The sequence below is a fragment of the Scomber scombrus genome, chromosome 9 (genome assembly GCF_963691925.1).
Source record: "Scomber scombrus chromosome 9, fScoSco1.1, whole genome shotgun sequence".
NCBI classification, from domain to species: domain Eukaryota; kingdom Metazoa; phylum Chordata; class Actinopteri; order Scombriformes; family Scombridae; genus Scomber; species Scomber scombrus.
This window is the reverse complement of record NC_084978.1, coordinates 18,744,034-18,816,122: the sequence shown is the minus strand read 5'-3', so window position 1 is coordinate 18,816,122 and position 72,089 is coordinate 18,744,034. Positions and strand designations below refer to the sequence as shown.

The following is a 72,089-nucleotide window of genomic DNA, read 5'->3' as shown; positions in this document are numbered from 1 at the left end:
ACAGGTTTCTTTTCTTTGGTAACACACAAGATGCTGCTTCTGATATGATGGGGAATCCACCCCCAGACTGGGGACATACACATATTAATCAAATCCACCTTTAAGCATAAAATGGACTCCTATTCAACATATAACTTCCTGGAATCTCCTGAGTCTTCTGCCAGCTGGACAGGCTGAATTCAACACACACACACACACACACACACACACACACACACACACACACACACACACACACACACACACACACACACACACACACACACAAACACACACACACACACACACACACACACACACACACACACACACACACACACACACACACAGAGGGAGAGAGAGAGAGAGAGAGACAAGATGATGGAGATGGAAAAATAGACAGTGCACTAGGTCATAGATGTTTTCCACATACATAAAAAAAACATTACGGATGTAATTTCTACTCCTTCTCTCTCCTTCTCTCTTACTCCCATTACACACACACACACACACACACACACACACACACACACACACACACACACACACACACACACACACACACACACACACACACACACACACACACACTTCTTGAGATAGCATTAATAGAACATTTGTTGAGCATTAGAGCAATGCTTTGAATAACAATCTGATGATATTAATGACATTTTGTTTTGCAAGCTTTTGAGACATTCCTGAAAATGTCCAGAGAACACAATATAAACACCACACACACTGTGAGTCCTGGTGATGTCAAACATCAGCAGCTCCTAAGAGTTATCACTGTAACTGTGGTACAGAAACAGTTTACTGTACTGCTCATTATTGCCTTTATCCACAAAACACTGTCTTTCACACTGACTCTTGATCTTTAAGCTTGCTGTTTTTACTTCTCCCATTATATAATGTGTCTTTTAAGTTGTAGCCATAACCAAAGAAAATGCTTTGATTTGTGTTACTTGTTTAGAACTTTTGACATATTCAACATTTGTGCATTCGAGGCCAGCACTTGTTGCTCAGCTTTGAGGCTTCATTCTTCATGCTGAATAGTGTTCAGTAGCCTGTGCTCGATTTAACTGTAAATGCAAAAGCATATATGCACGTGCACATTTATGCACACACATGCATAAATGTGCATGCACACTTGCAGTAATAAAATGCAAACACACACACAATCATGCACACAATGGGCCAAGGTCATTATCTGGGACAGGTCCAAGAAGAGGGTCTCAGCATTTATTGGAATGTCATTTTTGGAGGGGGATCAGATTTCCAATTCCTGTTGACCTCGCTCCTCTCTGCCTACCCTCAGGCTCCACACCAAATGAACAGGGTCACCATGGTAAAACAGGCCCCTCCGAACGGCTAATCTGCCACAGGCATCCCAGAGGCAAAGTTGATCTGATATATGTGGAGCCAAAAATGCAATAAACAGCACATCAGACTGTGATTAGTTTCATGTCTGTCGCCATAAAACAACAATGAGAATTTAGAACATTTTGTCAAACTCTTGAACATTTTCAACCAACAGCTGGAGAGCTGTGTTGCTTCATTTGAGGTTTGGGTGAGAAAAAGTGAGAGATGAGTTTGTGGTAAATGGTGAGTCCCTCGCCTTCATGTTTTGTGTGAAGTCTCCGTTTTTTTAGCACCCTCTCATAGCACCCCCATTCACACATTGACCCCTTTTTCAAACGACTGTTGACAACCACATAACCCTGTAATAGAGGGTGTCAGGAGCAATCTGGAGACATAGCTCTCTGGGAGGTCTCCCTCAGATACATGTCTGATCTGTCCTGCTCAGGAAATACACTGTACTACACAGCCAGGGGGGAACTTGTGGTCACTGTTGTTCTTGTTGTAGCATTCATTTTTTCCTTTCTTTCTCATTTACCTTCTCTCTGCCTAGTAATCATATCTTTACCTTACCTGAACTCTTGTTTAGTCAGTAGGTTTCAGTACATCATCAATGTCCCTGAGTGGATGTGGCCCTGAGATTAGTGCAAATAAGAGGAGAGAGAGAGAGAGAGAGAGAGAGAGAGAGAGAGAGAGAGAGAGAGAGAGAGAGAGAGAGAGAGAGAGAGAGAGAGAGAGAGAGAGAGAGAGAGAGAGAGAGAGAGAAAGAGAGCGAATGAATGAATGATGGACACACAGATAGACACACAAAAGGATAGTTTTTATCCCAGGACTACAGCTTGATTGCTGTCATCTATATTTCCTCTTGAAATGTGTAGTCATTTTTATCTATACTAGTACAGTCTTTTACTAACTGATTTTAAGCATACAATTAATGTTACAGATGTAACAAACTTTCATCATGACACAAGTTCTCACTGATTTGCAATTTGCTCTCATGAACAAGAATGATCCCTTTGAGAAGTTTAAGCTATAGGGCTGCACTGACACTCTGGTACTTAGGGTGATGAATGACTCGCTTTTAGCAACTGATGTTAGTCATTCATCAGTTCTGCTTCTCTCTAGTAACCTTCTTGATCCTCATGAGCACTGGTTGGACTGCTTTAAACTAGTCTGTATCTTCACGACCAGCGTCAACAGGTCCTTTCCAGCAAGATGCTCTGTTAGATGACTGGTGTAACTTTTGGAACCCATTTTGTCTTATATAATGTATGTGTTACCTTTTAGCCATTTGTTGCATAAACATAATATCAGTTTCAATTTGGTATCTGATGACACCCAGTTGTACCTTTCCTACAACCAGCATTACTTGTATATCAGTGCTTTTTGATTTTCAAAGCTGTATGGCACAAAACTTAACTTCTGCTCAGGAAAATTCTCAAGAAATAAAAAATGTAGTATAAAATCAAAACACTGCTATCTATCACAGCAAGCAAAGCAATGTAAATGGAAGAGTGCACTGCTCCCTTGAGACTTAAAACGTGACTGCGATCTTCGGGGTGATGTAACATGCCACCCAGTGCAGCAGTAGGGCTCAAAGCGGGTTTTATTGAAGTGAGTTTTTGGACAACAACAGAGGTCTATAGCACAGATGAATATGTTGTATCAAGCTTTGGATACACACATAACACTTGTAAAATATGAAAAATGATGACAATCACAAGCCATATTGTTTAATAGTGATGCAGTCATCCTTTTCTCAACTTATGAAAAATGGGAAGATCATAACATTCCTATGTTAATAACCTTGAAACCTTTATATGTGCATTTATCATAGCTGTCTAGACTGTGTTAATGTTCTGGCTTCTGGATTTGGCAACAAGTCCCCAGCACACCTCCCACTTGTTCCAAAAGCAGCAGCTGAACTCCTAACTGATACAAAACAAACAGAGCATACTACCAAAGTCCTTGTATCCATTTACTGACTAACTGAAAAGCCTTACAGATTTTATTGATTATATTAAAAGTAAAAAAATGTTCTGATTCCTTAACATTATGAGACTGTGCCATGTCAAATTATAAGATAAAGCCACACTGGTTGTTGCTATATCAAGACTGAGGACTGAGGATGATTATGTATTTGACATCAGTGCCCTTCAGCCGAAATCAGGTTGGCAAAGATATTGTCATAGACATGTTATGTAACATTATTGGGTTTTCCAACAATTTGTATGTCTTTTTTTAAACCTGCAGTGAGGAACTTTAACATATAAATGAACGTTTCTTACATTCAAGGCCTTGTCAAACGAGTTCACAAAATGCTGATTAAACCTATTGCCACCAGATAAATATCTCTGTATTTCACTGTATACCACATATTTTAACCTGGTGTTGGGTTTGACATTCCTGTGCTGGCTAGATGAATAAATACTGTGCATGCCCCATGTGGATGAGCTGGCTATTTTTTAGGAAGCTCTCTGCTAACCTTAATGGGGACTCTAACGTGGCTCTTCGAGACTTTCTATATGTTATTGGACCAAATGAATCAACTGTAATAGTGAAATGAATCATTGCATAGGAATTGTGTGACGCTCAAAGCAATTTATCCACTGTTTTACAGCTGAAACAGTAGCGACGGACTAGGCAACAGCAGAGCCTATGATGTAAGCATATGTCAACAGTGTTTTTGTAATAGTTATTAATGCCAGAAGGGAGACACAAGTCCTGAGTTCCAGCTTTAACCTATTTCACTACTTAAAGCACTTTGTAAATATTGTTTGAGGAAAAGCCTAAATAAGTTTATTATGTATGTCTACACTATGCTTTACTATAATTCTGTAACTGAAAAAGCAAACTGGTTTACAAAAGCAAAGCTTGGTGTATGGGATCTGTCACCCCCTGCGGGAGTTATAATTAACGCATATTTGTGAATCGTAGAAATTATTCTCAAGAGTTGAGTAAGTTATAACAGAAATAATCAACACAGAAACATGTAGTGTAGATCACACACCACTTACACAACTCTTTTCCACTACACATAAACCCACACCCACACACACATACAGCTTGTGAGCCTCTCTTTGGAACATTTCATTGTGCTTAATCGACCTATGGCCCACTAAGAGGATGAAGACAGGTATTAGAGGGGAGCAGAGAAATACTTTGGCGGACCAGGTCACTGGAACAACACCACTCATATTGGAATAGGTAATACCTCATCCACATGAATTAGAATGGGCTTGTATAAGCCAAGCTGCCCAACTGTGAGGGGGGCAGAGGGTAAACAGATACAGTATAAATGCACAGAGTCATACTTTGCATACACACACCTCTTCATATTTTTGTCCTTTGTTTTTAATGAAAACAGACTAGTATCCACTCACCATCCCTTTTCATTCACTTTCTCTGTAAGAGACTCATCCATCGCAGCTGGACTCCAGGTGTGTGTGCAATTCACTCGTTTTTCTTCTTTTTTTTGCCTTCTCTCTATTCTACACATGTATGTCTTGTCATGACATTTTGATACAAAAACATGTGGCCAAAGCATACCGTATGTATTCTATATATACTGTATACACTGGTAAGAGATAGAGTTGAGGACATGGTGTAACTGTGTTCTACTTTTTGTCCATGACTGTTTTTCATGATTTTCACTCAAATTCCTGTTAAAGAAGTCTTGTGTCCTGCATACTCTGCATACAATAATATTTTTGACAAGTTTATTTTGTTGCAACAGTTTGGGGAACAATCCCCTCTATAAACATGGCATTTCCCCTGTGCACAAAGTGAGGTCTATAAAGAGACAGGTTTCTATGTTTGGTGTGGAGCCCCATCCAACACGTTTTAGATGAACTGCCTTATTATCTGTCAACAGTGGTTGATATCATGTTCTAGTGGTTGAATTTGAAAAATTGATGCAGAAATCTCCAAAATCTTGTGGAAAGCTTTAATTGCCAATGTAGTAGATTAATGCCAAGGGTTTAGAAATAAGAAGTTCAACAGTTACACATGGAAAAGTTCAGGCTTCAACATACTATTGGCTGCATTGTGAGAAAAAGAGTGAATACAAAGAATAGCAGTGGTACACAATATTTGTAATGAAGCAATACGTGATTTAAATAAAACAACCTAGTGACCGTAGCCAAAAATGCATGTAGGGATATAAATATTACTTACATTTTTTAAAATACCACAGAACTAATAATTAATTGTAATGCCTTGCTCTATAATAATAAATTCAAAGGTTAAACTTATTGTGTGACTGTGATTATTTTCATAAAACATTTGGTTCTTGTCTAATTTCCAGTGCTGTGGCATGGTAGCCTGCATGGGCACTCTTGCATTCGCACCCAAGACAGACAAAGGAAAGGTTACGTGCTCCTTTGCCTCATCACCACTGCCTTGAAAGAGGACTTTTTGACATGATCAAACAATGGATATATGCTGTTTCCTTGCAAGAAAAACAACACCAGCTCAGCCAAGGAAAGAAACTGCCAGTGCAGACACTTTTAAGCAGTCCTGGTGAGGATACCACTGCAGTTGCTAACGTTAATGATAGCGTCATCGTTTTTAGCAGCAACAGCACTAAAGCTGCACCTGCTCCTGTCAGTCACCACATCCTGGTCCAAGTCACTGCAAGACACCTGGAACTAATGTCTTAGATGCTTTGCAATGTTTCAGTGATTTAGGGGAATAACATTTGGGCCCTAAGAAACCACTGCTTCCCATTTTGCCTAGACATGCCATTGGGAATACTAATCAGGCCTTTTCTACATTGTACTGCATCCGTGGCTTAAGTACTCTATTTCAAGGGATGCTGTATGTTGTTTTTGCTGCTGCCATTTCTCTAAGGAAAGGGGGAAGAAATATTAACCAAGAGAGGTGTGCAGTATTGAAGTAAATTGTCTGAGAGGCTCACAAAGCATGGATCATCACAGGCACACTTAACTTGCATGCAGCTGTGGGCGAGCTACAAGCAGAGTGAAACATCTGGATCTGTGGCAGCCAAATTTTCACATAGCCACGAGGCTGCAGTGGAAAAAAAACAGAGTACCTGTTCAAAGTTATATATATTGTTCGAGAGGAAAGAGCCAAAGCAGTGTATGACTGTTTTTTTCACTGTTATTGTGAATAAGACGAAATCAAAGTCTGAGCGACTGTCTGTTTGCATCAGATACACAGAGAAGCCACAGGTTAAGGAGCGATTAATTTGCTTCATTGACTGCTCTGCCTCACATGTTACTGCTGGGATTGTTAGGGATAGTCAGTAAGGAGTTGGAGTCATGTTAACTGCAGCACACTCTGATAGCCACACAGTCGTATGATGGGGCCTTAGTTATGTCAGGGCATTTAAGTGGTGTGCAGCAGTATATCAAGGAGGATATTCCCTTTGCCATCTACATACACTGTTAGGGTCCATAAACTTAACCAGGTTCTGTTTGATTCATGCACAGTCAACAGAGACATCAAAATAACATTAAATGTGCTTGACTAGCTGTTCTCCATGTTTTCGGAAATAAGCAACCATCACAGGTTTCTGTTGATGCAGAAAACACTGGTGATGAAGCCCAAGGAAATTGTTCAGTCCAGTGAGACACATTGGGTGTGCAAATGGCAATGGCTCAATGCTGTTAAATCACAGTATATTGCTGTCATACGTTGTCTGAAGGGGAACCAAGACAATGGAGAAGTGGTCAGGGGAGGCAAGTGGGTTGTGTCAGCACATGACCATCCGCGATTTATTGCCTGCCTCATGATCCTTGAAGACCTTATGCGAGTTGTGCATGTTGTACACAAGAAATTACAGTCCACAAACAGAACAGTTTCAGATGTAGCCTCTGTGATCAATAGTCTGAGAGCCCACTTCCAGCTGTGCAGAGAAGAGGGGGGAGCTTGGGATGGCATGTGAAGCCAGATGAAACAGTTTTGTGTTGATGTCAGTGTTAGTTGGCTCTGTAGAGTCAATCCTCAAGTGGAAAAGAAACTCAAGACCACCTCTGTTGCTTGATCAGTACGTAGTGGGGGCCACACTTGGGCGGTGAGATGGAGGTAATGGGGAGATAGATGGATGATGTGAGACTCCCACCCTCTACTGTCACCTACATCTCTCTGAGCAGGACAACATGACGGCCAAGTTGGACAGACAATGTTCAGATGAAGCCATTGCAATGGCATGTGATACTTTCTCCGTGTCTTATTCAAAATCATGTGACTTTACATAAGCATGGCCTCAGTGGCTATCTACCTTAACATATCTATTCTGAGTTAACGCACTTCTGAAATTGACCTGATGATGGAATCTACCAGATAAACGCTTTGCAACATCTCTAAATGATGACATGAAAGAGAAATGAAATAGACTTGTGCCCAGATGTTATGACCATCTGTTTCAGTTGTAGGATTTCCGGTGATGGCTACAGGCCTATGTTATTTAGGATGATGCACTTATTTCCTTGTTAAGCAAATTACATTGCACTTCTGAATTATATTTTATCTAGGTTCTTATTACACAGTGACATTTAAAATGTACTTCTGAAGTGCTTGAGAAGCCAGAAACAGATACAATTTTCAGATAGGTCTAAATAGTTTAAGTTCTTGTACTGAGATAAATTGCATGGCGTTCTATTTTTATTTTATATTTTCTGATACTGATTGGTTGGGCCTATGATTACAGCAGGATGTCTCTGTTTGGTAAATACCTGCTTATTGTGCAAAATAACAATGGATTTAGATTTTCGATTACAAGCCATATTTTTCTATATATGCCTTTTAATAGGTGTACGTTTGGGAAATGTGCTAAAATGTCGACTTAAAGGGAACATCAATTGTCGCCATATGACTTTATAGTGTCTCCCTCCACTGTCAATTACTTGTATGTTGGGGTACAATAAATGTTTACAATACTACTCAAGTAGACTGTTTCGCGATGTGCACATTACATACATTTACCAAGAAGACCATAGTTTAGCAGGATTTTTAAATGAAATCCGTCATGAGTGGTGTCAGTTTGTCATGAGAGTAGAAAAAACATTGGAAACCTAGTATTCAGAGCAGTCTGAAGGCTGAGCTTTTTGCTCACAGGGATTACTTTACCTTTTACCTCATTATTTGAAACTTTGACCCAAAAAAAGGCATCATAGGTCCCCTTTAAAATTATCTTCTGTCCTCACCTCTTATGTTTCAGTGGGCAGAGAAACTAACTATTGTTTGTTTTGTTTTTTGTTTTTTGATGGGCAATTTGTAATCACTGCAAGTGTAATTTAGTGAGGATCTGTTGGTTTCCATTTTAAGATTTTAATTGAGTGGAGTTTTGTTTAGTATAGCTTTGATCTCATTTTTTTTGCTTTTCCTTGAGGGTTTGACTATCTTACAACAGACATCAGGTTTCACCACACCCCTTGTCATACAGGTGAGTGAGATATAGCCCCACATTCCTTTAATCACCATTCTTGAACTTGAAACATCCCGCCCCGGACTATGTTATTGCCAAGATTCCATACTATACCTGGCTCCCTGTACCTGGAGCATATCCTCTGGCTTGTAAGAAATGCATTAGCTTGCCCATATAAAAGTCTATCTTGGCTTCCTTGTTTCCCAGCAGGATTATTTAGAAACTGTAATAAAAGTCAGAGATGGAATATTTTTCTGTAAAACCGAAAGAAGGAGCATGGCAGGCATTCCCACTGACACAGAGGGACTCAGTGATGACTAAGTGTTAAATGATGCCCGTCTCCCTCTCTCTGTCTTTCTTTCTTTTGCTGTAGTTTTCTTAAGAGATTGATGCTAAACAACAACTTATTTGTGTCTGTCCTGTCTGCACACGTTATTAAGGGATGCCCAACTGTTTTGTTACCCAACACTCTGGTTCAACACATGCTCATAATTGAACAACCACATAGGTCGATTGTAGCTACACTCCAGAACCACCCACAGGAACTTTTTCAGAATGACCCATAAGAGTGTAATATGCTGCTTTCCAAAGTAGGAGTATAATATGATGCACAAAGTACACAAAAAAACTACTCAATTACAGTAACATGAGTAAATGTAATACGTTACTTTCCACCTCTGCCTAGTAGTAATGAAAACACACACACACACATATATATATATATATATATATATATATATATATATATATATATATATATATATATATATATATATATATATATATATATATATATATATATATATATATATATATATATATATGATATGGGCATACAAAAAATCTCAAAGCAAAAACTGGGAAAAAAATGCTCACCCCCAACACGTACATACACATAAGTATGCACACACATTTTCCTCAACCTCATGTGGCATGGTGGTGAATTAAAGAGGGTAGCAATCAGTCACTTTTCCCCCCTTTAATTAATAACTGTCTCTGTTATTATCTAAGCCACACTCATCTTTAGCAAGGAGGAGAGAGGAAGTCTTTCCTCTATACCTCATAAAAAACCAAAAAGGGTGGCGAAAGAGAAGTTTGACGTCCATGGCAAAGGAGTAAAATACAGGACATATGAACTGTAATAGCAGTCAGCCAACACATTTGGCTGCCACGTTGCCTTTTCTGTCGCTAATACATATGATGAGGGGGTACATGCATCTGTTGCCAGTTGCTTTATGGTAACAGGAGCAAAGATTATACTTTTTTTTAACTACAGTTGCATGTTTCCAGCATGCTTCCACATGTTTAGTGTTTGTCTGCATGTGTTGTACTGAGCTTTCTATGTGTTTGCATGTATGTGTGTTGGGACTCAGGTCTAATAACAACCTTGATACTGTTCTCACTCGCCTCTGAAGTTGCCTCCACTCCATCAAGTCAGTGTGTGGTTGCCCAGCAACCAAGGGTCCGGTGTTCCCGAGCGACGCTGTTTGTTCCCTACGAATGATCCGCCAGAGAGAGGGAAGATGGGCGGAGGTGAGGATGAGAGAAGGAAAGACACACATTGGTAAATGGAAGACGCAGCCTCGAGGGGCCCTGAATCAATGCCTGAGCAAACAAGCTCTGTCTGTCTCTATCAGTCGCCATCTTTCTCTCTGTTGGATAGTTCTTCTGCTTCACTGTCTTGTCTCGCTCTCTCTGACCCTCTTTCTTTTAGATAGTCTTAGTCTTATTCAATTTAGACTATTTTACATGCACTCTGTCAGCTAATTAATTTGAATTTTTACTTTAAAATGCTCTTAATTTCTTCTAAATTATTCAGCTTTCCATCTCAACCCACAGGCTATTGTTTTTCTTCTTTCACACTTTTCTGTCCCTGTACCATTAATAAAGATTGTGCCTCACAAATTTAAATCGACTTTTTTTTTCTCCATCTCTATGTAGTGACTGACTAATTAAAATAGGCTATAAACTTACATTTTGCTGATAAGAGTTTAGAGTTTCCATAATTCCAAAAGACACCCCCTGCTATTAGATTCATTTCTCCTGACTGGGAATTAAATACTGTGTTCATACTTAGAATGTGATTTTATATTATTTTTCATATTAGCAGTTGTCACATGACTTTTACTTATTTGGGTTGCCATGCTGCTAAAAAAGAGCAATCTTTCCCTCATTTTTTCAGTGCTAAGATTTAAAACGTTGTACACCGTGTACAAAAGAAGATTGGCTCCATGATAGATGAGCGATCAACTTAAAGTAAATGTATTGCTGCATATAGGACATTCAGCCCCTACTACTATGTACACGGTAAGACCAGCTTGCGTTAAACCTCCCTTTGTGGCTCTGAAGTCCACACCAAAGCACAAAAATGTGATAAAATGGCTTCATATGAGCAATATTCGTCATACAATACGCAATGTGAGAAATAAAGATTTTCACAAGCCGTACCAAAATAACTGTGGCTTGACCAAATCATTCCACCGGCCAGGCTTTGACGGCAACAATCAAAACAGATTCATACTCTGTGAGGGATTATGTGGAAAATGTAGAAGATCAAGTCTTGGTTTTCATTTTTGAGGTCTGTGGAAGTTGTATGACATCAGCACGTCTTCACAGCTTTGTGATCTATAATTTCTGTAAATGTTGTGAGAATTATGTTTACTTTAAGCACCCTTTTTCTTTAGAATAGTAAGTTAATAGATCCTGACCGATCCTGTTACGCACAGGTTCAGACAAAATCAATTTTTTAAAGTTGGTCCCAATAGAGTCAGGTTCAAAGCAAACATTGAATGCACACTGAGGCGTGAGAGTGTATCTGGCCTTTCTGCCAAGTTCGCCTCACATCAGTGCTGAGACCTAACCAGCTAGAGGCCACAACACACACACACACACACACACACACACACACACACACACACACACACACACACACACACACACACACACACACACACACACACACACACATACACACACACTGAGCTCCACAAAGGACACAATGTACTCAGCACCATCTCTTGTTCTTTTCCTCCTTTTTCACCCTTTCCCCCTTCCTTAACCTAATTATATCTGTCCTTATCCTTCTTTCTCCTCCCTTGCACTGCAGTGCTGGCGTTCTCACCGCCACTAATGACACGGTGTGATCTCTGCAGAGTCCCCAGCCAGCGAGCTGGGGTCACATATGTTCTATATCATCTCCTGAACACTTCCATATGGAAGCATGCCACCCATGCCAAGACCTGACACAAACACAGTTCCTCTGCAGGAAGAGGGAGACGGAACCTAAGACAGACAAACTAACATAAATAGTTGGGGGAAAGACAAGAGAATAAGCAAAAAACAAAGAAAAAAGACAGAGAAAGATGGACAGAGAGAAAAAGAGAAAGAGTGAAGGCATAAACAGAAGACTGCAGAGAGAGAGGGGTAGCGAGAGAGAGTGAGTAAGGAAAGCAACAACCAATTAAAACCAAAAACAGGGAGAGTGTGAGTATGATGGAAAAAGAACGCATACCAGGTCTCTTTTTTCCATGTCTGGCTGTTGACTTAGGCAGACAGAGGCAGTCATAAACAGGAAAGCCCAAAATGATGAAGCACCACACTGCTACTGCATGTCTGTCTCCCCTTCCTGCCTTTAAGACTAATTTTTTTGTTTGTTAGTTTTTTGGCAACCCTGGACCAGGCTTATGTCAAAAAGTTGCACACCTCTCTGCTTCAGCTTCTTTTTAGTAGAATTATTTAGATTTCTTAAAACTATGATGAATAGTAACTATTAAACAAAACAAATATATATAGAGAGAAGCATAGTCTGACATTTCTATCCACCTGTTTTTAAGTGAATTTTCAATTGTGTATCGATCAAAAGCACATGCGACAAAGTGCAATGGAAACCGACTTGGCAAATAAATCAGGGCATACATGACATATTGTCTTTTGCAGATGTTTGTGGAAGTTTTTGGTGATGGGAACTTGGCCATAAACATATTATCAAATTGTTACAGCAAAGGTGTTAGCAGTAGCGTGCAGTGGCGTTTAAGTCAGGGCCAGCGCCAACAGAGCAGCCGCACACATATAGGCCTATGTCCTACAATATATACACATTGCGAATCCAATTTAAGGCCCCTATTATGCAACAGTACTTAATCGACACCAACATGACAGCTGATCATCATCCGCAACGCATCAAGACATCAATGTGCAGCATCGCCATCAGATCATCTTCCCTTAGGTCACTGCCCACTTTACAATGCACATACCATGTGACACAACATCAAAAACAGCACATACTGCCCGACTGCTCTTAGAGGAAACTTCTAAATCATTTTTAAAAAATAAAATCAATTTCTATAACAGACACAAACATGCTCCAAAAACGGTTTTAAATTTACTTCACAAAGAGAGAGAGAGAGAGAGAGAGAGAGAGAGAGAGAGAGAGAGAGAGAGAGAGAGAGAGAGAGAGAGAGATATTAGCCAAACAGCAGCGCCAATCTGGTCCAGAGAAAGTACAAAAAAAAACTAGCACTCACCGATGACTTGTAGATTAAATCCATTCTGCGATTGATGAAAAAGGCACCCGAAGCAGGTCTGCAATCATATCTTTATCTACAGATCTTGCTGTTAAATCAACCGCCATCACCTTTCCAGAATAACAGACAGTGCGTCATCACGCACCTGCCCATGGGCCAATCAGCCAAGCTCATTTGAATGACGACGCCCAGGCCAGCACCAGGCGGGGAGTTCGGGTCCTCTGAAATTATGCTTACGCGGAAGTAACTTAAAACTGCATTCTATCAAAAGGCCACCAGGGGGCGACCGTTTTGGTGTCAAAAGGACTTCCGTCTCTATACAAGTCAATGGAGAATTCACCAACTTCTCACTTGATTTATAAACTCAGTAAACGTTTTCAAAATGTGTTTATGGTCTCAATCGCTAGTTTAAAGCCTTCTTCAATGCAGTATGATGTTCATTTGTGAAATGTTGGCCTCCCTGATTTTATATTTGACGATAAAGCAGGGTATGTATTAGGGCGTGGCTACGTTGTGATTGACAGGTTGATTGGTTCACAGGTTCAGGAGGGCGCCTCATGCTCCTCCTGATGCCCATATAAGTAGAATCCGTGTTTTTTTTTACCCAGCATGCACCTGAAATTTTCAAGATGGCGCTGCTCAGATCCGATACTATTCGCTTCCAAGCAGCAGTCCACAAACCAATGGGTGACGTCACGGATGTTACGTCCATTTTATATACAGTCTATTATGTCTATGCAGTCTATGGCCAGCACTAGGAACTCTGCTTGACTTAGGGCGTTCTGTCAATAACACATCAAAATTTGATTGGCTGATGATACGGTCACTCAACGTTACACATCCAATCAGTGTTGCCAACTTGGCGACTTTCTTGCTAAATCTGGCGACTTTCCAAACCCTCTTAGCGACTTTTTTCCTCAAAAGCGACTACCGACAAATCTAGCGACTTTTTCTGGTGTTATTGGAAACTTTTCTGGTGTTTTTGAGACTGAAGTGAAAGGACGTATAGCTCTGCAGTTACTGTCCTCAACGAGCAGCGGGTGCTGCCGTGAGCCCCTCCCCCGTCCCAAAGCACGCACAGGCAGTCAGGTTCACAGTAGCCTCGCACAGCAAACCCAGATGCAGTCAGAGCAGAGGAGACCCACACCACTCCGCACCCAGACTGCAAATAAATTGCGCAATTCCACTCTGCATAACAATCTTTTGATTAAATGTAATATTCTGACATTTAACAATACAGAACAAAATTGATTTACATTTTAAAAAACAAACCAATAATCAACATAAGAATATTAATTTGTAGTTCTAAACATATTTAGGTTTTTTTTTTATGTTATTCCTCTCTCCTGGCCCCAGCAGAGGAAAGGAGCTGTGATGCGTTTATAGGACATAGGAGGTTTGAGCTCCACAAAATATAACCATTCGTTTTCTGGATAAAGTTGCATACTGAACAATTAATTGACTCCAGATACATTTCAGAATGACCTTTTAATTATGGAAAAAACTGAAAAAATACATTTTTGACAGGGCTAGCAGTGCTATCCTTGCTGCCCCTGACTGCACACCACTGGGTGTTAGTAAATAGTTTACTACAAGACACAGAGAAACATAAGCATTCATTTGTCATCTCTTCTTTGGCCACCTGTTAAATGTAAGTCTAACATTCACTCTCTTTTTAACTCGGTTTTTGGTCCCCAGATCTTTGGCTGCTGCATTCTACACTATGTTTACCAGCTAGTTGCAAACTTTGTCTATCTCGAGGTTTGTTGCTGAGAATGTAGCTTGCAGTGGGTTCATCAATGCGTCTTTGCTAAATACAGACCAGTGCCTGCTGCTCATAAACCTGGTTGTAAAACCAAAATAATACGCTAAAATGCTCTGTAGAGCTGAGTCAGATGATACATCTCTGAGGGCTTGTCAATACAAGTGACCTCTTTCAGATTATACAAGGTTATTTGATCCATTGTTAAAATAAAATGATTGATTAGTGAAGTTATAAGCCCAGTGAGCCACTTATGCACACTGGCACGTTTCTCAAAACTAAAACTATTAAGTTGTGCAATACATCATAAATGGTATTAAACAACATTTTAATGAGTCAAAGCTGTATAAATCAATTGGCATATGCATTCTTTCCTCATGAGGAACATTGGCTATAATGTTTCTGTATTATATAATATACACAAGCACACACACTCTCCCTCTAACAAAGCCCTAATCACTTGCTATGACCCTGAGTTAGAGACAAATGAAGGAAGGACAGGAGAAAGAAGGAGACAAACAAGTTGGTTGCCATGCAGATGTGTGTGGAGGTTGTGAGAATGCCGCTCTGCCACTAATCAGCCCATCACCCAGACAACATCAAGCCTGTTAACATTGCAACTTACACTGACGATGGAGAGGAGATGAAACATCATGCTGGAAGAGAGGCAAACAAGAAAACAAAGCAATGTGCATGCAGCATTAAAACACAAATGTATTAACAGGTTTCACAAGTTCAAAGTGTGATGACAGAACTACTAATACAGAGATGTGTGTAAAGACATCAGACTCATGAGCATATGCATAAACACATGAAAATGCACACATAGTGATGGGTAAATGGGTTTGACTATGTTTTCATGTGTAAATGTGATGTTTGGTGCACGATGAGGAGCATAGCCACACTATTATGGCAACAGCCTGAGCTAGCTTTTCCTCCAGGGGTGACATATGGTATGGAGTGCTATAGGGGGTAGAACAGCCTGTTCATACATGTGTGTGTTACTGGAGTCCTTCAGTGCCACGTGTAATATATAGACATGCAGAGGGGATACACACCTCCAAATATAGGCTTACTGTATATTTAAATAAATACCCAGGCTGGCATTGCAAACAATGATAGACTGAACAAGTACATACAAGTACATTTATGCACTTATGCTGATTAGGTAGTAATATTGGTATTATGTATCATAAACACAAGAATTTGAAACAAAAATAGAAGCATACTGTTGTATCGTATTTCAGTACCAGACACAATTTGTGGTAGTATTTTAAAGCTGCTTACTTAGTTAGCCACTTGGTGGCAAGCAAGTGTAGCAGACACAGCATTCATTTCAGTCATGATTCTGGTCACATGTAAACTGTAAGTCTAATATTCACTAAAGTAGCTCATTTTTTACCTCCAACAACTCCCGAAGGAAAATAAAATCTGGCTCATATGCCGCTAAATTCTCCACTATGTTCACCGGCTAGTTGCTAGGTTTGACAGTATGTTGTTTGGTGCTGTGCAGGTAGCATACAGTGGGTACATCAGAGCTGCATGGTGCAGCTTGAAACAGGGTTGGTGATGAGACTGAACCAAAACAGTACAGTTGCAGGTCATAAAAACAAATCAATGCGATGAAAGACGCTAAAATGGTTTGTAGGGCTGAGAGAAACTGCAGATATAAGTGATAATTCCCTGTGGATTCATCACTGTGAGTCTCGCTTTCATAGTAATTTGATCCTTTGTTAATATATTAATATTAATCATTGCAGTTCTTAAAGAAGAAAGGATTTGGACAACATTAAAGATTTACAGTTCACATCGGATGTAAATAATTTTTACTGTTCTACCTCAAAAGGAGCCAAGTGTTCTAACTAAAAACAAACACATAACTCTTTGCTTACAGTACTGATTCCTGTTTTGATGCTGTAACTAACAACCTATAATGGGATTTTGAATGTAACCAACCAAAGTCTGACACCCACACGTCTGCGAGGGACAGTAGACAAGTGATCACAGAGAGATGTGATCCTCCCGCAAGATGAAAACAGCACAGTCGCAGAGTGCTAAAAGTGAGATATTGTGTAACCATTTACCACTGATAAAATGATGAAGACATACTGTGTGAAAAATTGAAAATGTAGAAAGTTTGTCCATGATATGCCCTTCTCAATTCTTTCCCTGTTGATGTGTCATTTCAACCAAATATCATGTGCTGGAAACATTGTTCACATAACTATTTTATTTGTAGACAGCTGTGCATGCTTTGTGGTGAGAGTGCAGTCAGGACAGTCTGGTCTGGTAATCACGCACCATATTGGAGTATGTCTGTTCTTGTTTGTGAGGCAACCAAATGTGGCACGCACACACGCACACACACACACACACACACACACACACACACACACACACACACACACACACACACACACACACACACACACACACACACACACACACACACACACACACTAGCAAACATACAAACACAGCATGGTTTGCAGTTGTACCGAACACACAGCAGGTAATCACACACATAGCATAATGTGTCATATTTAGGCTAATACACCTACAGTGTAAAAAGATTTAAATATACATTTCTCCATAGCATATAGTGCACATGCTTACACTGCACCCTGTAAGTGTGAAAGCACAATAGTGGGTGTTGGAAGATGAGATGGGCTGATGGTGGCTCAGTGGACATATGATCCGAGGAACTCTCATTTGCAAACATACCTGTCCTTGAATTCTCTGTTCTATCACCACGGGTTTCCATGGAAACCAGGGAAACCAGAGAGGTTGCGTGCATGTGTGTGTGTATGTGCAAGAGAGAGAGAGAGGACAAGAGAATTTGCAGGTAAGAAAGTGTTTGCACCTTACAGAGCTCACTTCATTTTAACACCTGGTTGTTCCCATTAAAAATCTGAGCACAGAGTGATTTTCAATGATAAAAATATGCTTAAGGTGAACAGCTGGAACTGTAACAATGAAAAAATAAAGTTAAATCCTATAATGAGACATAAAGCAATGCAGTGGTTAAATGTGTTTTGAAAAGTCTGAGTTTTGCAGTAAACAGGAGGACCTTACGTGAACCAAGCTGAGACTTTGACCGTGACACCAAAGTCAAAGATCAAAGATAAGCACTGGGCTCATTCTAAGGCAGCTCTCATCAGCCACAGCAATACCAATGATGTATTTACAAGCGACAGACAGAGAGGTCCCAGTGAATTTTTAATGGAAGTTCTGTTTGAAATTTTGAACAAGCCCAAATTGATTCATGATTTTTTAATGGGGCCTGGAAGATTCCAGAATCACTGATTGTTTCTCCCACGATGAGCAAACACCCACAGCAGGGGGAAAGAAAAAAGGGGGCCATGACTCAGACAAATTGCTGCCATTTTCTCCCCCCTACACGCTGATAGTGTCACACAAATTTGAAGGAACCAATATCCTGTCCAGTCTGTGTTGATGTTGTTGCATGTAACTTGATGACACTGAGTAAAACAAATTGTAGGCACGACAATCATTTAAAACTGTCTAGCTTCCACATGCCTAAACTTAGCTTCGGACTTGGAGTGCTGGGGAGGGGAAAAAAGGAAAAACATCCTTTCTCCTGAGAGTGAACATCCACATGAAGGTCAGCCTAAAATGTAATTAAAACAAAGTTTGAGGTCCAACCGCTGCTGTCTATCTCTTGGGTAAAGTCATAGTGATGTCACCTCAGTGAGCTCACATATAAAGGAATGTTGTTCAGCATTTTGGGAAATACTTCCTTACTTCTTCCTTTCCAAGAGTGAGTTCATGAGGTAAATATGGAATTAAAGCCATGAAGCAAATGGTCTATCTTGAAAAAAGACTAGAAGGAAGGAGAAAATGTACAGCTAGCTTGGCTCTTTCCAAAGATCAAAACACCCACCAGCACCTCTAAAGTTGACAAATTAACACATTCTGTCTTTGTTTTGGTTGTACACAATCGGAAAATGTGTGGTTTCAGGGAGAGTTTCCTGCTGTAACTGTTTATTTGTGTGTGTTATGTGTCCAAACACCTATTGGATGATCTCCCTCTTTCTTGTTGACTAAACATATTAGGGCTGATTTGCCTCTCATTAAGAAAATAAAAACAAACATACAGCCTAAAACCCATTTTTACTTCCCTTCTGCTTTTGGTTTCGTTTCTACAAAACAATTGATTGAGCAGAATATATAACTGTCTAACTACAACTACAAGCACAAGCTGATGATATAGTAAGTTACATATATTCTGTATAACTTACTTAGTGCATAATGTATGTGTGGGAATGGGATGTCACTAGAATATATGTCAAAATATGATTATCATCAATACAGAATTGTGAGGCTTGTATTGACATTTGACATTTTTAATTTAGTAAAAACGGATTGAGTCTCTATTCTCTAACTTTTAAATCATCATAGCCATAGTACAACACAGTATGAAAACCAATCTATATATGCTTGCTGAAGTCTTTCTGTCACAGTCAGGTTTGGCACTACTGTGCCTGTAGAGATCTCCCATTTGTGCTCAGTGAACCAATGTTGCACAGAAATGTAGCGGATAAAAAAACTGTTGCTTGTCCAGAAATAGATTGGGCACATAACTTCCCCTAAAACTACTGTCTGACACAATGTGTTAATTAGCCAGTTTTGGGAGTTCGGGTATGTTTATTTTCAACACAGCCTCACGTCGTTTCAGTCATGAAATGTAATCTATAGATTTGTGTACATGGATGCCGATTCCATGTTTTTCATGACACTAAGCGTGACTTTCAAACTAATGTATTTCAGTTAGAAATATCTTTCATGCCTGCACCACTTTTTTTTCCCAGTCGGGACTCGCAAACAGTAACAAATCATTGTTTAAAAATAATGATGTGTTATGGTGTGACAACACTGTGGTAAGGTTTAGGCACAAAAACCACTTGGTTAGGCTTAGGGAAAGATCGTGGTTTGGGTTAAAATGGTCACTTAAATGATAGTTACTAACATTACTTTCTTAAAGTTATACAACCTTCATCATAATGGAAACATAAACACCACAACAATTGTGACACTTAAAAAAGAAAAAGTCCTGACTTGTGGTTGGAAACATGAAACTTGGACACAAGGAGGCAAAAAGGAGTTTCCTGCAGCAAAGTCCACTTTTTCTGCCTATCTATCTATCTATCTATCTATCTATCTATCTATCTATCTATCTATCTATCTATCTATCTATCTATCTATCTATCTATCTATCTATCTATCTATCTATCTATCTATCTATCTATCTATCTATCTATCTATCTATCTATCTATCTATCTATCTATCTATCTATCTATCTATCTATCTATCTATCCACCCAACCCTCCACCCACCTAGACGTCATAGATGATGTCACTTAAACACGGTGTAGGCACAAAAGATAGTTCCAATGGAAATACATTAATTTGAAGGCTGTGCTGAGTGTCAAGATAAAACTTTAGAATGTGTGTCCAACTTGTCAAACTTCATGACTATTTCACAAACTGCTCTGAGACTGGGTTGTTATTTTTGAATGCTGACACATTTGAAATTACTTACTGTTTGAACATGAGGAAAAATGTAGCATTCAATCCATGCAAAGGTGATCCTTAACTGTAATATTTGAGGGCGTTTTAAATCTTGGCCAAAGGTTTTTTGCTGACGACTGCAAAGAACAATGACAATGGAGGCAGTGAATCGTTAAATTCTACTCTGTATTTTAAGCTACATGAGTTACATTTGAATTAATTGCAACTAAATATGTGGCGGTGGATTGGATTTATATGGAGGAAAAAGTGCCAATCTGGAGAAAGAGAACTCCTTTGCTTCCAGTTCTTATGCTATGCTGTACTAAGTCATTAGCGCCTCCTGACTCAAGCTACTTACAGTAATACACAAACATGACAGTGGTATTGATCTTGTAATCTCACTTTCTGAAAGAAAGAAAACAAATGTATTTTCCTATATGTTGAACTATTCCTTAATCAATAAGAAGACATGTGCATGTTGTACATTCTAAATAGTACTGACAATGTAAAAAAAACATGAATTTACAAGAACTAAGTTACAGTGACAGACGCTACGTGTGTCTGTGTGTGCTGAAGCAGGGATGGTAAACTTCTTGCCAGTAAACTAGTACAACAGTCTGTGCGTCCAGGACGAGCATGCTTTTGAACAGAAGGAAACTTTCAAAACAAGTCCTTCTGGTTTATGTCCCATAATACAGAATTCCTGCTGTTCTCCAAGTGCTCTGCTTATGTTGTTGATGATGAATTCTGATGTGATCGATCTGGAATGCAAATCAACAACAGTTGAAAGAAAAGGGCCACAATCATTATCAACATTGAAACCTTCAGTCTGTTGTAGGATTTTACGCTAGAACAGGATGATAGAGACAATATCAGTAGAAGTGAAACGTTGAATATAATCTATATAGATCATCTTCCAGTCATCTCATCACCATATTTAAATATTTGAGTTTCTTTGTAAACCCTGCATTTCAAACAATGATTCAAGATTATCTCCAGCACTCAAAACCCCAAGCAGAATGAGGTTCAGATGTTCAGCAGAGGCAGTTGGGTTGCATTTCATAGCCCTACTTTGCCTTGTAAACTGACTGATTTGCTTGTTTGAATATTGTCCATAAGGTCACTGGAGGAAGACTTCAGAATTCAAACCTTGCTCCATCCAGCAGTAATAAATCATGAGCCGCGAAAGTCAGTTTGCAGCGATTGCTTCGTGGAAGAGGTTCAGGTGTCCATTCCTTCCTGTCCCCTGCCCTGCCCACACTTAATTTATATTACAGGTGTAAAGCAGTCTCTGCTCAGCTAAAGGTCTCCTCCAAAACCCTCCGGGCCACAGCTCGCCCCAGCATGCAATAATTTATGAACAAAATTGCCAGGCTTTACGAGACAGGAGTGCCAAGTTTGTGATACCTTTATCTATCCTGGACACAGACTCTGACTGTCTAAAATACAGATCAAAGATCGTGGCCAGGGTGTAGATTAAGACAACGTAACATGGAAAAGATGGAATCATTTACAAAAAACATAATTCAACTATAATTCAGTTTAGGAACCAAATCTTTGCACATGTTTTTTGTGTTCAAAATCAACTTTAAGAGACAGAACAATGGTGTCATGAAAATATGACATTTAGGAGACATAACCCACTTTATGATGTCAATTTAAAAAACACATTAAGCCTGCAAGGTGATTATTATTAGACCAGCAAGGAGCTATGGATCATCTATCTGGACTGTGTGAGACTGACTCTCAATGTCACACTAACCATCCTCCATCCCTAGTGCATTTTCTTCTGCTTTTTGTGTCCCCTCACTCTCCCTCAAGTCTTCCCATCCCTCTCAGTCATGTTATTTGTCCACACGACTCTCCCTTTCTCTGTGTCTGCAGTGCATCTGAAGGAAAGCCACATGAGAGAACCTGGCACACTGTATGATGGGTGCAGAGGCCACACACATCATTCGGTCCTGGCAGTTATTTGTTCTCTTTCCGTAGAAGAGGTCAACACTATTAGACTGCTTAGAGCCATCCGTCATCCTCCGCTCATACTCCGTGCTCAGTAGCATCTCTCTTTCAACTTTTTGGAGGTCAGAGGAACAGAGTGAGCCATCTCAGTGTTCCCTGGCATTTCTGCTTTCCACTGGCGGCGGGGAGCTGCAGGACTGAGAGACGACAGGAAGGAAAAGCTTGCCATTTCTGCAAGAACAGGCAAGGGGTCAAACTAATAGACTGGTTTCTGACAACAAACACTCAGGTGTCACCAGGTGCAGGTTAAAGAGATGGCGGGGCAGCAAGGACAGGTGCCCCCAGTGGTTGTGTAACAAGAGGAGGCAGTTCAAAGGCTTCTCCTGCTTACACAACAGACATTTACCACCTCTCTGCTGTCTGTCACTGTGTTATACAGGCTTGCAGTGCTGCAGGGAAATGTGGATTTTCTGAAGACTGTTCCTTTCCCTTAGCACCTGTTGGGCTAATTTGTGGATGTACTGTCCTCTTTGCAATGCCACCTGTGATGGAACATTCACTTAAAAGGTATGTTGTAGCTTACAAAGTATGCAAACAAACCTAGTATATAGCTGGACCATGTATGGTCAGTGAGTGAAATAATGGCAAATTTACTACAAGGACAGTCAGTGGTAGTGCATGTGCAATGTGCATGTGCAATTTTCTGTAGTGGTCCCAGTAATATTTGTTGTTAAATAAGCATATCAAAATGGTTAAGCTACGTGCAAGTAAAAAAAAGCTTATGAATGCAGTTGCTCAAGAATACTTTCCACACATATCTTGGAATGTTTGATTTGACTAATTGTAATTCTAATTCTATACATTCTTACTATCTGTTCACTCCCTCTACTATTTAATTTGTCTCTATCTGCAGATGTCTGTAATTTTTCTAAGACTCACTATATAGTGAGTGTTTGCTATGTGGGGTGCTTTTACTGTGAGCTCTTCCTCATGCCTCTTAGCACATGGATAGCTGTTTTCTCTCCATCTCTGAAAGTTTGCACTCCCTGCTCAGATGCAGCCGAAGCTGCAGGAACCAACGTTGGAAGTTTGTCATATGGAGCAGCCCCAGGTGAACCACATGGTGACCTGCTGACATCATCCAACACCAATGCTGCAGATTTATCGAACATGGATTGGACCATAACTTCTAGTTTGCCGTCTCCATTAATGCATCAAATTTGTATGTCTTAAGATGATAAGATATACCCTGTTAAAAAGTCTTACGTCATACCCACCACTTTTTGACGTAGGGACTGCGTATAGTATGTCTACATTCTGGTCATGTGGGCTTTGCTAGTGGGCTATGTCTGGGCTACATATCTATCCTATACACAACTGTGATTTATTATTGGGACAGTCCATTTCTGCAGGGTGGATGAATTTGTAGCTGGGAGGGTCTCGAGCACTGTGAGAAGTTTCATTCATTATTGCTTGCTGATTAGTGTTACTTTGTATGTAAGGTCACTGTCTCCGTTTTCAGTCCTCGTCTATTTGCATTAGTTTTTAATATCAGGAGGGGAGTTCTGGGAGGATTATTTCTGGCAGCTGTAGCCTACTAGCAAAGGCTTGGGATTTCATTTCACTGCCCTTTGTGGAGTTCCAGGGCTTGCTGTATATTTGCATTTATTATATGTTTGGATTGCTAACAAGTGCTGTGCTTATCCTTTATTATATGACTTGTGATTCAACTCGAAGTTGATAGAAACACCAGTATCTGGCCATTTTTGGTGGCAATTATTTTTTAAGCCTCTCCAGCTTGATGAATTTTGTGCAATACTCAAAATGTATATTTTGCTCTATTTCTGTGCAGTGTGTTTGGCCTCTGACAGTTTAGAAAAAGGCAGAGAATCACTGCTTATATTTAAAAGGACGGTGCTCCAGCCCTTTTGGGCTGGGTCAGTGTATTGGATTCATAATACATGCACCTCGCAGACAGATACGCATTTAGGGTTTAATGATGCAGGTTGTAAATTAATGATGAATGGTTTCCTCTACTTTCATTAAAGATTGATTTTGAATTGAAAAAATATTATGCTCAAACTTTATTTGCATAGCCACCAGAACGTGTAAGTGGAGTTGAGCAAGAAGACACTGTCCAGCCACGTGGCTATGCATGCACTCTGCTCCATCAGTCCCCTTTCTTACCTTCATTCTGCTCCAATACCATTTCTTACTCCCAGGAGGAAAAAACTCACTAAAAAACTCACTAAAATTCATTAAAATTCATTAAAATTCATTAAAATTCATTAAAATTCGCAAATTTGCCTGTTGTGTTTTGAACTAAATGGTTTCAGTATCTGGATGTTATGCTATTTATTCACCACAACATGAAAATATGATAACCTAAACAAAAGCAATTGTTATGAATATTCAACAAAGGGGTAATTACTCACAAATAATGGAAAGTCACCATTTTAGATTTAAATGACTAGATTTAAAGGAATACAACAAACATACTCAAATGTGTATGTAATCCACATGTTGTCTAGAGAAAAAAGCTATGTGTTATAGGATAATTATGGGGACAATTACTCAAGAAAAAAAAATTTAGGATATGGGAAAGTAAGAAATCATGGCAACAGTGAAACTTTGTTCAATAATAGCCTAATTAAATTAATGTAATCACGGCAGGTGGTCAAAGTGATGATTGGAACTTTAAGGCATCTAGCAGAACGGACTTGGCAGAAATGGGATATAACATTCATAAGCATATTTTAATTTTTGAAAATAAGAATCGTGTTTTCATTATCTTATAATCAGCTCTTTATATCTACAACGGGTCCTCTTCCATGAAGCCCACCATGTTGCACTGCCATATTTCTGTAGTAGTCAAGAACAGACAAACTACACACTTTCACATTTTTTGCAGCCATTGAAGGTTCTCCAACACATTTGAAAGGGAAGGGTGAGGGGTATTGAGTTGGTTGCAATCGGCAACCTCACTACTAGGTGTCACTAAACCTGGACCTTTAATACCAAGTACCAAGGAATATCCCAGATATATCCAGCTATCTGAGCAAGGGTAATGCTTGTAGTGAACTAGTTGAAGAACTGTAAGTGCACCACAAGCCATGGGAGTAAAAAGCTAAGAAGAGTTATGTAATTAAATCCATGCAAAGGATGGACGGTCAGTTGGTGGGTGGGGAATGGGTTTATGGACAAAATAATAATAATAGATAATGTTGATGCCGATTCATTTTGAAACAGCAACAGCCAATAGGGAAACTCCACCACTCAGTTGGCCAACCAATGGTGTAATTTCATCACTCAATGAGTCAATCAGCGATATACAGACACTCCCGTGTGTAGGACTGGCTACGCTGTAGCAGTCCAGCCAAAAACGAAACTGCCAGTCCAAGCTGCTCATTAAGAGCTGAGATTCTTCTGACACAGGAGACTCTAGTGGGGAAATTAAGAGGACTGGCATCAGTTCCCAAGGAAGTTAATACAGCCATTAAGTGTCCATCTGTGTGTATGCATACATACACATACACATACACACACACACACACACACACACACACACACACACACACACACACACACGAAAGCAGCTGTGTTACACTTGCTATGAATGCAGCTAACATATGAAAGAAAAACAGGTTGATGGATGGTCTGAAGGCTGATTCAAGACACTGTTGGATAATAAACAAAAGGAGATTGAAGTCAGAATTGCTCATCGATACAGGCAGTTGAAGCCCCAAACCTGACTGTCATGTGATCTCTGCCACAGGACACAAAGGCGCTTTTCCCAGAATTCTCAGGGGCTCACACGCCAGCTGCATCATTATCTCTTCTCACCTCAGCTCTTTCCCTTCTTCCGTCTCTCACAATAGTTCCCTTTCTCAGCAAATTATCTGTCAGTCCCCTCTTGACAAAGTCGGTTTAACACACTGATGATGCCCTTCCTTCACACCAAGTGATGTAGAATACAGTGCAGCAACAGTATATGGGAGACCTGAAGTGGAGGGAGGCCAAACAAAACCACTAAATCTCCTCTGACAGCTTAAATCAAGCCTTGTCTGGATCCTGTGTACTAATTTCTTTAATGGTGGATCTCCAGAGTCGGGCTTGGCTGTGCTTAAATTTACCAACATAGTATCAGAATGATTGGCAGTGCCCAAGGGGGGGGGGGGGGGGGGGGGGGGGGGGGGGGGGGGGGGCTTACTTGGCAGCATCTTTTCATAGCATACCATACAAGTCTCATCAGTCATAACACCTTCAGTGGTATTCTGTTTGGATTCTCAGGCCTTTTCAACCAGCATCAAAGCAGAAGCTCAGACCTTGCCAAGCACTCAGTCTTGTGTAATTTGAACAAGCATTATGGAAACAATAATATGTGAAACAGTGATGTAATTTGTTGATGATCTTGTCCTGTTTTTTGGAGCAGAAGGCAGGAGCAATATTATATCAAGTGCTTGTTGCAGGCTGTGTGAGTGTCTGTTAGCATGGTGAAAACAATAAATAGCACAACTGTACAGGAAGGCAGACATTCACTCATTCACATACTTGCCTTGAGGAATGCTGCAGGACATAATGAGCTGAGTGAGATAAGGAGTTGTACATGATAAAGCAACAAAGACTGCATAATGAAACAAAGAAATAAAGCAGAGACTGACCACAGAGGCAGCTGTCAGCACCTCTGTGCTCAGATGTTTCTCTGGTCAATAGAGATCGATATTCTGAAACGCCTTCTAACTCTCACACATGCACATACCGTGAAACAAGGGGACAGAAACAAGGGGGCTAATTTAATGATAAATTAAGACATAAAGATGATTTAGTTATTAGTGACTGTTTTAACAAAAAATTATTAAAATCTTTGTAACCAATAAGCAGAATTCAGAGTCCTGATAGCAGTCTACTGTCAATCCAGATGTATTTGCTGGACTGAAATACACCTCACCCTTATCTTTAACAACATTAAAATCAAACAGGAAAACCTTAATTTCAATAAAGCAATACTCAATGACAATTTCCCCATACAATCACGGTCATAAGTATGATTTTACCCCTTTTGTTTTCAAATGTACCATATGTGTTATGGATAACCTATAATGGTACCTCGTTTCCCCTGCCCAGACGCAGGTCACCGGGGCCCCCCCCCTGGAGCCAGGCCTGGGTGTGGGGCTCGATGGCGAGCGCCTGGTTGCCGGGCCTGCACCCATGGGGCCCGGCCGGGCACAGCCCATAGAGGCAACGTGGGACCCCCTTCCCGTGGGCTCACCACCCGTAGGAGGGACAAAAGGGGTCGAGTGCAGTGTGAGCTGGGCTGCAGCCGAAGGCGGGGACGCTAGCTCTAGGGACGTGGAATGTCACCTCTCTGGTGGGGAGGCGGGCGACCGGTGCTGTGGCCGTAAGGTGGTTCCGGACGGCTTCAAAGAGGTTCTGGACCACCATCCGGTGTCTCAGGAGGGGGAAGCAGTGCATCGTCAACACTGTGTATGGTGGGGACGGTGCGCTGCTGACCTCGACTCGGGACGTTGTGGATCGGTGGAAGGAATACCTCCTCAATCCCACTGACACGCCTTCCGGTAAGGAAACAGGGCCTGGGGACCCGGTTGTGGGCTTTCCTATCTCTGGGGCTGAGGTCGCCGAGGTGGTCAGAGTGGTTCATCAGACCGTGACCTCCAACTCTCACTGGATCGGTTCACTGCCGAGTGTGAAGCAGCAGGGATGAGAATCAGCACCTCCAAATCCAAGTCCATGGTCCTCAGCCAGAAAAGGGTGAAGTGCACTCTCTGGCTCGGGGATGGGATCCTGCCCCAAGTGGAGGAGTTCAAGTACCTCGGGGTCTTGTTCACGAGTGAGGGAAGGATGGAGCGGGATATCGACAGGCGGATCGGTGCGGCGTCTGCAGTAACGCGGACTCTGCACAGATCCGTTGTGGTGAAGAGGGAGCTGAGCCAAAAGGGAAGGCTCTCGATTTACCAGTCGATCTTCGTTCCTACCCTCACCTATGGTCATGAGCTTTGGGTAGTGACCGAAAGAACAAGATCGCGGGTGTAAGCGGCCAAAATGAACTTCCTCCGTAGGGTGGGCTTTGCTCTCCCTTAGAGATAGGGTGAGAAGCTCGGTCATCCGGGAGCGGCTCGGAGTAGACCCGCTGCTACTCCGCGTTGAGATGAGCCAGATGAGGTGGCTCGCGCATCTAGTTAGGATGCCTCCCGGATGTCTCCCTGGTGAGGTGTTCAGGGCACGCCGGTAGGAGACCCCGGGGAAGACCCAGGATACGCTGGAGAGACTATGTCTCTCAGCTCGCCTGGGTACGCCTCGGGATCCCCCGGAAAAAGCTGGACGAATGTGTATGTGTGTGTGAGTGTTTGCCTGGAATAAGCAAACCATGCAGTCTGTACAGTATGAAATCTGTAAAATAAGATATCCTATCTGTATGAAGACTTTCCAGATGTAATACTTGCAAGTGCTGATAAAAGACATTGTTACACTTTACTGGTTGTTGTCTTCCACTCATTGTAATGCTAATAATACTGCATGTAATGCAGCTGAATGTACTGACAAATGGTCTGTTGTTCTCTTTCCGATAACTATCCTTTACTGTGGGATGAGAAATGTTGGACCTGTGCATCCAGTTTCAGGATCCTTTGACTCATCATCTAAATAGCTTCTCCAAAAAATGTTGGATGGTGGTTGAGGAGGTTCCATTGGCTTAAGAATGCCTTGGTATTCGCTCAAAAGCTTTGGATAAAGGCTAGTAAGTCAAACTTGATTTTAGAATGTTTTTCCATAATTCAAATCTCATATTTTGTTGTATTTGTGTTGTTGTTAAGAGTTGTTATTGACATTCTCTTCATTTCCAGTGCAGTTTACTGTATAGATTTTACAGTAAACAGTGACGGTAAGTTTAGTTTTTACACTGTAAAATGTTCTCTTCAGCATCTAGTTCATAACATTTTAAGGCAGATTCTGTGGTTTCAGACCTTTTTAGCTTGTGGTTTAAATAAAATCTGCTTGTGACCCTTAATCACAAGTTATCACTTTATTGTGGCTGTGAGCAATTTAACAAAACAGTAAGTTTCCCCTTTCAAACTGCTTTGTTTGAAGTATTTTTAGAAACCTGAAGACATGAAAAAAGGAATCACAGGACAAAGACCAAAATGATAGAAAAATCCCAAAATACAACAACAAAATGTTGTTGTTTTGTTGCATTTTGTGTAACTTTGAATTCTTTTAATCCTCAACAGAGGTTGGAACCACTGTTGCTTTGACGGGTCTTTATCAAAAAATGTTTGTTCATGTTCAAGTTCAAGTTTTTATGTTTTAAAAATGAATATATGCTGTTTTTTATGTGTATGAATATCTGTGTCAGCCTAAAAAATACAGTTTAGGTTGCACACTACTGGGTACACACATAAACATTCATATGTCAACATATTTGGTCAGACTACTCAATTATTAAGCAAAATCTGTTACAGCCAGAACTGAACTATTAGGCTACTTATCTACAGTTGTACATTATTTCTGATTTTCCACATATTCCATGGTCCATCATTCTCCTTTGTTCAATTTAAACATGAGTATTCACATATAGAGATGAAACCTCTTGAGGTCATGAGTTTCTGGACAGTCACACATGATGAGATGTGTATCTTCAGCTCACACCAAACTGTGTTTCTCCTGTCAAACCCCACTGACTCATCCAGCACACCCTCAACCCAGCACGCAGTGTTTTGAAAACGTGTCAGCTGTAGTTCCAAACTATGCTGATAACATCCGCGCTCCACATGTGTGTGTGTTTGAGTGAATCTGGGATGAATTATTTTTCAGGCTTTAGTGAAAGCGCTCTCCGTAGTCCTCGGGATCACAAATCTTTGTTTACATGCGAGTTCAGGCAGACAAGGACACAACACAGACAGCGGTCAGATGTGTAAATTCAGCATACCTGCCACTGTCTGCATTCTCCTGATGCAGCTGCGAACCAGATACACCAACCAAAACATTGAACAAAACACCAATAATATGAAGAATTTTAATTAAAAATGTATTGAAATTCTGACATGCAGACACACACACAAACACACAGAAAGGGCGCTTGAAAGTTCAGCATCATACATCATTAACAGCACACTGTTAGCAGGGCACTGATATGTGGTTGCACTCATGATGAATGGAAGTTGCATCTGTGTTTAAGTTGGTTAGTATTTGGAGGGAGGTGTTCAGGGGCATTCACTTTCTGAGCGAACAACACTGAACTTTTGAACCAAAAGCCTGGATTAACAACTGACCTGGGAGCAGCAGAGTCTGGGAAACTATAATTAAGGTTGATTAAAGAACATTCCCGGGGTCTGTTTCTGCATGTTGAGTGAGCTGTGGAATATGTAGTAGACCTGGGCCGCTATCAAATGTGCAATTTCATAGCTGAGAATGAAATATGCTCCTTCATCATGAAAAATTACACCCCAAGGCACCAGCCCAAAGTGATCACACACATATGTATATTTGCAGGCAGTTAGGGAAATACACACACGCATGAACACACATGCAAACAAAAATTCCCTGATTGTGTCCCAAAGCAGATTGAACAGAGAAGAAGAAAACAGCTCTGAATGCTTTGGAAATCCAACCAGTCATTACTGCAATCATCCCTATGGTGTCCACAGTATAATTAGCTGAAACAGGCAGCACTGTAACTATAAATACCAGAGACTAAACAACAGTAAACAAAAGGACAACCGCAGCTAGCACCCTCTCACATTAGACTTCAGCTCTTTGCCACAAACTCTGACAAGCAGCAGCATCAACAGTAACTGTGGTGGCAGGAGCGACAGCAGCAGCAGCAGCAGTTTAACTCAGCAATCGGATGCTCACAATTAAACCTCCCTCAAGTTATTTATCATTACAGACACAGCTACAGAGTTGAGGTCATTATTACATTGCCACAAAAAACTTTTACTCCTTTTCTCTGTGCTTCCCTTTGCTTCTCTCTCTTCCTCTCCGTGCTCTCCTCTCATGCATCTCCTCCCAAGTGTCACACAACTGCATGTCGCTGTCTTTCAGTTTGGTTTGACCAGAGTGTTAAGAGTTAAAAATCCATCATTATGCTTCTAGCATGACTTTTGGGAATCAGGCCCAGGGTCAGAGAGAGCAGGAGCGTTAAGTCATGAACAACATGACACCTTCCAGAACTGCAGTTATAAAGCACAGGTGTTTATACAGTCTGTCTCCAAGATACTAAAGCCATATTCACATGAACAAGACTTTTTCCTTTGTTTCCTTTTTTTTGCAGGTTTCACACCTGTTGTCTTATATTGTGATTATCAAGAAAGTAATATCATTAAAGAAACTTCAACAGTGTTTTCTAACCTAGTAGCTTAATATGAAGGCTGATATTCTTTGCCCAGCAGATGTTTCGTATTTTGGCCTCAATATGATACATTCACATTGCATGGTAAAAGCAAACCACAATATTGCGTATATTAAGTTGTTTTCCTCAGTAATATGAATATGGTTTAGCAGACTACAGTGCATATCAACAGAGGGCTTTGCTCTGTCATTGACATAACTGGAAAGGTAAAACACACCTTTACAGACAGACAGACGCTTCCTTTTTCCCTCATTTGCATTTTCTTTTTTTCTTACAACACACCATCATGTCCACCTGAACCAACGCTTCAGCCATCACACTCTTCCCTGACACTGATTACGTTTTGGACAGACACACAAACAAGCTGTCACACTCTGCTTCAGCCTTTGCTGGAGCCTGTGACCCACAGATCCGAGTGTACAGACCCTGAGTGACAGACGACTGCTCCCTAGCTGCGAGAACAATTAGCACTGCTAGCACTGTAGACAGAGAGAGAGAGACAGAGGGAGACTGTCATATGGGGGCAGCTCAGCTCAGGGTTGCGACCTTGCTCCAACACACTGTGTTCAATTGCCAGATACTCCATGCTACAAGACTTATTGACAAAGACCTCAAGAGGCAGACACAGTGACAAAAACAGAGCCGGGTCCAATTCTCACTTCTAATTTCATGCTATCCATGGGGAAGACTCCTCAACAGCAGGTGGGCAAGTCCAACTGAGTGGGAAGGCCGAATCAGGCCACACAACCATGTCAATCATACTGTAACTTTGATCCATTAGACACAGACTGAGTCTCATATTTTATATTTGCAAAAACACCCTTCAAGTAGTGCAACATCATTACCAGTTACCACGTACAGACAGCAACAGATCGTTGCAAGTTTGACCTCTCACACCTCGACTACAAATAAACTCAGGAAACACGGTACATTGCTTTGTTTTGAGAAAAATCAGAGCGTGTGTTTTTTTTCTCTCTCTCTCATTCTCTCTCTCTCTCTTTCACCAAATACGTGCTGTGAATTCCTGGCATGACTTCACAGGCAAACGGCCTTGTTTTTCTGTGCTCTTTGTGGATAATATATGTTGGCAGTGGCAGGGGTGCTGGCAGTGAAGGGATTGTTCATGTGTGCTTTTGCGAGCAGGTGTGCTCATTGGTTGGTGCATCCTCCATCTAAATTAGGTTTATATGTCTGTTGTATCTCTTTGGACATCAACATGTTGAGAAACATTTTTTTAAGTCAATATTTCTCACACCTGGGCAAAATACCTGTGTAATGTAATTCAAGGTTGCATTACTTGCCTTTGCTCATATGAGCCCAGTCATTTTAAAATTTCATCACATAGCCTTCTGTCAAAAATCTACTTGTTTTGCTGTGATCCCATTGGTCATATTTCTGTAGTATAAAGGAGTTAATTTCTTCCTTCCAGATAATAACTTTAATCAGGAGGAGTCGCAACAGTGCTTAAATCAGTGTGTTCAGCAGAACAGCATAATTTATGTGAGTCGACTGCTGTAAACATTCAGTTCACAAATACTGTGCACCAAAGCAAGTCTGCAGGAAACGTACACAAGTTTGTCTTCCTTGTGCAGACGTTTTATGGTGTTTTTATGGCCTATGACATAAACAGCACATGACATCTTAAAATATGCTTGCGGTTGCTCGTCCCAAATCAGAACAATAAAACTTGGCAATGGGAAACAGCATTTGGATGACTCAAAGTAAAGGAACTGGCAAAGGTCACTGGAACAGAACATTAAAAAAAAATTCATAATATTTTCCTTATTATTCACATATGGACCCATTAGTGCATTACATTAGATATCCAAAGCAAGTCATAATAAGTGCATTTAAACTCTGTAAAATCAAGAGTTAGATGACATCAAAACAACTGTAAAACATGCAAAGATATTTTAGCAGAGCCCTAGGCTAAAAATATAGACCTGAAAATATGCATATTATGTCCCCTTTAAGCTCACTGCACCTTGGCAACAGGTGACTCCAGTTAATACACTTAACATCTGGTCAGGATGCCACTTGACCACCCTGCTCTCACAGGAAAAACCCCTAAAAAACACACACGTCTTCCATTCGAAGCTGCCGTTGGCCAACACACATAAATCTGGTCTCTCACCTGCTTCTCTAATGGGACAAAACCACACCCCCTCGGTTTAACAAGAGCAATAAAACACACACACACACATGCACCGGCAGAAGCGTATGCTGTTTTACAGACCATCAAATGATCAGGTGTCATTTATCATCATTCGGTTAATGCTCCAAATTGTATCACTGTCTTTTGTCACTTTTGAGTGAAGGCCAGGATCTGTTCTGAGGTGATTTCCACTGAATGAATACTCTGGTAGCCTGGCCTGCTGTTTTGGCTCTGTGTCTCTGGCCTGGCAGGTCCTGCCTCAGTAAGACATACAACTATATTTCATGTGCTCATTTCTGGATCTACAACTTGAATCCATAACCTTAAAAAGTATTCTGAGAGCGTGTTAGGAGGAGTTGGCTGAGCATCACACAGGCGACTGGCTTAGTCAAGCTCACACATACACACGGACAGACACAAGTGGGAATTTCAGAGGAAAAGGATAAAAAAGAAAAGAAAAGGGATGGTCAAGTGTGTGTGTGGGGGTGGGGGGTGGGGGATAAAGCAGGATATAGAGAAGGAAGAAAACAAGCAGGAACAAGAGTGGAAAGATAGAGAGCGTCTACATCTGCAAAGGACTTTACAGCCTTTGCAATCATGCTGCCACGTCAACACAAGACAGATAGCCAGCCAACATTGGGGTGAAGCAAAGAGGAATCTGTCTTTTCTCTCTCTTTCTCTCTGTGCGAACACACGAAAAACTACCTTGTTCTCTCCAACATCCTCTCACACATTTGGACAGCTGTTACTGCACAAAATTCCATTTAAAACAAGAAATAGTTCATGACCTTGAGAGGGAAAATCGCCTCTTGGGCTGCCTTTGATATTCTCTTCCAACTTCCTAACTCTCATTTTAAACAGATTAATTCCACTGAATTAAGGCAGCATGTTGGAATAAAGCTCCTGTTTTCCATATATGCACAATCAGATGGGAAGTGTTTTTACTGTCACAGTCCATTTCAGTGTAATTATGATGCCTTTGGGCTCATTGTGCACAACTTCTCTTACAAAAAAGTGATTTGTTAACTTTGTGTATAGAGGTTTTCACATGCTAAAAACTGAATCAACTGATAATCATTATTTGCTGCAGAACTTTTTTCTGCAGGAAGTTTTGGTCATGAGTCTCTCATGTTTCACATCCAACCGCTCCGCCATGTGCCGCTCATTTATGAAGGAGAGCCGGAGGTTTACATCCCTGCAGGTCTGTTAACTGGTACTAATCTCTTGGACACAGCTGCAGCACTCTAGTGTGGAAGTCGGCTATGATCCGGGATCCCAGTACAAGCACACAAGTGAGGAGAACATGTTTATCAGTTTGCACGATCGACAAACACAGTCAGCAGACTTCAGTGAATACCACACTGATTAAAGGGCCGTTGTGCAGCATTTCCGTCACAATCATGCACTGGTTCATGACAGGTTGAGCACGATGAAAGGTGGAAAGGGAGTTAGTTGAAGAAAACTAACAAGCAAGGATTTTAAACATTTTTTAAATAACAGGTCAATTCATCTATAAAATGTAAGAAAACAGATTTTTTTTCCCAGAACCCAAAACTAGTTTGTTGAATATTCAAAGTCCCTCCAAAATATTCAACAACTCTATTACATATTACTATTAACTGACTGATCAATTAATAGACTAATTGTCCTAGAAAAGTCTTATAACTGCTTGGCTAAGAATTAACAAATTTTTTTCACATACAGGTTTGTGAAGGACAAGGAACAGGGACATATGATTGTTTGCTTTGTGTGCACGTGTGTTTGAGTTTGCTGACCGAAATAAACTAAACTAAACTAAACTAAGGTTGTAAACATCATTCTGTATACATAAACACACTATATTGTGACATGAGAACATTTGAATTGGACTATCAACAATAAAAACACATTTTATTTACACCTCAGAACAGATGTTACAAACTATTATCTCACATGCTCTAATGGCATTTGATAAATCCTAAGAATAGAAGAATACAATGACACTGTGCATCCATGTCCAGCTTTCAGTTCTCTCTCAATTCACTCCAGCTGATGTTAGGAGCCCTCTGTGACTCATTCAAACCTGGCATCATGCATCCTTCAGCGGGTGACCTGGACGGATCAGTTTTCAGTGCTTATTCAGGGGTGAGTCTTTGGCTCCACCATGTGTCTATAACTGATAATACACAAACTGTCATCCCCAGGCTATTTTAGGTATTAAATGTTTATGTTAAACTTTATTGATCCCCAATGGGATCTCTTTTCATTTGCCATCCTGTAGTAAAAATCAAAGGTCAGGCTTGGCTCTGTGGCTCTTCAGGGGGTGAGTGCACTTGCTGACACAGAGGCTTCAACCAGGCCAGCCTCTTTCTAAACGCACTGGTCTGGAAAAATGTGTCATGCGGAGAGGTTTTAATTTCAACCAAACGCCCACTGGTATTCGCATCATTTTATGAAGCTTCTGTAGAATTTGGGTGAAACAAAGACCTGCAAAGCCAGATACTCCTGGGCCTCATAATCCAGCCTCCACCAGCTGTTTGACACACTTGCATGTTTGACATCAACTACAACACAATGCTCATACCTGCAGTTTGAAATGGTTTATGCTGTTTACAATGGAGGAGCTTTGTGAACCAGTGATCGGTTTGCTTTATCTCAAATGGCTGATGGCCACTGGACTGAGGAAGAGAACAATAAAAGTGTCATCTATAGCAAAAGGAGGCAAGACAAGGAGAACAGATATAGAATTTATTTTCAATATCCATTACAAAGAATAAGAGGTGACACAGTTCGAAACAGATAATATAGAATTTATTTTCAACCAGAAGTAGGAAAATACATAGGTAGGTGTAAAGGAAACAAGCAGAACCTGTAGTCAACGGAAAAAATAAAAAATCAAAAGAACAAAACTAGTCCAAAGAGAATCGAGAGGACGGCTAAGGGGTACAACAGAAAGCATTGTTTACCATTCAGTTTCTTTTTAAAACAGTAGGTGTTGATTTGAAAACAGCTGCCTTGATTTCTCATCTGGGTTAATGGACATTCTACAACATTGTGCAAGTGTTTCATCATTATTCTTTTTTTTTTTTTTGCTGGTATTTCATGAATGGTAAACAATAGTTGGTCCAGTGCATAAACACAGTGACACAGATCAATACATGTACTCAGCTGACTACAGATAAGACAATCCTGATCATTGAACAACTACCACTAAATCGGCAGGGAAAAGGAGATGGAGCAAATATACAAGATGGATGATAAATGGAGGGGAGGGGCATTAAAAAAAAAAGGAAGGTCAGGTAACACAAAGGTCAGGAAGGTCGGGATGAAGATGGATAAGTTTGAAAAAGCAAAAAAACGACCACAGTTTTTGAAAAATGGAATAGCTACATTTTTCCAGATAAAATATTTTTAAAAAACCCTTCTGAATGTGTCTGGGTATTATTGCCAAGTTGTTTGTTTTTGGAAAAAGGATGCATTGAGAAACCAAACTCCCAACAACAGCGACGAGTATGAGCATGGATGCGAGGTGTTCATGTGATTCAAGGAAAAGGACCAAAGTACCTTGCTTTCCTTACAGCCCTACGTTTCATGAAGACTATGATTTGGAAAATGTTGGTGGAACAACTAGCTCTACGACAAAGAACTGAACTACAAGCAGCTTTGGTGTGCACCATTACAAAAAGAGATGCAGCCTGGGAAAATAAAATAAAAAAACCCACAAAAAAAACCCACTTTATGCTTAACAAGCCAACTATGAAACAATGAAACAGTGGAAAGGTACAAAGCCAACAACATGATCACTCGCTGAAGCTCGCAGAGTGCCATAACTCTGATCTGTGATAAGCTAGATGCCGTAGTCTGACTTAAAAAGAGGGTGATGACAGCAAGGGTTACGGGGTGTCAAAAAAAACTGGAAAGATTTAAAAGTCAAATCAGTGACGATCAATAGTAGCTTGCTAGTGTTACAGATTTAACCACTGTGATGCACAAGAACAGAGTGAGATGGACTAGAAGTACTCAAAATCATCACAGGACCAGTCTAGTGACCAGCGGCACATCATTAGCTTAGTCTTACGAACACGTTTTACACCAGTCAGAACCGTGTTTTCTAGCCACGAGTAAGACAGCTCTGCTGTCCTAACCTACAGACACTAGCACTCTCCAGCTAGTGCCATGCAACATCCAAAATAAAGCTGAAAAGTAATTTAACAAAAAACAAAAAGTTTCAATATCCCTGTGTTGAAAGTTTGAACTGATACCGACAATGCAGGTGCTTTTCCCTCCCCAATAAGCACGCAATCCTTCATTCTACGAGGCAACATTCAATTTCTCAAGTAGACCGATCAAGACCAGGTCTCATCATGATTTCTACAAAGGATTTGGTTTGTGATGGGAGAAGAGTATATGGTGGGGAGGAAAAAAAAGTATTGAGTAAAAGTAAAAACAATGTAGCAAACATAACACCATCATAGAATTCATGATTTATACATCAACAACACAATTCAATATCTTTTTAGAAAGGAAACATGAGATACATCTTTTATTCACACTTTACAAAAAAGCTAGCCTTTAAATCTACTACAATACTAATGCCATTCAAGAAAAAAAAAGGAAAATCATTGGAAAACAAAAAAGTTTAAAAAAAACAAAAAAAACAAAACAAAACCCAAAAAACAAACATGTAGGGGGGCAAACAAATGGGACAAGAAAATCTGATCTGAGGACTAGATTCATACTTCCTATTTACTTGCTTCCCTCTTGCTTTAAAAATGTCATTTAAAATCTTTATTCACTTATGTAATGGGACAGGGAGTGAGGGGAGCTGCATCTGAATCTATTAAGTGCTCATCATCGGTTGTATCTGTGGAAAAGCGTCCAAAGTAATCGTCTCACTCGTTAGTGTGGGATGTGACAAATTGGATTCATAGCAACGTGTTTGCCTGGCCTTCAGAGAGAAACAGCTGAGCTCACTGCCCCTCATCCCTTGTTCATCCAAAAACAAAAAAAAAGAGCAGAGCAAAAAGTGGGATTTCCATCTTTTCTGATACAGAGGTAGGGGAGGGGAGGGGAGGGTCCACAGATGGCACTATAGCTGCAGTGACGAGCGCAAGAGAACTATACAAAGTGGTTGAGCAAAGGGATTTAAAAAAACACAGCTCAAGTAATATAGAGGGCAGGTTAAGTCTGAGGTCGGGCGGTTGAGGTTGTGGGGGGGATATTAGGGTGATGGACAGACTTGGGGAGATTTTAAAAATCATATCTTGGGATCTTGGGAAAAGGAGCTACCGGTGTGTTTTGGGGGCCTGGGCATGGAGCTATGCTAAAGTACAAAGAGGGTGCAAAACAATCCAAGAGAGCAGATTCATAAAGGTAAAGACATCCTACTCATGTTCCTTTAAGAGCGGGGGAAAGGGTCAGTGGAGAAAACATACCTGATTACTAGAGAGCTCAATGAATAGGAAGGATATACACATCATCATAACATTGTCACAGCTCATAAAAAAGGAAATCAACATTAACAAAAACCGAAAAAAGGACATAAAATCTTCACAAATGTCTCAACAGTATTAAAAAATAAAAGGAGAAAAGGTTGTTCAGGCGTTCGGTAAATGTAAATAGTGCAAGACAACGACAACTGCTACAGTGAGGCACAATGTTTTGTTGTACATGTGGGATTTCATATAGGTTGTATCGGTCACACGCCACTGGTGGGTGTGTGTGACATGTATAGATAAACAGATGTGGTGCCACTGGTGGGCTGTGACTCATCTTTGCGTGTCCTTTTAGTCTAAACTGATGGCAGCAGTGTGGATCAATGGCTTTGTTAATGGGCAAGAAGCAACAGGCAGAGTTTACTCAGTGTCTATTTACAATCGCAGCAATATGCAGGCAAATCAAATCAACAGCAGAGACGGAGAGAGAGAGAAGGGGTGTGTGGGGTGGGGGGGTAGGGGGGTGAGGAGGGGAGGAATAAAACAATACTGATACATTAATTACAGTTTATCTTTGGGAGTGCAAAGTGGTGACAGCGAACGCCTTGAACAACCTCTTCTTAGTCTTTTGTACAAGCTGGTAATATCAATTCATCTTAACATTAACTGGATAAAAATTTAGCCATAGTTTACAATACAATCTTTTTTTTCAAATCTGATCATAATTTACTCTTACAAAAAACGCCAGAAAACAGGTCTTTTGTGGTTCATATACAATCATGTAAAGACTGAGTCTAGATTTTCTATTCTGTACAAACACTTGTGAAAAAAACCACTGCTTTTTGTGTATGGAATTTATGGCTGGGGAAAGTCACTACTGGCCTCGGAGACAGTGCTACAGATCTGCCTGCAAATGATGTGTGTGTGTGTATTTGTGTGTGTGTGTCTATGTTTGCACGTATGGAGCTGGATGGCAACTCCAGACAGTGAGAGGAATGCTGGTTTTACTCCTGTGTATCATCCATTACTCGCTCTCTCTGCCTAAAAGCAATCGAGACAAAGAAACAATTTGTGAAAGTCCCCCCTCCCCGCCCTCAATCTCTTTGCCCATCAGCCTAAATCCCTTGCCCCTTTGCCCCCCCCCCCAAAAAAAAGGTGGTACGTGGGCCATATGAGCTCCTAAGCACAAGACTAGCCTAACAACTAAACAAGCTGGGGTGAAAACAGTCTGCAAAATAGGATGGTAGCTGCTCCCAGTTTCTCACAACCTCCTTCCTTCACAGATTAATGTAAAAATCAGGCTATGCAGTTCTCGGACGTCTGGTTCTCGAGGCATGTGTGGGTTTGGCAGCTAATACACCAGGGCCGGGGTCAAGAGGTGTAGACTATCTTGTAGCACCACGAGAGGCCATGACCACACGAAAAGGCCTCAGCACCACAGAATGACAGCAGGAAATCTCACCTCATAGGAGCTGCCCTACATCCACCTCCAGGGACGCATAACTACAAGCTATAGCTGCTCTAACCCATCCACATACAACTCAACAAATGTGTTCATCCTACAAAGACTGAGGAAGTAAGCTGGCTGCCCAGAGTATAGGGGGAAAACGAGCACAAGCCAATGATGGGAGGTCTGAGACTGACATGTCTGCTGTCTTTGCTGGTTTCAGATTTTTTACAGGACAGACAGACAGACCATCAGCTATGAAGCTTTTCAGGTGAATGTCGTCCCCGCAGCCGCTTTCTCTTAAACCAAACCGTGTCCTGTGTGACAAATCTGAATGAGCTACCATCCCCTCTAGTTTGAAAGATAGAAGCAGAAGTGGGTGGGTGAGTGGGTGGATCTGAGGAAAGGGAGTCCAAAACACAAAATATGATACACAAACTGGACTGATCGAGCAGTTAAAAAAAGAACAAAAAAGAAAAACGGAGAAAGAAAAAAAGAAAAATATAGAATATCTATAACATTATACGAAATCCCTGTCGGCCAGACCTCACTGTACGAATATTTTACAGGTTGTGTTTTTGTCTTCCTCCTCCGCTGTGGTGGAGGGAAGAGCTGGTAGTGGGAGGGAGGAGGGTTGAAAAGGGAGAGGCTGTGGTTTGCAGCTCCCCCTGGTGGTGTGGCAAGGACTCACTACCTGCGTGCAGGCAGATGGAGCCCATTGACCTGGGGGGGCAAGTTGGGCAGGAGCAGCTCCAGCTGGCTGAAGAGGGAGAAGTGGTCGGAGGGGATGTGGGGATGTGGGCAGCCAGTGACATTGTTCTCTACGAGCCAGTGGGGGTCCAGGGGGCCCAAGATACCCAGCACGTTCAGGTGAGGCTTGGAGTAGAAAATATAGTCGATGACACCCTGAAAGCAGAAGAAAGAGGGGAGTCAACTCTTCAGAAATGTGTCCAAAAGCAGATTAATACATCCATTAAATCTATGTAGGTTTGTGTGTTTTTTCTGAACAGACTTAATGCTACAAGTTTCTGCCTATTTCTACATGTATGAACATCATTATCAAAGACACATCTGTGTGCTGTAAATCCAGTCACCTTGAAGTCGAAGGTGTAGTTGGTGTAAGGCATCAGGCCATCCTCGTAAGCGCTCTTCAGCTTGAAGCCGTGGGTAATCCTGCCATTGGATGTGCTGTTCTTGCCATTGCAGTTGAATTTGGTCAGGCTGTCGCTATAGCGAAGCTCCTTGAAGTCCTTGTGGGTGCAGTCCACTCCGCCAGTACTCAGGTACTCCACAACGCCTGAACAGAGAGACAGAGGGGAGAAGGTGCCTCATCAGAATCAAGAAAAGTCAAGCACTACATTGACCCCTGATCACATTTTCCAATGAGTCATCAAAAAAGGGAACTTTGTCACAGTTTGCTAAATCAAAATGCTAAAAACAAATCAGTCTAAAAGCAATCCAGTCCTGGTTTATGGTGGTCATCTTGTGGGCCAAGATGGATGATGCAACAAAATTGAAGCAGTAATGTTCAAATAGCTTTTCAGCATTACTTTATCTCCAGCTGCCACACTCCGACATGGTTACTGCTGAATTTACATTCCATCTGGAAAGCTTGCTATCACAGTAAAGCGTAACATTTTCTAATGACTATGTTCCGAAAGGAATTTTAGAAGTGGCTTTATCGTATGCCAGTGACCTCAAAAAACATTAAACCATTAACGCAAATTAGGTCCAAGATAAACATCCCTTGAAAATATGACTATACATGTATACGTTACTTTATTGAAATTATTTGGGTTATGCTTTATTTCCATAATTCATTTGATGGCCGTACCATGGAGGACCATCAATCTGTTCATCAGAAGATGTTTGAGGTTCAAAGTTTTGCTTGAGGACACCACAGTATGTTACACAATGACAGGAAACAAAACAGTCCTACAATTACCTGTCAGTGTCGTAATGTTATTGTTGTTGCATATATATATATATATATATATATATATATAAAGAACACCCTGTGGTCATGCTACCGTATCAGCCTTGCTTACTTACCAGAGTCAGGCAGGGAGTTGAGGTCAGCGCACAGCACCAGTGGAATGGCATTGGTCTCACCGGAGACAGAGGACAACTTGAGGCTGCGTGTAGCTTTGTCCACTATGCTCTTCACCTCTGACAGGAACATCATGGTCTGGACCAGCTTGACGTCAGAGTACTCTGGGTCCCAGTGCATATGGGCATTGGCTACCAGGAGCAGCTGCTTCTCCATGCCATGCAGCGACTTTCCAGCTGAAAGGAGGGAGAAGTTATTAAAAAGTGACCAGCAAGAAAAGAGTAATTAAGACAAATTTAATACACTGTTCAAATGGAAAATGTATCTGGACAGTTAAGATAGGCACAAAGGACATGTGTGACACAGCCTACAATCTCTTGTATTGACCCGCCAGTTTCTCAGTAAGTTTCAGATAAAAGCCAATTGAGGATTAGCAAAACCAGCAGAACAGAGAAACATATGTACAGTAAACCTGGAGATGCCAGAAAACTAGAAGTGCAAAAGATCAGAAAGGGATGTCTACTCACAGGAGGCCTCCATCATCTCTTTGCGGAGCTCAAGCAGTACAGCTACCCCGATGTTGTCCTTGGTCATCACCCTGTTCAGCATAGCCTCTGAGCCCTCGGAGTTAGCCATAGCCAGCTGGTTGAACTCCACAGTGTGCTTCTGCACTGCACTAAACCTGAAGGAAAACACAAAGAGGATATAGAGGCAGTGGTTGAAATACATGTCAACACATTACTGTCTTACTCCAGATTAGCATCCAGGACCTCTGGCATGACAAACCTAAGTATCTGACTTTAACTCAAAGAGGTACAACCCTCAGGCTCAAAATGCTTGTAGCTGTGTCACACAATGGCTCATTCATGGTACACTTAACCTGTATATTTTGTATTATGTTTTATTATTTTGAGACCTGCAGAACTGACCTATAATGGCTGCTTGTCACAACTAAGAATAGAAGTACTACAAATGATTACTATTCTCTCTAATCACCAACTTCACTCCCCATACATAAAATTGTGAACCAGAGTCACGAGGCACTGTGAAACATTATTTAAATGCTTACACAGGGGGAATAATAACATTTTACCACTTGCCCCTAACATTTTGCATCTCATTCTTCACTCTAACATTAAATTATATTGCTCTGCAATAAAATAGATTTATTAGATTAGGAATTTCAATTTAACAATTTCTTGGCAACTAGCTGCCAATTGATTCAGATTCAGTTTAGTTGATGTCAAAAATCAACCCTTTCCTCTCATTTCATAAAAGCTTAGTCACAGGAAGGCTATCGCTTTTAGTGAAAAGTTAATGCTAACACAGACCAAAAGTATCAGTGAAAGACCAATGCTACAGTACGTTAGCCTCTTTAAAAAACACTAATAATACTACAATTGGGAAAACAAAAGTATCGATCTGAAAAGAAGCTCTGGTATTTGTCTTTTTATGAAACATAATGTAACAAGTTATTAGTATATATAACTTAACATTTCTCGGTTATTTGTTATTTTATCTCATACAACAGTCACACTTGAATGAAAACTTCATCAGAAAATTAATGTTTGTTATATTGTGTAACCATGTATCAATATTTTATCATAAGAAAAAAATAATTCTAATAACTACATGAACATTTTTAATAGTGTGTTGAAATGTGAAAACAGGATCATTAGTGATGTGATCTTATAAAAAGAGTTTTATGATTAAAAAAGCTGAATATATGTTATTTCCCTGGGACAATTCCTCGCTTTAGATTGCTATCAACGTCAACTTAAGTAAGAAGTAAGAAGAAACGTTATCGCTGTTTATAGGCTTCAGCTAATTATTGTTTGTTGATCCTTGCAGAGCTTTTCATCTGCAGAGTGATCAAACTGGTTAGTGAAGCTGTGAACACTCCACTCAGCTGAACCACACCTTTCGATGAACAGGGTGGAAGGACTGAAACCATTCATTTGAAATATGTTTTGTGGTTTTAGCTGGTGATTTTTGCATTTACACGTACACACAAAAAAAGGAAAATAAAGACACCAGTCAACAAAACATATAGACAGGGTTCCCACACATTTTTACCATTGAATTTTCAAAACTTTTCCATAACTATTCCATAATATTTCACCCCATTGCCATGACTTAATTTAAATAGTTTAACAAAAGGTAGGCCCACACAGCGACTATAGGGCACAGTATCAGGTTTTTACCTGCCCCAATCCCAAATCTGGATGGTCAGGTCCAACTGTTTCAGTTGGAGAGCTTTGTTGAGGCTTTTGCTCAACATCATTGCCAGAGCTGTCAACTTTTCAGAAAACCTTGGGGGGCTTTCAAGAAAATTGGGCTTTCATGGCCATGACCATACGTCAAAGACATTTTTATTTAATTTGTACTTTAAGGAAAGAAACATGACCATGTACCGCTTGGAAGCATTTGAAATGTGGGTGGGACAGTCAAATGGGAGGGGGGTCTGGGGGTCCTCCCCCAGAACATTTTTAACAGAGTAGATTAGGGCTGCAACAACCAATCGACAAAAATCAATTATTAAAAGTGTTGGCAACGAATTTCATTATCGGTTCGTTGTGTCGTGCGATTACTGCGTCATTTGCTATGTCACGGAGCGGTTTACTTCACCTGCAGACAGAGATGAACGGAGCATGACTAAAGGATTGGCGGAGGTAGAGCGGAGGCGGTATTTTCAAAGGAAATTAAACAAATAAATATGACAGAGGCGGAGAAAACGGCTCGACTGAATGTGCACGCACATCTTAACTTAATTTGACAGGTGCTGGGTGAAAATAACTGCAGCTGTGATAAAAAGGAAGACACCCGCACACTGTATTATGTGCTCCTGTGATTTAATTAAAAACCAACGCAACGTTTCGACCCGAAAGGTATTCGTCAAGTGCAAACAGAATGGTTGGGTGGGTGGAGATATATATACAGATACATCACGGGAGCAGACATACTGCATCGAACATTGCAGAGTGGTTGGAGGAGGTAGTAGCTAGGTTTGAAATTCCTCTGATTAAAATCATCGCCATGGTGCATGACAATGGTGCCAATGTTGTGGCTGTGGAGGAGAAGCATGTGGTCCTCTGTGCGTTGCACTGGCCATACCTTGCAACTCGTGATCAATGCTACGTTGAAGCATCAAAGCATTGAAAAGGCTATTGGGGCTGCAAGATGTCTGGTAGAACATTTTAAGAAAAGTGAGCTAGCCAGCACTAAGCTAAAAGACAAACAACAACAAATGGCCGCACCTGAGCACAGCCTTGTTCAAGATATAAGCACAAGGTGGAACAGTACGTTCTATATGATAAGCCGACTGCTTGAGCAAAGGTGGCATGTAACAGCAACATTGTCTTACAATTATGTCACACAAAGAGGCAAAAGGTACCTGGATTTGAAACCAGACCAGTTGTTGTTGTTTGTCTTTTAGCTTCCCATAAAATCAAGAATAGAATTTAAAATCCTTCTCCTCACTTTTAAAGCTCTTAATGGTCAGGCTCCATCATACCTTAAAGAGCTCATAGTACCTTATGTACCTACTAGAACACTGCGCTCCCAGAACGCAGGCCTACTTGTGGTACCTAGTATCTCTAAAAGTAGAATGGGAGGCAGAGCCTTCAGTTTTCAGGCACCTCTCCTGTGGAACCATCTCCCAGATTCGGTCCGGAGGGCAGACACCCTCTCTACTTTTAAGAGTAGGCTTAAAACTTTCCTTTTTGATAGAGCTTATAGTTAGCAAGCTCCTAGTTTATGCTGCTATAGGCTTAGACTGCCGGGGGACTCCTACTCCCATGATGCACTGAGCTCCTCTCTCCTCCTCTCTCTCTCTCTCTATCCATCCATCTATATCCAATAACATTCATGTACTATTAATGCATTCAGTAACCTACACTTCTTCCCCGGAGTTGTCTGTGCTTTCTCATCTCACAGGCAATCTGGGCCTGTAGACGTCCGGATGACAGATTCCAGTCCCGGCCCTTCTAGCTTCAATGTTTATTTTCAATGTGCTACTCTCTCTCTCTCCTATTCTTCCTCTCTCTCCCTTCTACCCCAACCGGTCGAGGCAGATGGCCGCCCACTTTGAGCCTGGTTCTGCCTGAGGTTTCTTCCTGTTAAAAGGGAGTTTTTTCTTGCCATTGTCGCTAAATGCTTGCTCATGTGGGAATGTTGGGTCTCTGTATAAATTAAAACTTGAAGAGTACGGTTTAGAACCTGCTCTATGTGTAAAGTGCCTTGAGATAACTTTGTTGTGATTTGGCGCTATACAAATAAAGATTGATTGATTGACCAGTGGAGCCTGCTGGAAGAGCTTTCAACAGCCCTCAAGCCTTCTGAATGTGCCACTGTGTTCATGAGTGGACAGAAATACACAACGATATCTGCAATACCTCCACTTGTGAAGGGGCTATTGAAGTCCACCCAGAGTGCTGCCTTCGAGTCAGCCCCACTGCTGGCTTTCCAACTCACTGCTGCAGAACAGCTGCAGGAGAGATGGAAAAGGGAGACTGCTTTCTCAGATACAGCACCAAACAAAGTGGTCCTTGCGACAGCCCTTGACCCAAGGTTTAGGAGACTGAAGTTTCTTTCACCTGATGAAGTCCTACATGTTCAAATTAAAGTGCAAACAATGGCACTTGGAGAGAGAAGGGAGATGGATGTGCAGCAGCATGCCAGTTGCAGTGTCACCTCCACCGATACTTCAGCTGCTGAATCCACACCTCCTGCCACTCTTCTTGATTCACTCGTTGGTTCCGATGGTGAAGACGAGGACAGAGCAAGCGAAGCTGAGGATGTCCACACCCACGTGAGGAACAAAGTCCTCACATACTTTGGAGAAAAGAACCTTGCCAAGGACAAAAACCCATTGCAGTGGTGGAAGGCTAACAATGACAGATTTATGTATTCCTGGTACTTCAACACCATCTGAGCGGCTGTTCTCCGCACCAGGAAACATAGCTTCCAAGAGGAGAGCCAGCCTTAGACAGGAGCATGTAGACATGCTAACATTTTTACATTGCAATGCAAAGTTCCTGGAGAAAGGGAGTGAGTGAGTGTGTGTGTTATAGTGCCATGCAAGATCACTTTTACTTGTGTATTACTGTAAATGTAGAAATGTTAATGTTGAAACAAATCCGGTTATTGGGTTTTTTGATTTGCATTTTTCTTTATTATTTATCATTGATTTATTGTTCCAACAGCGCAGGTCCCGTTTAAAAAAAAGCCTCTTTTTTTCACTTTATAAAAAAAGTAGCCTATATATTTAGCAGACGTATAGGATACATTTGTATGTCTTTTTGTGTATGTTTGTTTCAGGTATTATAGCTTTTTGACAAACATTTGTTTTGTTAAATCATTATTTATCATTAAATATTTTAACAGGATGTTAAAAGCAGCAACCTGTTTGTGCAACTTTTTGCTGTCAATTTAAATGTTCTATTTCTGAATAAACAGGTGGAAATTAAACATTAAAAAAAAAAAATCTGATTAATCAATTATTAAAATAATTGTTAGTTGCAGCCCTAGAGAAGTCATTTCATGTATTCTGGTGCCTTTTAACAGGTGTTTTGACACTTTGATCTCACTAAATGATGGGTGCATTTTCCAATTACATCCCAGAGCAAGCATTTGGCCCCAGATCACAAATTAGAAAATATTAAAGAGCTAAATATAGAAATTGATGATTTGTATATTCATATTAAATTAATCTACTGATTTTGACATGGTAAAAGTGGGGGGTCCAAGTTCATGCAGCCTGTCTTATGTCCGTTATCTTTCATATCAGATCGGGCCATCCCTAATACAAAACTTTTCTAAAACATTCACCTAATTTCCAAACCATTTCCAGGCCTGGAAACAGTTTTTCTAATTTCATAACTTTTCCAGGAATTTCATGACTGTGGGAACCATATATAGAGTCGAAGGACAACAGCAGCAAAATTTCAGTTACATACTTGTCTGTCTTGAAGAAAACTGCACATCCGTCCACATGTTTGCGGTCTGACTCTGACATGGTCCTAGCTCGTGACTTTGGACTGAAGAACCCATCATATCCCTGCTCCTTCAGCTCAGGCAAAAAGAAATTGTAGTACTGCTCTGTCTCTACCTCCTGTAGTTAACAATAAGCATGTGTCAGAAAGAACAGTCATGTAAGCATAACAAACCTCCCAACAAATGTACTGCTAGATTGTATAATTTAATATAAGACTGAGATAGTAAGAGGTGGTGTGAGATGCTAACATAAATAATACCAACTATGAGTAAGAACAATGTCAACTGAAAATGAGTACTGGAGGAGTATTTGTATTTATAAATACAACGAAGCATTTGTTTGCAAGAGATTTATAGACGTTTTTGCTCTCAAGCTACACATTAACCCTGCTTCATGTGATACGGACACATGAAGAACAAAAGTGTAATTATACATGCTCCCTATTTCAGTTGATTTTTAGGAATGTTGATTTTAATTCATGTGAAAACTTAAACATATATGTCTCTCACCTGCAAACTGATGATGTCTGCATTGCAGCCCATGATCTCCTGCATGATAGACTTCTTCCTGTACTCCCAGTTTAGAGCCCAAGAGGGGCAGTAGCCATACAGCTGTCGTGTGGCGTACTTATCACACAGCACGTTGTAGCACATCACAGAGAACAGTGCTGACAAAAGGAAAACAGAAGACATATCTCAGGAAGCTGCTCCTTTTGCTAAAATGTTTCAAAGGCTAGTGTTGCTCAGGTTCAACTACAGACACTGTTCATGGTGCACTACACTACAAGTGTCAAAAGTGTCATTGGTTTGGGACTGATTTGAACCTAACAGAGGCATCTCACTCGTACACATGCTGCTCACCAGTGGAAAAAAAATCTGAGGTATACATTTATTTAAGGAGGATTTTAAGTCTTGGGGTGTGGCTTTAAGTCTTCCTTTTCAAAAGATAAACAACAGTGTACAACAAAGAAGATTACAGAGGGCGTTTGTATATATTCAGACTCATGTTTCATGTAAGTGGTTCTTACCAGATGCCCGTGTTCTGTCTGGTTCCTGAAGAGAGATCCATGACCGAGATGGAGGCTGCTCTGTTGGTACTGAACATAGATAGAAAACGGTACAATGTGGGTGACCACATGAACACAGATAACAGCTATTGGACTTAAGCAATATTTGTAACGAGGCAATCTGAACTCTCTGCCACACAACTTCATCCAATGAATTCCACCAAATTAGAGGCACAGCTTTTAAAACTGTTGGGCAGATAACTGTGCTGTGGTTCACAAAGGCCCTATCTATATACTCTGAGCCTCATCTTTTTTGGAAATATGTAATTCCTATTCCAATCTCAAAACTGCCAGAGAGAGGAGACTCACTGCGCTTGATAGCCCCTGCCAGATTGTCTAACAAGTAGTTGAGCAGTCTCCGCGTGCCATCAGGTTCCTGGTAGAGGCTCATAATTTCTTGTGCAAGTGGGTTTCCTGATGAAGGAAAAGCAAAGTGGGCTGAATCATCCGAGAGAACAATGGGATTTCAAGGCTAGAATGGCTACAAAAAACCGTGATAAGCCACTCACCTTTCAACCCCAGTGTTTGTAACTGAAACAGTTTCCCCAATTCAAATGGCAGAACCCGCAACTGGTTGTTATTTAAAAGCAGTTCCCTGTGGAGGACATAGGGGAATTTGATCATCAGAAACCAGTCCTCTTGAGAAACAACTGTTTGTTACCTTTTGAACCTTTGCTGACATTATAAAAATGTCTATGTAATACCTGTCAACTCTACATTCACTGGTTAATGTAGACTTTCATCATCAAAACTTTCAACACTTCAAAAACAATAGAAACTTTATCCCGCGGATCAATGATTAACTAAAGAACTGACCATGCCAATTTTATAGGCACAAATATGTGTATTCGAAGCTGGTGCCATAATCATACTGACACTAAACCTATCAGCTACTGCTTTACACTGAACAATACGCCTTAAGAGTTAACAGATAAATGTACAGTCTGAATTCACTCACCTGAGAGACACCATGTTGCCGAGCTCTGCCGGCAGGCTCCTGATCTTATTGGATGAGAGATCCAGGTACACCAAGTTGTGTAGTTTGGCAATGTCTGGCGGGATGCGTGACAATGAGTTGTCACCGAGGTGCAGGGCAGTGAGGTGGGTGAGAGACCAAAGGGCCGTGCTGAGACTCCTTACTCGGCCTGCAGAGACACACATGAAAAGGACACGCGCACACACACAGGAGAATTATGTTCCAGTGCCAGAGTAGAACACCTTTCATACTGAAAGAAAAACCTGGGAACTTGTTTTCCAATGGTGTGAATGGGCTACATTGACTTAACTGATTTGATCTGAAACACAGCTCACCAACAAGGTTTCCTGCTGGTCCCAATATGTCTTGCTTTCATATGAAATGGTTTATCATAGTGACTAAGGCTGCAGCTATCGATTATTTTTTTAATCAATTATTTCATCGATAAATTGAGTAATCGAATACATTTTGCCTTATTAAATAGAAATAGTAAAAATAAGAAAAGGACAAAAAAGACGTCTCTGAAAATGAACAATCAATTGGGTTTTATTCCTGGACATTCCTTTTTAAAACAAAAATAAACCCATTTGTTGCATTTAAATTCAGTGCCATCTGAAACAAATACATGAACTTACTTAGTTTTAGTGTGACTGATTTTAATTTTTGCATAATTAGGCTAACATACAAATTAAGCGCACCAGTTTACCCTGGTCCTCCTACTTTTCAGTGTAGAGACCTGAGGTCAACCCCCCTCCTCATCTCCAAAACCTCTGACTGAGATCTCAGCCGGTAGAAGCTGTTAGTTCACTAACTAAAGCAACGAGGTTAATGATCCACACAGTGACATTATAAAAAGAAAACGTGACGTATTAATTAACGATAGGAAAGCAATAATTGTTTTGGTTTGTGTGTGTGTGTATGCGCGCACGTGCCCTGTGTCGCTCCAACTATATGCTGCTAGGCTTTCTGCCGATCTGATTAGCTATATCGGATCGGACGATAATTTGCATTTTATGCAATTTGTGAGATCGGCTGTAGTGTCTTAATTCGTTGATCCGATCAATGTCGTCATTGCCGTGTTGAAACTTTTTGCAGATGCTCCCCCGTTGCATAGATTGCAGATGGCTAGTTTTGAGCCCTGTCACGATGTGACGGACAATAAAGTTTTTTGAATCTTGAATCATTAGCTGTCGGATCCAAACAGACATGTCGGTCGTGTGGGACTTCTTCGGAGTAAATGAGACAGATAAAACACAAGCTATTTGCAATCTGTGCAACACTAAAGTACCTCGTGGGGGAGCATCTGCAAAATGCTTCAACACCACAAATTTAATCAGGCACCTGGATAAGGAACACGAGGAGCATGCCGAGTTTAAGAAACGGAGCGTGGACAAAAGAAAAACAAACACCGAAGCGGATGCTAAAGCAAATGACTTTAGACAGTACCTGTCTGTATAGCCGTGACAGTGAGAAGGCAAGGGGTGGCACAAAGAAACTCATGGAGTTTATCGTGCTGGCCAGCCTGCCATTTAATATTGTGGAAAACCCGGCATTGCAACGTTTGCTGGCATACTTTGATCCACGCTACCTTGATTGATAAACATTGGCAAAAATGCTTGATAATGCTTTTGTTTATACCTCAGTAAACAGTAAATTACCAAGTTATTTAAATACACATATTGCTCCCTCACGTGATCGGAGATCGGTTTATTTAAACTCACTAATCGGTGATCAGCCCCAAAAATCCTGATTGTGTAAAGCCTAGAAGACGCACACACTTTTTAGTTTTCACTCTCTAGTAACCTGCCCCGCGACATAGCGAGTGACACGATGTGTGTCAGTAATAACCGTCCATGTGAAACACAAGCAGAGCATGTCATATAATCAGCACTAATAGTGAGTCACTGTGTTTAGAAAGGGTTGCATCCCCAGTGTAAAATATTACCATAGTGACCTCTTAAAACCCAGGAAAGCCCTGTTTGAAACTTAAACTGGAACAATAATCACTTAATCAATTATTCAATAAACAAAATTAACTAGGAAGCAATTTAGATAATGATGTTAAAAATGCCCAAAAATTCACTGAATCCTGCTTCTGTAGTAGTTTAAATGTAAATAGTAGCTTGTTGTCTTAGTGATATTAAACTGAATCTCTTTAGGTTTTGGACTTTTGACCCACAAAAACATTTCAATATGTAACTGTGGGCTCTGTGAAACTGATGAGATTTTACAAAATGTTCATAAAACAAATGCTTAATCAAGAAAATAGATTAATTGGATACTGAAATTAATCATTTGTTTTAACTATACATGGGACTGACATGTGCAGAGCTACCTTAGCGGACTCAGGTCTTATCGCAACACTGGAGATCCGGTTATAACCTGTGCCACATGCTGTGATTTAATTAGTTGATATACAAATAAGGCTTATGTTTTACATAATACAGGACAACGGAGTAATGCAATTAAACTCTGTTATTATCATCAAAAGATATGTGGGAATTCTGAATATGTTGTGACTAACATTTGTATATAACCACTACTTTGAAGTAGGACCATCAGCAGGAGAAACATACAGCAAAAAGAGACCATTTAACAGTACACACCAATACATTTCCTACACAACCAGGAACTCTGACAATACTCACCGCTGATTTCCAGCTCAGCCCAGTATGACTTCTTCCCGTTGGCTGCTTCTTCGCTTGACATAATTGTGTACATGCGCCTGGGATCCGGCGGGTCATATTTTTCCTTGGGCATTCCTATAACACTACAGATAAATTTAAAAAAAAATGGTTGTAAGTGTAAAATGCAATTCTAAATACAAAACTTAAAGTTATCCACATATACCATGAATTGTAAATGTGACCCTGAAACTAAAGCTGGAATAAATACGTTCAAGGTGATGCATCGGACTTATCAAATAACCCCATCTTCATTGATATTTTTATTAGGTTTCACATGAAGACATGTAGGCAAAAATATATCAAATGTGACCCTCAATTAAATAAATAGATAAAATCAAGATATGGATGAAGAAATAATAAGCTATCGATCCTTTATAGTGTAGTATAATTAAAACTTAAACCGGTTCCAATGAAGGCTGTGATTTCACTGGTGTTACATAAGTTAATAATCAACATTAAAATTAACAACGTACTGCATTATGTTGTAATGTAAAACTTGGCACACCAGATGGCTGACAAGTAGGTAAATCTTAAATTAACCTGAGACTGAAAATTAAACTGCGTTTCTAAAACTGAGTTGACTGCTATCTGTGGATATACGGTGTGCTTCTCGCTGTCGCTAACTGATTAGCCTAGCTTAACCTAAATAGGTAGCCATCAAACTCTACATAACAAACGCTAAATAGCTAACGTTAGCTCACTTGCTAACTAGCAACATGGAAGACGGACACTTAGAGTTACTGAAATTGAACAATTACCGTTAGCTGACTTTAACACTCTGCCCCATTGAGTTAAGAAAAGAGACACAAATTATATTAAAAGATACTGTTCAATTGTTGTTTACATAACAGCAAAGCACTGACTTGCGCATTAACACTAGGCCACGAAACAGCGCATTAGTTAGCTACCGCTAGCTAGCCTCTAACAGCAACAATCACTATCACAGAGATAAACAGTGAAGAAAACAGCTCACAAAGCTGGATTTACAATCAATTGTAGGCTATTTAGCTTAGCTCATGTTAGCCAGCTAGCTAAAAGCTAACAGACCCCAATTATTCAAAGCTGACTGACTTCCTATTCAAATTAGGCCGACTTCAGAAAATCATCACGGCGGCTTCAGCATCTGATTAAGATTGCGGTGAAATGAGCGAAAATAGTTGAGTATAATCAAAATGTATTACCTGCAAGAGCATACCAAATCGCGAGGACGACTGCGTGTTCTCTTTTGTTTTCTAGCTACTTCTCACCCGTTTCCGCTGCTGTATCATGGCGACTGTAAGGTTTTTTTTCTCTCTGCCGATAACAGCGCTTCATCCCATTGGTCAGCGTGTACACGTCCAACCAGCTGTTGAACAAGAGTAAATAAAATCCTGGACTGATGAGTGATGGACCATGAGATGGATGGATATGATAGCACATATCAATTTACTGTGGCTTATTTAAAAAGGATGCATAGTTACCAGACTAATCAATCAATCAATACATGCAGGGTCAAAATAATAGTCTTATTGGTTGCATCTGGAAGATTGTGCTTAATGACAATAAATGTCTCGTTGGCATAAAGACATGATAATTATAGAAAGTGAAGACAGACATTACCGCAAGACATTTATTTAAAAACATTACTGACTTGGAAAAAGTGGAAAAATCTTTTAACAGCACATGTAATACTGGGACAAAATTCAGTAAAAAAACAATCTGAACAATTGATTGAAATGTATTAAAGCTTCTTAAATCTCTCAAATAGCTGGTGACCTAGTGCCACAACAGACAATACACACGGTCACCATTAAACATATTTTTTCTTTTGCAAAGTAAAAAACACACAAAAAAACATAAATATAAATATTAAATAAATATACATTTATCTATTATTCCTCGAACAAAATAAACACAATGTTGTTGTTGTTGTTGTCAACACTGAGAGACATCTAGCAGGAAGTCCTTTAGATAAGTTAGAGACTCTTCCATGTGGAGAGGTATGGCTTGGCCGATGTCAGCCTGGGATCTCGACAAGAAGGAATCCACAGCTTCACGAATGGCTGGCTTTGTTACAATGTCGTCCGGCTTGTAAACTAAGGTGCCAGCGCTGCCTCTCTGTTCAGTGGCTGAGCTGCATAGATAACCTGTGGGTAACAGATACCTAGACATTAGGAGTAAACCAAAGTTGTCTATGGAGACAGAAGTCATTTTATTTCATTTACTTCATATGGGGGACATATTACAGGAAAAACCAACATGGAGTGTCCTAGTAAGGTGTTGGGCCACCACATGTGCCTTGGCATTTATTCTACAGTCTCTTAACCCTCATCAATCATCAATCAAACTTTATTTATATAGCACCTTTCATACATGCTACTGTAGTTCAAGGTGCTGGAGGGATAAACACCATTCTTCCGAAAGGTATTCCCTCTTTTAAGTGTTTTGATGATGGCGGTGGAGAGCACTGACAGATTGGTCCAAAATCTCCCACAGGTGTTCAGTTGGGTTGAGATCTGGTGACTGTGAAGGCCATAACATATGATTCACATCATTTTCATACTCATCAAAACATTCTGTGACCCCTCATGTTCTATGGATGAAGGCACTGTCATCCTGGAGGAGACCATCAGGATAGAAATGTTTCATCACAGGATAAAAGTGATCACTCAGAACAACTCTGTATTTATTTGCAGAGACTATTCTATAAGGGGACAAGTGGACCCAAACCATGTCAGCTAATTGCCCCCCACAGCATAACAGAGCCACTGGATCCCCTCGCTGTAGGGGTAAGACATTCACACCTGTACCAGTTTTTCCTTTAACTCGTCCCCCGTCTTTATCTATTAAAATCTGTGCTTACAATGCCAACCTATGAAGAATATATGTTGAATTGTATGGCATTACAAAAATCTTGACACAGAATCAACGGTTAACACAAAGAAACAAGCACAGAAATGTAAAAATATGTTTACTGTCATATGTTTTGTAACTAAAATATGTCCACAACAGTTACCAGGGATGAACCAAAGTTAGATATATACAATTGGAAAATGAGTGATGGGAGACAGATTAATAGTTAGTAGAGAGAAAAAGTGAAAGAAATTTGACCATGTGATCAGGATAATCCAATTCTTATTTGATCTTTTGAGACAAAGTAAAAATTTCAGCTTCACCCTCTCTATCCTCTGTTGTACAAACAAGATTAAGATAAAACACTTCAGAAGAATCCCATATAGTAGCTACTACACCACATATCACACATTTACCCGAGTCTGAGGCTTCCCACAGGCTCCAAAGACCATCTGCTTTTATTTAAGACCCCCTTTTATTTAGCTATACCACACAGAGGCTGATGATTTATTTAATCTTTCTGAGACTTCAATTGTCACTACTAAAAATTATGTTCTCATAGATTTTTTACAGAAAAGGGAGCCACTTGTCTCATCATAGCTACACATGATGAGCAGCGTATTCATCAAAATCTCACCTTTCATCGCTTTGTTGTAACTGAGTAGCAACATCCAAAGGAGGTGGATCAACTCTTCCCACTTCTGCCACTTTTCAGTACCATCCTGGGAAGCACAGTCATGAATTAGATGCACTGAACAGTCACTTACTCTTAATTATTGGATTTATCAAAAATAAATCAAAGAAAATTCTTCATTCTAAATTCTTAATAGGAAAATACAAAAAATACATGGTGAGTTTCCAAAATGTATTCCATATTGCGAAAATCTTTTTCTGATATACTTATCCATACATAAAACATTCAATATTTGACCAATGCATCAGTGAAGGGCAAATGCTGTCTTATAAGTTAAAGATTAAAAGAAGATACCAATATGTCTTTATGCCAAGTATAATATTCACCGTCGGGTCTGGTGTCAGAGTGCAGTTCTTCAGAAAGTGAAGCAACAGACTGAGTGACATGGGCACAGAGACTTTCAGTGGGCATGCATAGTCCAACAGATGTTCCAACAGTTTACATCTCAGCAGCTTGCTCTGCAGGCTCTCCAGCAACAGCATCCTGGGTGTCAGGAACAGATTAGTCAAAGATAAAACTGGGGAAAAGAGGAAGACTGTGCGATTTTAATAATTATATCATTTCTTTCTGTGGTGAATTATGAATGACCTAATTGATGGATTTAAAACATTGGTGTTAAATTATTAAATACATTTCCATTCTAACAATAAAACTAACAAACAACTGTTAAGGCCAGTTTAGACCAAAGATTTGCAATGAGATCAGTTGAAACTTGCAACTAATTTCAATACACCGGTCTGCAAGCTTCTGAAACCTGCCAGTTTACACCAGCGCAACTAGATGAGTCGGTGCATCGTTACCATAGCAACTACTGTATTTCTTGTTGGCTTTTTAGGTTTCTTTGTAGCTGGATACTTTGTAGTGTCTTCAAATATGAATAAGGATAGTGATAGTGAGTTATTTGCTATAGTTGCAATTCAATTGTGGATGAAACAGTGAAAACAAAAAACGAAAAGGTTGAGAATTTGGACCGTAGTTCTTTTGCATATTTTAAGGGCTGTGTCATACAGATATGACTGTCCCTCAAACAAATTGATGAGGTGATCCTCTCTTTCTCTTGTTCAAAATACTGCTATTTCGAACAGCTGACAATTTGTAACTGACTTGACCAGTCAAATTGCCAGTGGCATGCCCCACTGGCAACTTGTCAGAAGCACATTTTAAGAATTAAAATCAAAGTCAAGTCGTCACTTTGAGCACTGAGCCACAGCAAGGAAATACTTTCTCTTCAGCTGGCTAATGAGAGCTTCTGTTACTAATCTTTAAATTGAACCCAATTTCAATTTTACTGTGGGTCATTGGCTGCATGCCGTTCAATTGAACAGAGACGGTGCAGGTTTAAACAGGAGATTAATAATGGTTAAGTGGAAATGGTAAAATGATACATTAGTAAATGGAATTATTAGTACATTTAAAAGCCATTATATCAATCATTTTGTGAACCCACTCATTATTGATTTATCATTTAAAGAGGGAATGAAGCTGAAATATTAAGTTAACACATATGATACTTTGAAACCTATTTATACAAACATGCTCATATTGTATAATTTAAATGTAAATGTAATCACTTCCCAACTTGTCTACAAAACATACCAATTAAATAATCCATTATAATTAACACTTCAGCTTCTATGGGAAAAGATAAGCGTTTCAACTAATCAGTATATCAACAAAAATTTGGTCTCAACTTGCTTTATTCACTTTCATCTCTCCTCCTCACCTGTGTGCTCGTAAAGATGTGTTGCTGATGAACATATGGAAGAGCTCCTGGGACAACTTGACAGAGTTGAGAGCTGGAGAGCGGTCGACCTCAAGAGCCAGAGACAGCATCCTCTGAAGGATGGACACAATTCTGTAGGGGAGAAAGGGCCAAAAAAACAGGCTTCAACAACTTGAATGTGGAATGGACAGTCATGATAAAATAAAATACATGAGTAAGATCTGAGTAAGGTAACATTCCAGCAAAAAAGATTAATTTCTAAAAGTTTTCTTTGTAATTCACCTGATTTGTTCATCTTTGTCTTTGGCTGCTTCTCTACTCTCTCCATGTTCTGTTGATTTCACAATGGCAGAAAACAGCCACTTAATGACCTCCCTGGAAAGCATACAAGAAAACACATAATGGTATTACTTTAAAAAGTGCCAAAATTATAAATAAAATATATCAGTTGGTAGTCATGTACTATCATGCAATCATCCTTGTGACTTGTTATTGTATTGCATATATCATGCTTTGCTTGTATTATAAAGCACATTTAACGTATCTGGACTCTGTTCAAGTTATCAAACGTCAGGATTTGATAAATGCAGCTATGAGTTTCCCATTTTACACAATAAAGGTGGGGGTTTGAGAGCAGTGTTTTTAATATAAGGTGACCGTATATCCTCATACGTTTAAGAATTTAATATGCGGGAGCGCCCTGGTGGTCGAGTGGTTAGAGCGCATGCCTACATAGTCACAGCGTCCCTGGTTCGAATCCGGCCTGGGACCTGTGCTGCAGGTCAATCCCCTCTCTCTCTCCCTGTGTCCTGTTGGCCTCTCTGCCAGTTACTGATTCAAATAAAGGCAAAAATAAAGACTCCTCTTCTTTTTAAAAAAAAAGATTTTGTTGGCATAGATGCATTTATTTATCAGTAGACCGACAGGAAACATGGGAGAGAGGGGGGGTTGTGACATGCAGCAAAGGACCTCCGATCAGGACTCTAACCACTCGACCACCTGCGCACCGACTCCTCTTCTTTTTACTAAATATTTTCACTGAGCCATTTAGGAAGCTGTTGTCCACTGACCCCCTTAAAGGAAAACTATGTCATTAGTATAACAAAACACAAAATAAAAGTTACATAATATAAGCCCATGATAATACTAGGAATTTGTAGCCACACTAGCAACTCTGTGAGGCTAAATGCTAACATCACCAGCATGTTAATTTGATCAATTTTAAGATGTTGATGTTTAGCATATAACTGTTTACCATGATGACCATCCCTTAGCATATTAACATGCTAACATTTGCACTAACAAAAAGCAATGTTGAGGCTGGTGGGAATGTTATCAATTCTGACACATTCCAGTAAATTAATAGTTCATATGTTTTGATCTGAACCTCAGGCCTAAACATGCTCTGAAGATTAGCTGTGCAATATATAATTTTATGCGGATTTGCCATGAAACAGACAAGCCTTGGCTACTTCAGAAGTTTCCTGGTTAACCCTTAAATTTCATTTCATGATACAGGCCACTGGTTACCAAAATCACCTGACTCGTGGAAACTGCTGATCACATGACAATGTTGCCTTGGCGATCGAGTGGTGAAGAGAAGAGATAGAACGTTTGGCCTGGAAGTCGTCCTCCAAAGTCTGCACAATGTACTCCAGGAGCATGCGAACAACTTCCCATCGAAGTCTGTTTGTATTCTCCTAATGAAGTGAGAGGGGCCCAGATAGGGACATGTCAGTTTACTGAAATCACCAAAAGCTGTCCACTTTATAAACATGTCTGCCTATTAGGGCTAGATGATACTGACAAGCACAAATGTCAAGTAGTAGTGGTACCTGATTGGCCATGACTGTGGTCAACAACTCCCAGTCCCATGGAACTGTGTTTTTATCATCCATGTGGTGCCTGCAATCAGAAAACAGCTGTAATATCAGAATTCAAAGATGCAAAATAGAGATGAGGGATTGAAGAGAGGATGAAAAGGACCGATTAGGGATTTAAATAAGAAAGACTACATAGTATGTTACAATAGATCATTTTAGACTTGTCAAAGCAAGTGAGGCACATGTGGAATTAACAGAATTCATGATGGCTGCATTACATTTTGGTGAACCAGTTTCAGGGCTTTGTTATTGAGAAACCTTATTGCTAATACTTACACCTATGTTTTCCTTGGTTTGACAAGTCAAATTAGTGTATAGTGAGGGTCTTTTAGTTTATTTTTATGGTTTTCTCACCTCTGTGTCCTCATCAGCAGATTAAAGGCATGCTGACAGAGGTGACGAGGACACTGCGGGTCCAGCAGAATGCCATTCAGCAGGTGGGAGATGATATCCTTGGGAGGATAATAACCAGGCTCTAGTAGATCAGACAAGAGCTGCAAAGTGCTCTCTGGATAGTTCTCATCAATTGTAATGTAAACTAGGCTCAGGCTCTGACGGCATAGCACCTCTGGAGTTTCAAATTCTTCGTCTTCGTTGTCAGTCTAAAAAGAAAACGTTTAAAGAAAAAAATATATAATGTCATGTGTAATGAGCTACTGAGCACAATGGATAAAATCAAATATAAACATTTGGAGAAATGTTTCTAACCAGAGATTGAGTTGCTCCTGCCATTTTCCTGAGTATAATTGGGCACACATAATGCCTGTCCTCTCGATTGGCCCCTCTGAAGTCCCTATCATATCTGCTCTCCTCATTCACTTCTCCATCACTCCCATCCTGCCAAAGGTGAGACACTGGACTGTCAATCCCCAGATCCCCTCTGTATGTCCCAGACCTAGAGCCTTCATCCACATCCTCAGTTTTAGACACCGACAGAGGAGGGTCACTAGAGATGCTGCAGCGCAAGTCAAAACTGTTTGAGGCCTCATCAGCATTATCCTCCCCAAATTGCCTTTCAGAAGTATTTTCAACTTGTGTATCTTCAGAGGAGGGGATTGGGTCAGTTTGGCTCTTGAGGTTATGAGATATAGGACTTGTGTGGGGCGGAGATACAAGATCAAATGGCTGAGAGGGGTCCAGTTCAATGGGAAGAGAGTGAGAGGATGAGTGATCAGAGATGTGGCTTTGTCTAGATTCTGATCTGTTCACTTCTAGCCGGTCGGTCCTTGATTCAAAGGCAGGCGGGACAACATCGGCGCAGTTGAGTTCTCTCGGTAAGGAACCCTGTGCTTCATCTTGAGATGAGGCAAATGGTGCTGGAGACGGGATGAGCGTGGATGGACAAAAGTCTCCCCTCTCATCATCTCGATTGCTTTGCTCCTTTAAGGTTGTGACAGAGCTTCCTTTATCCGTGCAGGGAAAGTCTGCTGAGCTTTGTGGAGAGTGAGATATTTTATCCTGTAACTGCGTGCTTGTTAATTCATTACTGTTCTCTTGTTGTCCCACTTCTATAAGAGGTTCAACAACCTCAGGAGCAGACTCATCCACTGAAGGCTGCATGTTAGGACCATTTGATGTGGTCATCTTAAAGTCACTAATGCATTCTGGTGGTAAAGTGTTATTGTCCATTTGTCTAAGGCACAATGACATTTGTGTACAATCTTTGGTTACATAGACAGAATATGTTGATGTTTTCAGTTCTGTCACATGAGTTTCAAGAAAAGGCATTCGTACTAATTTTACATTTGGTGTTGATGTTTGAAGTTGATGTGTTTTACTGTCCTCCTTTTGGCGTTGTGGTTGAAAATCCAAAAGCCTGTGCTTTGCAGTTAGGTTACTACAGTCCTGTACAGGCTGAGAGACAGTTGAGTCTCCTGAAGAGCGTTTCTGTAAATTAAAATCTAGTTCGTTTGAAGTAGAATTTTTATTTTGACTTTCTTTTACTTGACTATCACATGGTAGCAAATTATCAGTCTCCATTTGTGTCCCATCTTTTGAATCGCTCTCAGTCAAGTCTACCACTGCCACCGCAGCAGAATATCGTCTTTTTCGCAGCTTCAGTTCTGGAAGAGTCCATCTTGGATCTGTGAGTTCGATTAAGTGCTTAAGAAGGGAAAAATAAAAAAACAAAACAGTATGTCAGTAAATGCTGTGGCTGCTTACATACAGAGAAGATTAACATGGCTTCTGATCCTCCTTACTCCAAAAAATATTTCTCCTCTTCCCCCATGATACTTTTATAAGTAGCTATAGAACAAATAAAAAACTGCTAACCTTTTTATTTTATTTTATCTTGGCCAATATGGCCAAATGTTTTTGCCCAATGTCTGTTTTATTATTAATATTAGTGATATAATAATGGTTTTATTTATTATTTATAATAAAAATTAGTATTATTATTTATTACAATGTCACTTTATAGCTTATTGCTGCAGGATTATGGGTAATTTCACGAGCAAATTCTGGTGACATCTGCACCCCAAGCAGACTCTCTGGAGGTCGGAGAGTTTGATTGACGCCCCTTGTGGACTTGATGAATTAGGGATTTGGACAGCCCCTAGCACTCACACACTTCCAAGGGACATACCTGTAATGGTGTAACCCAAATTTCACAGAGTACAGGCATAGCTGCTGCTATTTCACGGTGAGTTTTCAGTTCATGAAAGTTTGGTTACCTAGAAAAGTGTTGCGCAACATTTGGTTACCCTAAAAAACACTGCAAGGAGTTAAGTGTACAGTTTTTCCAGTAAGTATTTTTTGTTTATATGGTTTTAAAGGCCCCATAAAGAAGTTAAAACATCTTTACCTTCTGTCCTGTGACATATTTCCCAGCGAAACTGAATATTTGAGCGGTGAACAATTGTAAGCAATAGGGCAACCTATGGAGAGGACTGTTCTGTTCGCCGCTTCTCCACCCAATTTATTAGTCTTTTAAACTCTTCTACTAGTAGAAACCCATCTCATCTGAAATTTGCTCTTCTCAACACCTGTTCACTTAATAAAAAAGGACTTCTCCTCAGTGAATTTATTTCTGACTCAGCACTGGATTTTCTCTGTCTCACCGAAACCTGGCAAAAACCCATGGACTATTTTTCACTCAATCAAGCCACACCCCCTGGATACTCCTACATTGACAAACCTCGTCTGGATGGTCGAACTGGAGGTGGAATTGCCATCATTCATCGCCATGACATCAAAACCAGTGCAACATCCATCCCAACCCCTTCATCATTCGAATCCCTTTCTTTTAAACTATCTGGTCCCAAGCCCCTGGTCATTGCAGTCATTTACCGTCCCCCCAAGCCCGACCCTGCCTTTCCCTCTGATTTATCTTCATTCCTTACCCAGCTCTGTGCTATATCTGTTCTCCTCCTGGGCGACTTCAACACTCATGTTGACTCCTCTGACTGCAAACCAGCAACCGAACTTCTGGAAATCCTCTCATTCTTCAACATCACCCAGCACGTTGATTTTCCAACCCATCACAAAGGCCACACCCTGGATCTGGTCTTTTCCACTGGAGTCACCATCAATCACCTGGCCAGTAACAACCTTCACATCTCCGATCATCTGGCCATCACTTTCCAAACTCACACTCCCTCCCCTCACGAGAAGCAAAAACGCACTATCACCTTCCGCAACCTTAAGTCCATCAACCCATCCTCTCTCTCCACATGTCTTTCTGAGTCCATCTCAAAACTCACCATCACCCACAACAACTCCCCCGACAACCTGGTCAACTGCTACAACTCATCACTTTCATCCTGCCTTGACCAGCTTGCACCCGTTCAGTCTAAACTGGTCTCATTCACCCACTCTGCCCCATGGTACACTGATGAACTCCACCATCTCAAATCCAAACGACGCCAACTGGAACGGCTTGCCTCAAAAACGGGTCTTACTGTTCACCAGGAAATGTATAAACAACATCTACAGCTCTACAAAGACACCCTGAACTCTACCCGCTCCTCCTACTACTCTGAAATCATCCAGTCTGGCAGCAGCAATCCAAGGACCCTCTTCACCACCATTAACACACTCCTCAAACCAATGGACACCATCTCACACTCCTTCTCAGTTGAGAAATGCAATAACTTCCTATCCTTCTTCAGTGACAAAATCAGCACAATCCACAGCCAGTTGACCACCTACCCCGTCCATGTCCCGAACCTGGGCCCCTCCTAACCACTGGTAAATCCTTCTCCACCTTTGCTACCATCACCTCCTCTGATCTCTCCTCCACAGTCTCAACCATGAAACCATCAACCTGCAACCTTGACCCGCTTCCCACCGCACTTCTAAAGGCCTGTCTCCCTGCTCTCACCACCCTCATCACAACCACTGTAAACTCCTCTCTTTCCTCTGGCCATGTCCCCTCCTCCCTAAAGCTTGCATCAGTCACCCCCGTACTAAAGAAACCCGGCCTTGATCCTGATGCCCCTAACAACTACCGCCCCATTTCCAATCTGCCTTTTCTATCAAAAATCCTCGAACGTGTTGTTGCCAAACAACTCATCACCTACCTAGACTCAAACGACCTCTTCGAACTCTTCCAATCTGGTTTCCGCTCTAAACACAGTACAGAAACTGCCCTCCTCAAAGTGACAAATGACCTTCTGCTATCCTCTGACACTGGCTCCCTCAACATCCTCATCCTCCTTGACCTCAGTGCTGCCTTTGACACGATCCACCACTCCATTCTCATCTCCCGTCTTCAATCCACCCTCGGCATCACTGGCACCGTCCTCTCCTGGCTCAGATCCTATCTCTCCGACAGACACCAATTCATTGCCATCAACAACTGCCAATCAGCCACTGCTCCTCTCATCCACGGTGTCCCCCAGGGCTCTGTGCTTGGTCCACTCCTCTTCATTCTATACATGCTTCCACTTGGTCAGATCCTCCGTCACCATGGTCTCCAGTTCCATTGCTACGCCGATGACACACAGCTTTACCTCCCCTCCAAAACCATCACTGCCTCCACCCTCTCAACCCTCTCCAACTGTCTGACTGCCATTAAGACCTGGATGCAAAATAACTTCCTCAAACTCAACTCCAACAAATCCGAAGTCCTCATCATTGGTCCTGACTCCCTCACCCACTCCACTCAGAACTTCTCCCTCAACATTGACGGCTCCACCATCACCCCCTCCACCAAAATCCGTAACCTTGGAGTTATCCTGGATCCCACTCTCTCCTTCCTCCCCCATGTCAACCATATCACCAAAACCGCCTTTTTCCACCTCCGAAACATCGCCCGCCTCCGCCCCAACCTGTCTACTACCGCTGCTGAGACACTCATTCATGCTTTCATTACATCAAGGCTCGATTACTGCAACAGTCTTCTCTACGGCACCACCACCAAAGTCCTCAATAAACTCCAATACGTCCAGAACTCTGCTGCACGCCTCCTCACCGGTACCCGCTCCAGAGAACACATCACACCTGTCCTCAGTGAACTTCACTGGCTTCCAATCAAACACAGAATCAACTTTAAAATCCTCCTCACCACCTACAAGGCCCTCAACAACTTAGCACCCCCCTACCTTGCTGACCTCCTTCATCACCACGCCCCCTCCCGATCCCTCAGGTCCGTCTCTGCCAACCTGCTACAAGTCCCCCGGACTAAGTGCCGGACCTGGGGTGATCGGGCCTTCTCTGTTGCTGCCCCCACCCTATGGAATTCACTCCCCCCTCACATCAAAATCTCCCCAACCCTCTCCTCTTTCAAATCTGCACTAAAAACACACCTTTTCTTACTAGCCTTCAACTCCTAGCTCCCACTGGACTCGTCATGTTTTTAACCTTTGTTTTTGTCTTCTTTTGTTTGTTTGTTTTTTAACCTTTTATAACTTATAAACATTTGTTTCATAGCTTTAAATAGGGAAATTGTAAAGCGTCTTTGAGCACCGCATAAAGCGCTATATAAGTTTGATTTATTATTATTATTAAAGGACTTAAATCAAATCCTTTGCATTTGAATGGACCGCTAAAAAGTGGGAGAGGCTTAGGGTTTAGTGCAACACAGAGCTGGTCCCGCACACCTCCCTGACATGTTGTTTGACCAGAAATAGAGCAAGGGAGAAATTAATGAATTAGACCTCAACCACATTGTTTTGGAAATGAAAACAAAGTTTTTGCCCATTGATATCCAAACAAACATCTCTTTCTATGTCCCTCCATATTCCTCGTTAGATATAAGTATTGTTTTATATGATGGGTGTGACTAGCGACTCGCCTGAAGGCACATTTGATTGGATGAACTTCTGTGACTGCCTTTGACATTTTGTCATATATCTGACACATAACAAGAGATATATTACCAATCAGGGGCGGACTGGGACAAAAAAATCGGCCCTGGCATTTTGGACCAGACCGGCCCACTACATTCGGTAACGCACACCTTTTCGATCTCTTGAATGTGTATACCAACTGTGCAACTCCAGAGGTGTTCACAAGTAATTTTTTGCAAGTCAAAGTCAAGTCTTTCGCCAACACTAAATCAAATTCAAATTCTGACCTTAGAGCTGTACAATCCTTCATATAGGACAGTATGAAAATTGATCAATTGTAGGTTCATTATAGTGAATCTACTGGAATGTGATGTGAAGAAACACACACTAAGAATTATTTTAATTTTTAGCAACAAAAAATAATTATTTTAACAATGTTGTAAAATACAACAAAATGAACAAAACACACCAACCATGGTGCAAGAAAATGAGAAATTATACTAACTTAAATTGCGCAACTTTGTGTTTTTTTAATAATTAGTAGAACAGGCAAAGGTTAAGGTGAAAGGCAAAAACAGCATCAAAAATGTTAACATATAAGCCAACTTGTTTTTACTCTCGAGTGTGATATCCTTCCACATTTCCACTAACTAACTGGTGTGTGAAGGTAAAGGTAAACAAAAAAGACATTAGACCCTTCATATAGCACCTACCTGCAGCTCTGCAGTGCAAGCTCTCCCTGCATCACCCTCACCACTGTTAGCTTCCAGGTATAGAAAAATACTGATGGGAATGTCAAGAACAAGCGAAAAACACACAGACAGACAAACTCCTACAAAAGGAGTTAGTCTGTCTCTGACGCTGTGTCTAGTTCTCTTCTATTTTTTATTTACAGTCTATGTTTTTACCCCTCGATTTTTTAATTCAAGTAATTTTTATCAAACTAATTTCTGTTACTTCCACTCCTCTTATTTCTGTCAGAATAATAACTCACCTTGACACTCTAACTAGCAATAGTTGAGTTTTCTTGACAAAGAGCGGCGCTAGTGAGTAAATTAACTAAAGTTAGGCTTTACATGTAACTCAGCTCAGATCGGCTTTGTTAGTAAGTTATTAGTTAAAGTAACATGTTGAGGGCGTTTCTATGGTAACCCGTTCTTTTCACCCCCACTTACCGATGGCAGTTTGATCCCTCCGACGTCAACCCGCACCGCTGCGAGGGGCGGAGGATCGGTCTTGGTCTTTAAGTAGCCAACGATCTCGACATCAGAGTCACTGTCGGAGCTGACGGTTATAACATCATCCATGTCAGTCCTGCAGACAGCAGAGAGCACATCTGACGTTAATGTGAAACTCCTCGTCGTGTTTCGTGGTAAAACAAAACAAAACGACAACACAGAATTCAACCTTTTAGATGTTTTTTTTTTGTTTTGTTTTACCTTTTAGATGTGTGGCATTTCCTTGTTGGGATCGTTAGCTTAAGTTGACGCTGCAGGAGGTTTTGAATGATATTGTGTCTTCATAATTCACACTTCACAGCTAGCTTCAACTACAATGCGACAATGCGGATCCATTCCCGGGTGTATTATAATAACATGATATATCGACCAAAGTACCTGCTCTTTGGATGAACTTTGTACCTGGCACATGATCTGAAACTGAACACTTCCTGTTTTTCTCCTTCATTCTTCTTCTGTGTCACAACCAGCTACAGTTGCATATACCTCCACCTACTGGAGTGTGATGTCTTAACCGAGAGGGACCCAACTGCAGTTAAGATTTCGTTTCGTTTTCGATTTTTTATGATTTTGTATGTAAAGTACCTAAAAACTAAAAAGCTTTTAAGACATCCAGCCTACTATAAGATATTGTAGAACATACTGCCAGATAAAATACTGCTCCCGCTATCTATTTTTATTCATTTGTTTATTTTTTTGATGTACGAATTATTTATTTATTTACTTTACATGTTAGTTTTTATATAATTTGCATTTTTGGTCTGATTGTGTTTTTTTATGTTATATATATATATATATATATATATATATATATATATATATATATATATATATATATATATATATATATATATATATATATATATATATATATATATATATATATATATATATATACTTAATAGTTAACACTGTACTCCCTGTACTGCCAAGGTTGATACAACTGTTTGTATTGTATTTTGTTTTAAAGATTTAAATAAAACATTTTATAACTTTATTTAACAAAATCATGTACAAAGAAAGTAAACGACATGGCTTACATCTTTTTTAACGTTCCAAAGGAACAGGTGCACAGAATACAGAAAAGATAATCAACATGAGAAAATAAAATATTCATAAAATACAATAAAAGGTAGCTAAGGTTTTCTTTGTAGATCATATTTTTTCACATAAACTGAAACATTGTATTGCATTTTTACCTTTCATTATGTTAAGGGATTTGGTGTAGGAAAGAAACTCGTTATGAAACACATTAAACCTAGGTTTTACTTTCATATATTTACATTTGTGTATGTAAAACTTTCCAAGGATTAATATATTGTTTACCAGAAAGTCCCATTCATTATTGTCCATAATAAGTCCATAGATTATGTCCTTTTGAGAAAAGGGTTCAAGTCGGATCTTTGTGTGCAACCAGTCATGTATATCAGTCCAGAGTGCTTCAGAAGACTTCCAAATAAATGATCAGATGTTTCAGTATCATCACAAAATACCATAGAGCAAAATACACATTTATCTGTATCAAAACCAAATCTCTGTCATAATAGTTCCCCAGATGGGTAAACTGCATTTAAAATTTTAAAATGTATTTCTTTTGTTTTTGGATTTATGGGGAAATTTAAGTATTTAGAGCGTAAAGAATATATAGTATCTTTGGAAAAGATTTGTTCAACGGAGTTTCGAAAAGACAGTAAAGGGTGTGTGACATCATCAAACATCTTTCTAATTGTGTTATTTGGAATTTTAATACTTTCAAAGTCACAGCCTCCAACTAGGAGATGTGGAAAATTAGGAGTGATGTGAGTCGAGTTTGAAACAATTTTGCATCCTTTTATTATGGATGCAAAGTAATTACAATTAACTACTTGCAGTTAAGATGGTCAAGATGACTGACAAGGGCGCCGCCATATATCTAATCTATGCCGGAAGTCCCAAGCGAAAGTTCTTCTTCGTGTAATGTATTACTTTTTCGGCGTCCATAATACATCCATGGTCCATATCGATTAGCAGTGATGGTGATAATGGTGATAATGCAGTGGGTAATGGGTATGGACAATGAGAGTAATGATATTGCACGGTATACGGATATTGCACAGTGTTAAATTACATTCAATATTAAGTATTGATAAATTAATATTCATGTGAAAGTAAGTATGACATTTGTTGTGACTGTGACTGCGATTAACTTCCGCCTGACACTTCCAGCAAGGATTGGCTATATATAAGCGGCGATTGACTAACTACCGTTTGGGACTTCCGGCAAGGATTGGATTTATGGTGGCGCTCTTGTCAGCCATCTTTACTGCAGGAAGGTACTCTTGGATTAACCTGCCAGCACACCTCACCGTTATAACCAGATCGTTTAAATCCTTTCCAAACCTCTGCAAGAAAATGACATCTTTTGTTTTTACATCACATAAGCCTGTCCACTGTCAATTAAAACAACAATTAAGCTATTGTAATGTGCTCCACACCACTCCTTTGTAGATTTGTTAACCCTGTGTCACATGTACTTTCCTTGCTACAATTGTACCCCAAAACCTTGACCAACTTAATTGTGTTTTGAACAGAAGAATGACTTAATGTCAGCATTATTAGGCATCCAGGGACAGATTAAATATATCACAGAGTAATTTTGTGCAAGTTACAAAAGACCTCATAAGTGAAATCCGACAGAAATATTATACACCTGTCACAAAGGATGTGGAATACTGAACCCATAATGCAGACAGAAGACGGGAATCAGGAAACCGGGAACCTACATAAGAAACATGAGGTGAGTCAACAAGCAAAATAAACAGAGAATCTTTATCAAGAGCCAATGCACGATACCACTAAAGCAGACCCCAACTCTCCCGGAAGTTCCGGGAGTCTCCCGCATATTGATAGCGGCTCCCTGACGCCCGCAAATGAGACGTAATTTCCCGGAATCTGGAGTAAACGAGCAAGAGCGCGCACTAGAGAGTGACTGCGTGTGTGTGTATGTGTTTGTGTGACTATAAATGCAGCACGTGTGAGAGCTTATAGCTCTGTGTTACCGCTTATTAGCGCGATGCCCTTTTGATGAGCTATCGGCTGAGTGCTGACTACCATAAATACACAAACCTCCCTAACAATATACATAGACTTTTTGTGACCGTGTGTAATCTCAGACACCACCACTGGAGAGCACTCATGTTGTACAAAAGATTCAGAAATTTCTCAAACATGTCCATATGTACTCTTAACCGGAATTTCCCTAAAAGTGGACTGTGAAAAAAACTACATGCAGCTCAGATACATCCATTGAGACCTGACATACGACCCACAGATTTGTTATGCAGCCTTATTAGCCTGTCAAATTTACAGAAAAAGAGCTGTCTGGTAAGTCTCTGATGGTGATGTGATACATTCAAACCCACACCTCATACTGACGCCTGCCTCTGTTTTCTCAGTTTTCTTATCCCTGGAGCTGCATTCCTGATATTCTTTGAGCCCACTTGACATGAAAAACAGAGGAAAAATATTTATCAGTGTCATACAAATCCTCATGTTATAATGATATCGACACACAGTGTCAGGGTTGAAAAGGCAGCAGGAAACAGATGTAATGCACTTCTGCATTTGTAAGCCATTCACAGATGACATGTTGAACCCCATGTAAGATGATGTTTTACAGCTTACCTTCCTGTTGGAGACATATATGAAGGCTGTGGCGGGTTTTGTTGTGCATGCCATCGCTAAAGTCTGCTTCCTATTGATGGGCAGCTGTGACACAGACATACTGGTGTGTTCTGTTGATAAGGACACTAACAAGAAACTGCGGACAACGTTGTGCACACTGAACTGTTT

General features: G+C 40.5%; 2 protein-coding genes across 2 annotated transcripts; both read right to left on the bottom strand.

Moving 5' to 3' along the window:
- Window positions 1–37,070: 37,070 nt before the first annotated feature.
- Window positions 37,071–54,905, bottom strand: LOC133985447 (CCR4-NOT transcription complex subunit 6). The gene is made up of 12 exons (XM_062425062.1): window positions 54,837–54,905; window positions 53,617–53,738; window positions 50,951–51,137; window positions 50,502–50,587; window positions 50,302–50,406; window positions 49,954–50,022; window positions 49,436–49,593; window positions 48,889–49,043; window positions 43,459–43,613; window positions 42,934–43,167; window positions 41,976–42,178; window positions 37,071–41,787 (listed from the first exon to the last, which is right to left on the bottom strand). The coding sequence occupies exons 2-12, from the start codon at window positions 53,726–53,728 to the stop codon at window positions 41,572–41,574; spliced, it is 1,680 nt and encodes a 559-aa protein (XP_062281046.1). The 5' UTR covers window positions 53,729–53,738; window positions 54,837–54,905; the 3' UTR covers window positions 37,071–41,571.
- A 345-nt stretch (window positions 54,906–55,250) lies between these two features.
- Window positions 55,251–68,635, bottom strand: simc1 (SUMO interacting motifs containing 1). The gene is made up of 11 exons (XM_062425061.1): window positions 68,460–68,635; window positions 68,196–68,334; window positions 61,496–62,890; window positions 61,142–61,389; window positions 60,740–60,809; window positions 60,444–60,604; window positions 59,187–59,279; window positions 58,905–59,036; window positions 57,508–57,664; window positions 57,125–57,209; window positions 55,251–55,781 (listed from the first exon to the last, which is right to left on the bottom strand). The coding sequence occupies exons 2-11, from the start codon at window positions 68,325–68,327 to the stop codon at window positions 55,570–55,572; spliced, it is 2,685 nt and encodes an 894-aa protein (XP_062281045.1). The 5' UTR covers window positions 68,328–68,334; window positions 68,460–68,635; the 3' UTR covers window positions 55,251–55,569.
- Between the last annotated feature and the right edge of the window lie 3,454 nt (window positions 68,636–72,089).

What these genes read in the sequence shown, in the direction of transcription:
- LOC133985447 (XM_062425062.1), bottom strand. Translation starts at nt 53,728, where the DNA reads ATGCCCAAGGAAAAATATGACCCGCCGGATCCCAGGCGCATGTACACA. An exon ending in GGCAGGGGCTATCAAGCGCA is followed by an intron (nt 50,023 to 50,301) that starts GTGAGTCTCCTC and finishes ATCTATGTTCAG; the next exon opens with TACCAACAGAGCAGCCTCCA. An exon ending in CAGACATCATCAGTTTGCAG is followed by an intron (nt 49,044 to 49,435) that starts GTGAGAGACATA and finishes TGTTAACTACAG; the next exon opens with GAGGTAGAGACAGAGCAGTA.
- simc1 (XM_062425061.1), bottom strand. Translation starts at nt 68,327, where the DNA reads ATGGATGATGTTATAACCGTCAGCTCCGACAGTGACTCTGATGTCGAG. An exon ending in GACAAAGATGAACAAATCAG is followed by an intron (nt 59,037 to 59,186) that starts GTGAATTACAAA and finishes TCTCCCCTACAG; the next exon opens with AATTGTGTCCATCCTTCAGA. An exon ending in TTACAACAAAGCGATGAAAG is followed by an intron (nt 55,782 to 57,124) that starts GTGAGATTTTGA and finishes TGTTACCCACAG; the next exon opens with GTTATCTATGCAGCTCAGCC.